The following is a 72,089-nucleotide window of genomic DNA, read 5'->3' as shown; positions in this document are numbered from 1 at the left end:
AATGGCCTATGTGTCTGAAAGAAAAAGTCATAAGCTGCTAGTAGAAAGGGATGCCATCTCCATAGGAAGGTTGACTAGGGCACACCAGCCTAACAAGACATCATCTTCTGGAAACACTGTCTTCTAGAAACTTCATCTTCTAGTCCAAACAACTAGGTAGGGTAGCACGGGGGACAAAGAGAAGGGTGAGTACATCGAAATATACTCCACAAGTGTAGGAAACTATGACATGTGGACCAACATAAGAAAAGGCTTATACAGGTTTGACACATCCTATTTTTCCTTAAATCCTTAGCACCTAATTACTAGGTGAATTATGCGTTCTCCTCAGAGGACCAAACCAACACTTGGATTCCATACAAGCTCTCAACTAAACCAACCATTCCATTACAAGGGAACCACCCAACTGAACAAGAGCCATCTAATCCCAAAGAAATCCAAACCGCTCTTGACCGTGAGCACGGCTAATATACCAGTTTTATAATCTACAGAGGTTGTACACTTTCACCATGAGTCATATTTTTTCCATCACTCCTTACACTACCAAGGTGCTTAGCGGGGTCACACTATAAGGCCTTTACAAAGCTATGGTTCCCACCCCTATGCATTCACTATGGATCCACCAATTTATGCTCCCTCTTGTGCCACTAAACTCCCCACAATGCACAGAAATGGTTGCGCTATTAAGCTAGGTTACAGGCTTCAAGAACCGGTCCTTAGAATCCAATAGAAACAAGCATAGGCCCGAACAACCAACCACCAGGATATACCACATCCATAACATATGCACCATACCATGGCACAAATCAACCTCAGCCAAACTTTCCATCCTGCCAAATTCCTACTCACCATGTTGCTAAAAAGGTTACCAACCCACATATTTCATAGATCATTAGTCAATATTAAGTTATAACCTTCCTAGCCTAAGAATGCAATCTAAGCATGACAACTACCCATCCAAAATGGGGTTTTCAAGGATGATGTAAACAAGTTCTAGTAAACCCTAACATGGGATTCTAATTTTGACTCTACATGTGTCGGGGTCATAACCCCAGGGTGTCTTAAGGCACCGATTAGTTAGTAGGCTACGCGGCCAGCAACACCACATTCAGGAAGGGCCCAAACGATCGAAGCCAAGCAAGAACCGAGCAAAGTAGGCTAGGCGCTAAAGATGGGGTCAGCCCCGACCCCTTCCACCCGCCTTAGTCACATGGCACTCACGAGATGCACGACCTCTCCCCGTCATGACCCCCAAAAGGGACGAGGGGAGGTCGAGCATAGCTGGGCGCGACCGCTCTGATGAGAGTAAGCATGCCACACTAACCTTGCAAGGACCAAGGGGACAATAGTCACCTCAGCCCGGTCAGATACCATCCCTATGCCATACCGCACCGACAAGACAACACTGCACCTTGGTGGCAACGGGTATGATACCCACCGTCTAAATATGGACCGACTAGACGCTTGTATGATCCCACCCACTATGTCATAGGATCCACGACAAGGGACTTAGCGAAAAGGCCATCTAGACTAGCAGAGTGCCCCGACCCTAACGATCAGGGTCATGGCCCTCGACCCCGCAAAGCGACCAAGTGAACGACGACCCAGGGTAGCTACCTACTTTGGGTACGATGCCCCTAGGAACAAGGAGATGATGGCAAAGGGCACAATGGATACCACATTGCATAGGATGGCGGAAGAACCACTATCGAAGCTACAGTGCCACCATGGCCGACATAGTAGCTCCACGTCACATCCTGCCACAATGTGGCTAGAAGACCATGACGATAGCCATGACTGGACATGCACCAGAAGAGGGCGTAGCTTGCAAGCCAAGTTAGCTAAGCCCTTCCTCAGGCTCTCGACCCATCAATCGGGAGAACCTCCTCTTTATACAAGCCCTAGCCCTAAACTCTATATAAGGGCAGCTAGGGCACCCATCTCAGGGGACAATTCACATCCTCTACCATTCCATTCATTCACCATTGTAGTAGGGCTCTTGGAGCTTCTCTTCGGGTGCCCTTCGCCTAGCATAGGACCTTCCTCCATTCTTGCACTCCCATTGTAAGAACTTCAGAGCATTCAAGGGAGGAACACGTACTTGATCATCTCTGAGACTGGACGTAGGGATCTAGCCTAAACCAGTATAAATTCTCATGTCCATTAGATGCTACAATCATCTTCCTAGAGCAGCGCGACAATCATATAAGTTTACTAGTCTTGTTTACAAAACACCAACAGTTGGCACGCTAGGTAGGGGATAGTCATGCACTCTCGATTGTTGAGAAGGAAGCGATGTCTCCTCACACTATCGGTGGACTCGCTGGTGGAATGGCCCTCAGTGGCCACATCTACCGCAAAAACTATGAGTTCACCGGCATCAAAGGGCCAGCACCCGCAGCTATGACCCAAACCTCTGCCATAGAGATCCGAGACATGTAGCCCATAGCAAGCACATTCTTGGAACTGCCTCCGATGGAAGCATCCTGGAGTTCATCTACCTAGAGGGACCAGTACCCTCACTCACCATCGGCCATGGCCAGGCCTCCTGTTCGGGAAACTAGAGGTCCACGGCTCACACCCGCGTGAGGGGCCTAGTGCCCTCTCTCATTACTAGCCATGGCCAAGACCTTCACCCAAGAAACTGAATGGCCATGGCTCTTGGAGATCTCACCCAAGGAATGGCCCACAATCACCATATCCTTCTCGGGAACTATGAGATCGCCCAAACCGATAAGGCAATGCCTGTCATTCGCTCATACCCTGTCTAGGCTCATCGCATGACAAAACTAGACCCTATGATAGAATCATTCCCTAGGTAGTGTCACCGCTAGCAAAACGCAATGAACTAGGGCACACACGAACGGCGTCATCACGAGTGATCTGGCAGGTAGCCGGCACCACGTCATGTAGGGTCAAGCCTAGAACTTGGGTTTGACCCTGTGTAATGGGCAAGCTACATGACACACCTTGGCAAACTATCAGCTATCACTTTGAGGCACGTGCATCTGTGGAAGCGGTCCAAACCACGTTGCACTCAAGACCAGCTACCACAATGATAGATCATGATAGTTCTTCATCAAAAGCAGCAGCTACACTTGGAGATGGAGATGTGGTGATAGCGGTGACATCAAGCTAGGAGGACCCAGGCACAAAAATGCATGAGCCCTCCTGGCCGAAAGCTACAATAAGCTAGACATGAAGAGGCCATCCTCGGGGGCTCGCGGGCCCCTTGAGGTTATTGAGCCAACAAGGAATGACCCAAGCATGCCTGAGGGGTCGATCCTCGCTAACTGCGACCGCTCAAAGTGGTGGAAAAGTGACCTCACGAGCTTGTGGCCTAGGGACCACGATAGCTCCAGCGCAAGCAAGCGCTCAGGGGCTCACAGCACCTCGAGCAGCAACTCCTCCATGAACAGATGCTTGGTTGCTCAGCGCACCCCAAGCTATGACAACTAGATCCACAACGGCTTCCAATACATCGGTCAGTAATGTTATCTTTGGCTCTAGCCACTCTACCCAAACATGTCCACATACACATGTAGGCTCACCCCTAGCTTTAGAAAACTATGACCAACTCACGGAGCAAATCATGGAACAGTGCGCTTGACCATCCCGTCCAGGATCCACTTAGATCCCTGAGTGACCCGATCTAGCTCCCTCCAGCAGTCGGACATGAGTCACTCACGGAGGACACACACAAGGGCACATATATATGTCCCACGATGTTGCACTACTTGTCACCGTCCCAGTGACCCCTTTCCTGAACCTCTTCTGATCGCTCCCAATGCCGCGATGAGCCAGTAACCCACATCCTGACCTCTCACTCGGGTCGCCCGGCCGACCCAACAGACTAGTTCTTAGGTGAGGCTAGGCACCCGCACATGAGCCTAGGAGGAAAAGGGAAACCCATTCGCTCAGGACCAGGGGAGCGAAAGGAAGGGGGGCTCATGTCATTTTCTCATTTTCTTTTCGAATCATGCCAGACCTGTGTTCATCCTCTGTCATCCTGTCACTCCAATAGACCACGCACATTTTAGCCCTCAGGTTAAGATACGCATTCATAGGCACAGACCTAGGGGGATGAAGCACATTCCAATTCGAATGGAAAGTAAGTAAAAGAACAGCATAATGACAAGTGAATACACCAATCACACTCTAGGTGTAGAGACCCCAAGCACCATTCGTCATCAAACAAGAGACCTACTTCGAGCTTCTCCACATCTACCCATGGCAGGATAGAATGACAAACTGTTTCCCAAACTTCTTACTGCAACGAGACGCCCCTCAGACCAAGCCTCCCGGACCAACTCCAAGGCAAAGTCAGGCACTCACACGAATGGGGAGCAAAAAGAAGTAAAGCGCCGCTCTGCCCGAGCGGGTAGAATGGGGAAAATCAAAGCCTACGCCCTCTGCTTGATTTTTCCCCTTGCATCAAATTGGATCCACAACCTAACCCCAGTGCCTAGACCACAATGTTAGGATGCATAACGTTTAGCAATGTGGGCTAGCCCCTAGGCTAGAATAGGCACTCACGCTCACAAGGCTAATATAGAAGGAGCACATTCGGACCTGAACAAGAGGAACACAGGCCGCAACACGACAAGGTGGGATCACACGCCAACAACATCACATACGAGAGCAGCAAGCACCACAACCCCCGAGCAGCCCTCAGTGCACGTGGTGTCAAGTAAGTGGGCCCACCCCAAGCCAGAAACACATAGTCGCTCGTGGCCGACCCCGCACGTTCAAGAAAAGAAGACCAAGAGAATGACCTGGGCAAGAACAAATCCCACACGACAAGCTCGATGAGGCCCAAGTCAGTAGACAAGACTCTCCTATGGAGCATCTACACTCGCCTGAACGACCATAGCGGGTGCACACCTAGTCAAACGAAACCATCAGGAACCACCTGAGGCTCCAAGAAGCAAAGCCTCCCATCTAGGCCCCGTAGTGGCTGCTCTTCTAGAAGGAAGCTCAGTAGATGCACCACCTCCCTTGATTGTGGCGGCATACGCCATGCACAAATGCGAATCACCATGGCCCAACAACAACTCGACGACGAGCCCAGCCAGCAGAGCGATCAATGGGAATTAACAACATAGAGACCAAATGGCTTGGGCAAAACCCTTCACGTTTAGAACCACTAAGACAAATCGTTCAAACAATTGGCACTAGCAATGCCAAAAGAGAAATGAGAAAAAGCAATGAGTGCATTAGAGCCTCAAGGAATCATGCATTTGCCAACTACAACACTATCCTGAACATTAGGATCACTGGCTTCTAAAGCCATGAATAAAAACATCTAGTCTAACATGTTACTAGACTATATGGACCCACGGTTACAATAATCGTCGGATCCCCTCCCTCTTGCGATGGACATCTCATGAAGCGAAGAGACCAGTACAAAGTGTCTCTAGCCTTCAAAGCTGCATCATGAGCAGGAGAGGGCTGTCGAAAGAAGCCTCGGGGACAACCACCTCACGGAGCTTCCTCTAACATCTGAGGAAGAAAAGCCCTACAGGAACCGCCCCAATGCCACTTCTGGTAGAGCAGGGGAGGAACGCCTAGCGACAAGCCAGCGAGTGAGCCGCTGAGTTGATGCTCGAGTGCTTTTGGACCTAGAGCTAGGAGCTACGTGCCCGCCAACCATGGGAGAGCCCAATGGCTGGAGCCTCCCATGGTACTGTTCCTCCCCATCTTCGTGGAACTCCCTCTAACACTGATGTAGGACAAATGCTGATAGGGTGCGATGGAGCCTGATCTCCATAGATCGCTCCCAATGATGGTGAAACCATCGGGAGGGACCACGAACCATGGTGCTCGAAGAAGACAGCCGTTCTCTCGCTCGGACTAGATAGCAGGGGAAAACTCAGAAGTTGGGGAAGAAGTGGGAATAAGACTCGCTACCCTCCTCTCCCTCGGCTTAAAAATATAGCGTGAAGATGAAGGCAGAGAAGACTATGGTTGGCGTTCAAGATGGGCGCAAACTTCAAGACGCGCTCAAAATCAAGAGGTAGAAAACATGGCGGTTCAATCTCCCAGGCGACACAAGACCCAGCAACGGTCATAGGAGGTACATCAAACACACATGTACACTCCGCCATTAACTAACTACCTTCTCATAGCGTAGGGGAGGCAGAGGCAACCAGGCAAAATATTGAGCAGTGGACGCTAGCATGGCAACATATCCCAAGTAAGCCTCGAACCTTTCGCCTTCATTATCTCGCAAAGTCGCGCACCTGCATTCTAGGGCGCACAACTGCACTAGAGAGGGCACCACCAGGACGCAACATGGCGAGGGGATGTTTACAACCCCCCAGGTTCACTCGCTGAGCGGCCCTCCACATCCATGACCCAGTGTCATACTTAGGAAACTCTCTATTAGGCCAGTCCTTAGAAGGGCTAGAGGCCACAAAAAGGATAGGGGCAGGGCGGAGACGGCCCCCATAGCTCTAATCAATGGTGCAAAGCCACATGACCATCTCTCCCTATGTCTGAGTCGTTTGCTTCAAAGTCTCCCTGGTTGACCCCCTCTAGGGGGAGGCAACTTGCCCTCTGGCCACTACTGAGGTAGTTGGGGACCTATGGGATTGATGGCCGACGATTTATGGGACATCTCACGCCAGGCACAGCCGAACTCATAGTCGATTGGGGAGGATATTAGGTCACGCTCAGATTACCCATAGACCCCGATGAGGCACACCGCTACAACCATGTGGTTATGGTGGACATACCTCTCCCCACGTGGGGCGAAACCAAACCTGCCTTCAACAAGGCAACACGACCTCTTGAGGTTGGCAAGGACGCCGGGGAAAAATCAAAGTTGGGTCCCCGTGACCCCGAAAGAAGTCAGTGCCAAGCTATGACCAACTCCTCCCTATGTCATGGGTCATAGGCCTAAGGCCCGCTCGAGAGACTCATAAACCATCAGTGGTCCACAACCTCTCTGGGTGAGATAAAAAAAGAAAGAGGCTAGGGCAACATGCAATGCGAAGCCCAAAGCGTGATCATGGCTCGGTCACACAACATAACAGAAGGTCCAAAACCTATGAGCCAAGGCACGATCGCAAAAAATACTCGTGATCGAGCTAAAGAGAGGTTAGGGAAATGACTCCTCAAAAAATTCTGAAAGGAACACCCTTCCTATTTGGTGACTTCACGCCAACAGCACAACCATGACCCACCAGCTCAGGGGCTTGCCGCGGTAATGATAACAACTGTGACAAAACCAAGGAGAAAGGATTTGACAGAATCTGAGTATCCTTAACACACCAGAAGCGAGCAAACCGCTCACAAGATAAGACATGAATGAAGAGGAATCTCCCTTCATTCACTGCCTGATAATTGTGGATGTGGCCATGCCGCACAAGGGGCACAAAGCATCGAACACCATCATGGGTGACGGCGAGCGCCTCTTGGGTGGCCGGCTGTAGGAGCGTGAAAGAGGCAGACAAAATGTCTTGCGGATCTCATCGTGCTACCATAGCTCATGGATCGAAGAAGACTGGGATGGCAAGAGGAGAAGATGTGAAGTTCCTAATGATTCCACGAGGAACTGACATCTTCACCTCCTCTCACCTCCATGCCCACAAAATCCCTTCTAGCACCTGCTATTGGGGGATGCCACTCCGGCTCCCGACCACCATGAGTGACTCCCAGCGAGGTGCGTGACTAGAACCGTGCAGTTCCCCCTAAATGTACAACCCTTGGTTCCTCATCATCTCCCCCAAATGCTCGGCCATTAGGGGAAATCTAAGATAACATGCGGCCACAGCCACGAATGGTCCGAATGAAAGAAAACACCTACTTATAGGCCCAAGGGCTGACCAGACAATCTAAAGCCTTCACGCCATGTGGCGCACCATGAGAGGTTAGAACCAATGACGGATGCCCATAAAAAGTCATGGAAAACATGACCTTTCTAAAGGCAGGACCATTACAACGTCAACAAGACCGCTCGGTCCTGCCTAGGTCATGAACCCCGATTCATGGCGCACTGACATGGCAAGGCTTGGTGGCCACGTACCGCATCATCAACGTGTCCTAATAAACCTCAACGACCACTTACCGCATTGAACACACTAGCCCATAGGGGGTCAAGCAATGAAGCTCGAGTAGGATATGACCATGAGCCTGTACTCTACCATAGATGTGTACCTATGCTTTAACAATCACTTCATGATCGCAAAAATGCTTAGGGGCTACTATCGGGGTCATAACCCTAGGGTGTCTCAAGGCACTGATTAGTTAGCAGGATGCACGCCCTGCAACACAACAGTCAGCAAGAGCCCAAATGGCCGAGGCCAAGCAAGAACCGAGCAGAGTAGGCCAGGTGCTAAAGATGGGGTCAGCCCCCGACCCTTCCACCTACCTTAGTCACACGACACTTGCGAGATGCATAAGCTCTCCCTGTCACGACCCCTAGAAGGGACGAGGAGAGGTCGAACGCAGCTAGGCACGCCTGCTCTGATGAGAGTAAGCATGCCGCACTGACCCTAGGACTGAGGCGACAGCAGTCACCTTGGTCCGGTCAGACACCATCCCTATGCCATACCGCACCAATAAGACAACACTGCACCGCGGTGGCAATGGGTACGATACATGTCGTCCAAATATGGACCATTTAGACGCTTGTATGATCCCACCCACTACGGGATGGGATCCACGACAAGGGACTCGGTGAAAAGGTCATCTAGATCGGTAGAGTGCCCCGACCCCAATGATCAGGGTCGAGGCCCTTGGCCTCGCGAAGCAACCAAGCAAACGATGACCCAGGGCAGCTACCTACTTCGGGTACAACGCCCCTAGGAACCAGGAGACGATGGCGAAGGCCACGACAGATACCGCGTTGCACAGGACGACTAATGAACCACCATCGAGGCTATAGTGCCACCACAGCTGGCATAGTAGCGCCATGTCACATCCTATCACAACATGGCTAGAAGACCATGATGATAGCCATGACTGGACATGCACCAGAAGACAGTGTAGCTTGCAAGCCAAGTTAGCTAGGCCCTCCCTTAGGCTCTCGACCCTTCGGTTGAGAGAACCTCCTCTTTGTACAAGGCCTGGCTGCAAACTCTATATAAGGGCAGCTAGGGCACCCATCTCGGAGATGATTTACATCCTCAACCATTCCATTCATTCACCATTGTAGTAGGGCTCCTGAATCTTATCTTCGGGCGGCCCTTCACCTAGCATAGCATCTTTCTCCATTCTTGCACCCCCATTGTAAGAACTTCAGAGCATTCAAGCGAGGAACACACACTTGATCATCTCTAAGACTGAACGTAGGGCTCTAGCCTGGACTAGTATAAATCCTCGTGTCCATTGGATGCTACCATCGTCTTTCTAGAGCAGCGCGACAATCGTATAAGTTTACTAGTTCAATTTACAAAACACCAACAACATGCAAACTAATAGTCTAACTATTCTAACTCAGTAAAATAAGAAAGGTGCAAGTATGGTCAAAGACACTTGCCTTCAAACTGGGTTTGTACTGGAATATCAAACTCTTGGTCCTGAAGGTTCTCGTACTCCTCACTATGTTAACATACAACAAACATTGCCCATAAAACAAAATAAGAATAGTACATTAAATAGTATAAAAACATGATATAACTAACATGTAGTACTCGTAGTTATGAACTCGTGAGCGAAAGAATCACCTAAAATGTAAGAGGGCTTCGATGCAAAAGAGACGGGCCGGTTGGGTTGACCATGTCGTCGACGATGTGTTCACCACGTGGCATGATCCGATTTGCTCCATGCACTCACTGTGCGGTGGCCGCAAGGAGGTGGCTGCGGTGGACTGAGTCCACGGTACTATGGAGCCGGTCTATACCGGTTCAGATGGGGTTTTTAATCTGAGCCATGGATTTGGTATCCGATGGCCTAGGGAGCTTCTCTGCTTTATGGTTTTGCTGGAACAGAGCAGAGCGGTGGTGCCAATGCCATGCCCGATTGCAGTTCACCAGCATGAGCTCGTCTCTGAGCTAGAGGGCATGGCGGACGACGAGAAATGGAGAGAACGAGGAAGGAGCTCACTGTGGAGTTGATGGTGGGGTTCTCATCGACGGGGATGACACGGAGAGGCAGGGAGCCAGGGAATGGTGATTGGTCACTCCGGTGAGGTCGGGGAGAAGGTGTTGTGGGCGAGGATTGGTCCCAAGGAGCGATTCTGAAGGAGGAAGCTGGGTAACTTTTGGGGCTATGTGTGTGGAGATCGAAAGCTTGAGCAGGACTCGGCCATGGCGACGGCGGTGGCTCTTGGAGGCGCTGAGGCGAGAGAGGGAGCATGGGGAGAGGTGAGGCAGCTGCGGCCTGTTCCTACGGAGCTTGGGGTTGCTTTTAAAGTGGAGGAGGCGAAGGGAGGAGCCAGATCGCGGAGCTCGGCATGCCATCGATGGCGGCCGTGACTCGATGTGGCGGGGAGAATGGGTCGTGGTGGACCACCTCAGCGAGCGAGGGTGGAGCGATGGAAGGGGTGGGGCGTGGTCCTCGCGGTAGGCTTCATCCGCGTGAGGGAGCTTGGTCGTGCGACGGTTTGGTCCATGGAGATCCGGCCATGGCGGAGACAGGACGTGACTAAGAGGTGAGGGATGGGTCCGACACGCCGGCCCTACCTGTCGGTGAATGCAGAGAGGGGAGGGCGCTAGCACGCGGGCCTGCTTGGCAATGGGAGAGGGAAGTAGAGGAGTGCGTCCTGCGCTACTTTTTTGCTGTGCGGAGCGGGCCGAGGCCTAGGTGCGGCGGGCGGCTTGTAGTTTGGGGAAAGGGGTGCCGAACTGGGCCAATCCCACGTCGGGAAGGAGGGGAGAGATAGCAGGGCAGTTTAGGCTTGGGCATGAAAAAGTAGAGGGGATGGATCTTATTTTTTTAAAAGTTCATTTTGAAACTAGAGTTTAAACCTTTTTGAATCAAATCAAAATTGAAACTGCTTTGACCTACTCCCACCATTCCAAATTATAAGTCACTTTAACTTTTTTGGTATATCCATTTTTCTATGCATCTAGATGAATAATATGTCTAGATACATTGTAAAATGAATGAACTAAAAAAGTCAAAGTAACTTACAATTTTGAACGAAGAGAGTACTTTTGGAACCAAATCAAACTTGTTTTTTGAAAAAGAATTGAAATTGAAATTTAAAGTAAATTGAAATAGATTTTTGACAACATTATTTGAAGCTTTGCTATATAATTTTTAAATAGAACAAAAACCAATTCGAACATAAACAAATTTTCAATTCATTTTTCACATAATAAAATTAAATGCAAAGGCATGAATGCAACACCCATTAAATTAATTATAAAAGTTTTTTTAGCAAATCACATTTTTGCACTGTTCAAATTGCTAAACCCTTAATTAAATCTTAGAATTTTAAAAAAAATATAAAATCATTTATTTATTTAGTGTTTCTATGCACAACCCAATATAGAAATTTGGGGGTGTGATAAGACGACGCTTTCCACGTTGGGGCGTGGAACGGCCGCGGCAGACGCTGTGGCCACCAAGGCCGAGGTGCGGCTCGCTAGTAAGGCATCTGACACGATCTTGCTCTTTCACTTTTCGTGCGATGTCATGTCTTTAGTTGTAGGGTATTCTTGTCACTTTTTTAGCTTTCCAAATGCACCTGAATGCCTCACAGGCCGAGGTGGCGGAGTTGCGTCGGGCCAATGATGGCTTGTCCTGGCAGACGGCGGAGCAGGCCCTCCTTCACCAGGATGCCAAGGACAACGCCCGTGTTGCTACCTGGATGTCAGAAAAACACAATCGCCTTCGACACCCTCAATGGGGCTATACTCACCGCGGTCCACACGGTTACGCTTGCGGGGGCATCCCTGGAGCAGCGTCTCCGCGCCTTGTCGGCGGGGTCATGAAGGTGCCCAACCATGGCATTCGCTAAAGAGCCAGTTGAGGCCTCGGCAACCGCCTAGCTTCGGCTAGGTGAGGACTTGGGCAGGTTGGAGCTAGGGTTCCTGCTAGATTTGTCCTTTGACCAGCGTGAGGAGCTAGCCGGTGACTTTTCCACCATGGCTGATGGCGTCTTGGCCGTGCTGGATGTAGAAGACATCATTCACAATGCTTCCCACAAGTACACTACTACACAAACTTTACTGGAGGCGGACGATTTGGGTTTCCCGCGGTGGACAAAGCTGTCCGCCGCGGCCTAGAGGCCACGGTAAATCGTGGCTTAACCGCGACGAGCGGCTTTGCCCGCCGTGGTAAACCGATTTACCGCGGCGGGCGGTGTAACGTGCCCGCTGCGGTAAATATACTTTTACCACGGCGGGCATGTTACACCGCCCGCCGCGGTAAATTATTTTACCGCGGCGGACACCTTTTGTGGCCCGCCACGGTTATGTGTATTAGCCGTGGCAGGCTTTATTATTTGCCCACATCGGTAAATTATTTCCTGAATTAAAAAAATACAACAGGCATATAAATTCAAATAAAATACAGCATGCATATAAATTCAAATCCAAATCCAAATCACATCCAGATTTTACAGATTAAACTTAAAAAGTATGCAGGCATTACACATGAGATAATATACATATATATACATTCATTTCGTCGTTCTTGTCATCGTTAATTCATTACATTTACATATTAAAGTCGTTATACATGCGCTAAGGTGTAATCCTGTGGACGCATCATCGTGGGCCATTTCCTTAGCCTCTCGTACTCCGGTAAAATCGCTAGCGGGCTGTTCTCATGGAAGAACGTGCCCCCTTCAAGCATGCATTTGTCTAAGACAAACTTACATATGTCCGTCTTTGTCTACTTGAAGCTGTGTTGGATGCTCTGCATGTCTCTCGACCAGTTCAATCCATTCTTGAGCACCCTCCAACTGCTGTTGTACTGCTTGCACACCTCTTCTTGAAAGGAACAGCGGCGGGGACTTCTTCTATCTGGTCCCGCTTTCGCTTCCTTATCTGCTTGGGCCCCTCTTCAGGCGGCTTCTTCTTCTTTCCAAACTCCACCTGATCCATGTCCTTGACCATCTCATACACCTTTGTCCCCCAACTAGTCTGCGTCGTTTGATCACGCTGCGGCTCGTCCTGATTGTCAAAGTATTTATTCATAATACTTCTTCTATACCTATGATTTTTGGCGAGGAACCGTCTGTGCCTCGTGTACACCATCTTATTGGATCCCTTAAGGTAAGTGTAGCAGGTCTCATCGATGCAAATTACGTAGCCGGTCTTCCCTTTGATCTGCCCCGACAGTGAGAAGAGACTAGGGTAATCGGTGATGGTGACAAAGATGATTGTTTTTAGTGTGAACTTCTCCTTACGGGATGCATCCACCATCTGGACCCCAACATCAAATAGTATCTTCATTTCCTCCATGAATGGCTCCAGGAACACATCTATATCGTTGTCGGGCTGCTTCGGTCCAGAGATAAGCATGGTCAGCATAAGGTACCTACGCTTCTGACATAGATGGGGAGGTAGGTTGTACATGGTGAGCACGACGGGCCAAGTGATGTGCGAGCTGCTAAGCTCACCGAACAGGTTCATCCCGTCGGTACTCAGCGCGAACCTAACATGCCTGGGCTCCTTGCCAAACTTCGGGTAGGCCTCATCGAAATCCTTCCACTGCTTGCCATCGGATGGGTGCCGTAGCTTGCCATCATCTTTCAGGCGGTCAGCTGATGCATGCTAGGACATGAGCTTGGCATCGTTCGGGTTCCCGAATATTGCACGCAGGCGATCAGTCACGGGCAGGTACCACACCGACAGTGCTGGACTTTTTCTGTGCATGTAACCCTCTTCTTCATCGTCCTGCTGAGCTGAGATCTGTTTGGCCACACTGCTCTTCTTTGCCCCCTTCTTGTTCTTCTTCCGACCACCCCGCAAGCCTCCCTCGTCATCTGCATCCATGCGATAACCAGCATTTTTCTTGTACCGACTAAAGCCGCAGTGCGGACAACTCATCAAATTCTCATACTCATTGCCCCGATACAGGATGCAGTGGTTAGGGCATGCATCAAACTTTCTAAGCTTCATCGCCACTAGTCGGATCAGCTTCTTGGCCCGATAAGTATTGGCGGGCACCTTGTTAGCCGTTGGGTACGTGGTGGCAAGGTAGCTTAACAACTCATTGAAGCTAGTGTCAGACCAACCATGATGAGCCTTCAACATCAACATATGGAGGTTAAAACGAAGCACCGTGCACTCCTTTGGACAATCACTGCCGTCCTTATAGAGAGGATCAACTGCCGCCTGCTTCAACTCTCTGAAATTCTCCAACCACTTTGGGCAACCCAACACAACGTCGTCTTCATCGAAGTGTTTGACTAGATCTTCAACAAGCTACACATCCTCGGGTTGGCTCACAGTATCCTGACCATCACCACCGTCGTCGGCTTCGTCGGCCATGTCTTGCATTAGATCATCCACCGTGATGTAATCACAACAACTGTTATCACTGTTGGCTGACGCAGCTACTGCTGAAGGATCTTTATTCACTGGTGGTGCTGTCGTCGTCGGCGTCGAAGAGCTCACTCCAAATGCACCGCCACTCGCACCAACTCTTTTGCCGTGAAATGTCTAGACTGTGTAGCCCTCGACGAAACCATACATGATCAAATGAGTTTGCACCTCGCTGTCTCGGTGGGCTTTCAGGTTCTTGCAACGAGAACATGGACATATGGTTGTCATCCGCTTCAGTCTCTCACGGTGAGCTTTACCAGCCGCAATAAACTTCCTTAATTCAAAGAGGTACCACGGATCATTCACTCTATCAATCCGGTACATCCATTCCGATCTATCCATCATACCTGCGAACATTATCCATCACAATCAACATTAAATAAAGAAGAATTAGGAGAAATTGATGATTTTTACGTCCAAAATCATGAAAAAAGAGAGGAAATGACAATGTGAAAGATGAAGCATGCATCTATGATGAATCTAAAATTAAAGAAATACATGACATCATTTTTTCCATTAAAATTGATCTAGATCTAGAGAGAACTCTAGGTGATGGAAATAGAGAGAGAGGATGGAAGGAGAGAGGGAGAGCCTTTATGAACCTCTTATGATGTCCTCCTCCATCAAATCCAAGCCCTTCAACTCAAATCAAAAGTTTCCTCAAATTTTAGGGCAAAGCCTCCCCCCATGAGTTTTGAGAGAGGAAGACCCATGGAGAAGATGAAGGGGTTGTGCTGTGTATTTGTACAGGCTTTACCGCGGCAGGCAAGATAAAACGCCTGCCTCGGTAAATCAACTCTTTACCGCGGCGGGCAGTTTAAAGAGCCCGCCATGGTAAATCGTATTAACCGCGGCGGGCGATTCATACCGCCCGCCGCGGTAAATAACAATTTCCTGCGGTGGGCAAGTAAGGTGGCCCGCCGCGGTAAACCAATTTCCCGCAGCGGGTGCCTCGGTGGCCTGCCTCGCTGGCCGGCCACCGGTTAACCGTGGCGAGCAAAAGAGGTGCCCGCCACGGAGCGCATTTTGGCCACGCTACGCAAATTGATTCCTGTAGTAGTGGTAGTTTGATTGAACATGCCTCTACATTCTGTAAAAATAATATTCATAATATTTTGTTACTTTGCATTTGAACATCTCTATTTTGTGTTGCCTGAAACGTTCAATTTGTGTGTCTTAGAGTTAGGGACCATATGACACGTATGATATCTTTTTAGTGTAGCAGAACCGACCAATTTATAAGAGAACAAGTACAGTATCACTCAAATAAATGGGATCCATACAATAGCACGCCATATGGACGACGAAATAGAAAACCCCCAAGTTAGTACTTAATTATCCACCTGAAGTCCTTAACTGGGCATAAATGAAGTGTCACTGGCACACTTTATATTCAAATTTTTGGTTTAAACACCTATATATATATCAGTTGCCAAAACTGGTTTTGGAAAAACAAAAACTTTTATTTTAAATACACATGTGGTAATTAATGTTGAATCTTACTCTGATATCAGCTATAGCATAGCCGACCAATTTATAAGAGTACAAGTACAATGGCAGCCTGCAAGCGGTCGTACTGTCATACTTGAGCCCATATAAATCCGATAGTTCGTCGAGTACCAGGAAGGGTCTCGATTAACCATCAATATACAACCAATATCGTACATAATTTAACATTGATGTCACACGTTACATAAAGTTCACACATACAATTCATCCATCAGAGTACGAATTTAGGTTATTACAAACAAAGTTTAGTAAAATAGTAGCAGGAGCAAATTAAAAGTTTGAAACCAACATCTACAACATTGTTTAAATATAGTGTCAGCTCACAATCACACTCCCACAAAAGCATAAGAGAGGGATTCATAAGAGATGGCTACCCAGGGCTTACTCTTCGTCCACGGTGGGACAGAAGTAGTTCTTGCAATAGCCATGATAAACTATAACATCTGCAACAATGGGAATAAAACTCTGAGTACGAGAATGTACTCAGCTAGACTTACCTGTCATAACCCAAAAATAAAGTGACTCCAAGGATTATGTAAGGCTTTATAAGTGGAGCTAGCATGACAACATTTGACATAAAAAGCGACTAATTCAGTTGTATACTTATAATTTGGTCATCAAGTTAATTATAGCTATTCATCTCTAGATTAGCAACTAACACGTGCCAAACATGTGGTATATCATTTAGTAGCATACAATAGTAACCATAGACAGTGTAGTAATTCCATGTTCATCCAGACCATTATATTCCATAACACAGTTACTACGATGTTGATACTAGCCAAGTTTCTCACTGTCTAGGAGAGATGATGATTCGAATCGATTTAACCAGCTGGGAATTTATTCCTAACATAAACCCAAGCAGACCAGATCAACTATCACCTTAGGTCACCTATGGTACAACTCAGGTTCATATTTCGCGGGTTCACCCAGCGCCACACAATCAGGGACAACCAGCTCTAAGACGATCAGGACTACCCTACCCTTGGGCTCACGTCTAGCTCCTCACACATCCTTACTACCATCTAGAGTGCGCACTTTTATAGAACGAGGCCTGGCATGAGTTGAGCTACTCGGCTTTGTGGTCGAAATAAGTTATCCGGCCATCTAAGTGAGGCATGCGTTCAATCTTGTCAAAAGCACCCAACAACGGTACAGTCCTTTATCTACATAGATGGATTCAGATGAGTCAACCTACACATAGACTCCACCCGACCTCCATTTACATTACCCCATGGTTCTTTTCCATGATAGCAAATATAGCTAACCGTGCTTTGGTATCCACCTATAACTCGTAGGTGACAGGAAATCACTCGACTTCTACCGGTCTAAGCATGGCTAAGTAGGTATTCGATCTTGGACCTACACAGGGTTAAAGGTGTATATATTTGGACAAGGTAGTTCTATGCATCAAGTGTTTCTGATTCAACTCTTATAACCTAATGCATTAAGCATAAAAGGACTCAAGTGAAGTTTTGTAAAACATAGGAGACTTAGAATGCTTCGGGGCTTGCCTTTGAGGAAGGAGGTTGGCCTATGATCCAGGCACTCAGGGAGGTCCTCAAGAGTTTGCTCCTCTCCTTCTAGAGCTATGGCCTAAGGTGTCTCTAGCTGATCCTCCTCTTCTTCGTTGAACTCCAAAAGAGTTATCCCTTCGGATGATCCTATATGCATGAGCATGAAATACGATATCATGGATGCATATATAATGACATGTATGATATGATATGGTGTGATAAAATGCATCTTCATGTGTTTTCAACAACATTGCATTAAGGTGATAACAAGTTGCATCTTATTTTACTGAGTAGGTGGATATCTCTTCTAGTAACTAAACAAATTCTCATCTAAGCAATTTTCTGGACTGCAAGACAGCAGCCACTTGTTTTGACCATAACTAGAGTTATACACATAAAAATAATATGGTTGAGGACATTATGGAAACCTTATGAAATTTCCTACAACTTTATTTGAATCATCTTAATGTGATTCAGCAGTTAGCTAGATCAAACAATTCAATCATTTATATCTGTCTAGAGAGCAAGTATTTCTGATAGCAAAATTCTAACATCTATAATTCTTAAACCATAAGGCCTATGATTATGAAAATTTAACACAAGTTAGATAAGTAAGTTATCTACAACTTTGTTATTAACAAGTTTCATAGAAAAGGTCATTATCATTATGAAATTATTGACACAATAGAAACTATACATGGAGCCATCTAGATGAATTATAAGGCAATAATTAACTAGCTGTCTATAAACAAATACTTCAAAGCCTCACTAACCATATCAACAGATTATATACATCACACAGACCACAGAAAACATCATGGTTAAGCCTAACTAATTTATTTATATTCATTTATTAATTTCCTTTGATAATAACGTGATTTAAAGGATAAATATTTCCAGTGCTTAATAAATTCTTAGAAAATTACAGCACCTACAAATGCCCCTAATAGTCTACTGTACAAATTTCATGCCATTCGGATAAGTATAGCTACCTCTACAAAAATGACAAGTTACATATGCTTATTATAGCAAAAATAGTTTAGCATAGTGAAAAGTGTCAAGTAATAGATTTAATATTTTTCTTACTTTCCTACTAGCATGAGAATACTGTGTAAAAATTTATATGCTCATATGTTCTTTATTTTTCCCCAATTAATTTCACTAGAAACTAGTAATTAATTAGTATTAAATATGAAGATCATATTACAAGTATGCTTACTGTAGGTTTAATATTTTTCCAAGCTAGAGCACGTCAACACAAGACCAACAAAATTGGAATCACAATTTTATCACCTTCCTAGCTCAAGTTAAGCAATTTACAATATAGAAGCTATTTTAAAAGCACTTATCTTGCTCAATTTAATTATTCCACAAAAATACACTAAACAGTAGATTTCATATTTTTATCAAATTGTACACTTCAAGATGAATCCAACAAAATTTAGTTCACCCCATTTGGATACTCCTAGCTCTAGATATGAATTTTTAAAGTTTACATTCAAATCTATGAAAATAAATCAAGAAAAACATTTTAAAAACCGATTGACAACTAGGGCCCATGAGTCAACGGGACCCACATGTCAGCGACACACAGAGAAGGGCGTGTGGCTTGACCGGCAGCAAACTCGTTGACGGCAAGGTCACCGGTGGTGAGGTCACCGGCGTCGTGTTCCTCACTCTCTTGCGCACCTACTGGTACCCTAGGTTTGCTCGGAGGATCACCGGAGCTAGCTCGCCGGCGAGCATGGTGGCTTGGCGGTGGCACGCGGTGGTGCTCTAGTCATCCCCATTAACAGCATGGCCAGACGATCGTGGCTATGGCATCTACGAACCCTAGCGGAGCTCTACAGTGCGGATCGAGCGGAGCTCTACAGTGCGGATCGAGCCATGGTGAAGCGATGGTGAGCTCTAGCCACGTGCATGGCGGCACGGCGGCGCACAGAGCACGACAGTGGTGTCACCTTTCCGACGAGACTAAAGGTAATGCAACACCTCTAGGCAACACAGTAATGGGTATTAGAGCGGGCTAAGGGTGACATGGTAATGGGTACTAGAGCGGGCTAAGGGCGGCCAGTGAAGTTGGCGGCAGTGAGCGCGTGCTTGCATCCATGGTGGATGCACACGACAGCGATGGTAGCGGTTAATTAAACGATGACATGAGCATCTATGACCTAAGGTGATGACAGAACTAGAGAGAAGGAGGTAGGAGGAGCGGTGAATAAGGCTAGCCACAGTGAGCTCAGAGCTCGGTGGCGCTCCGTGACCATGGTGGCGACGACAATGTGAAATTTTGCATTACCTGAGCTCTAACTAAGGCAATGGTGTGTTGGCGAGGTGGAGGAGGTGATGGCCGAGTGGTGTGTGCGAGCAATCAAACAATGGTGTGGTGGCAGTGGCATGCGAGCGTGGTGGAGCTCAGCAATGGCGACGACAGCGCTCGGCTTGCTACTACGGATGATGGAGAGGCAGAGAGAGGGTGAGAGAGCGAGAGTGAGTGAGCATGGCGGCTTCACCTCCTTTATCTCCCCCTGCTGGCCCGACCAGCCAGGCCGACATTGGCGTGCTACCACCATGCGGCGCGCATGGCCTAGCGCGGTTGGCCACAATGGCCAACCGGTTCAAATCGGCTAAGTGCCTATTCAACGACTGACAACGCTACTTCGTTCCTCTATATCTCCTAATCCAGTTCGAGTTAGCAAAATTGGTATTAGTGAAAGTTGTAGATCTATGTGAGATCTCTAACTTTGCTTTAGGAACCATCATCTAATTCTCAATTGTTTTCAAACTACAAATCTCCAAAGTGGACTACGTTGAAACTGAAACTCAATTAAAGAGCGAAATTTCAAGTTTTAAAAACAGCATTTTGTTGATACTTGTGAGCTCTATTTGACCATGTTAGACACTTAATTAGCTCATGACCCTTAAATAAAGTTTGTTACCCATGACAAGAACTACAACTTTTATTTAGGTCACACAGCCATGCAAACACTCTAAGCTACTTTTAAAATTTGTTCAAACTAGTATCATGAAAATGGCATTTCAAATGAAACCAACAGTTAGAAGCAAATTTGGTCTATGTCATGAATATAAACATTGTTCCATTTGTCATTCTAGATGTGCCTAAGGTGTTTTCGTGACCTCACAACCATCTCATACATTGGTCATATAAGATTGCAAGCATAAGCATATATATAAAATCAACATTTCATGTGATAAGGTATAAGAATGAGATGAAATTTCATATGCTCATGTTCATGAATGCTTGGATGATGCTTGTGCTCATGAAATGTAAGTGCCAAATGTAAAGCTTAACACTAGGGTGTTACAGCCTCTCCCCCTTATAGAAATCTCATCCCGAGATTTGAAAGACCTACCGTTCCTCATAAAAGGCGGGAAAAACCTCATGTAAATAATCCGCCCATTCCCACATGCATCTTATTCACTGTGGTTATTCCACACCACCTTGTAGAACCTAATGACCTTGCTCTGTGTTACTCTTTCCATTTCTTCTATCACTCAGATTGGTTTCTCTTCATATGTCAAATCTGATTGGATCTTAATGTTGGTGGGTGCAATGGCTTCCTCAGGTATGCGAAGGCATCTTTTCAACTGAGAAACATGGAAGACATCAAATATCACACTCATCTCTGGGGGAAGTTGTAACTTGTAGATGGCATTTCCTTTTTGTTCAATAATCTAGTACGGGCCTACATACCTAGGCACAAGCTTTCTTTTTACTCCAAATCTCTGCACTCCTTTCATGGGTGACACTTTTAAATACACATAGTCTCCCACTTCAAAAGTTAGTGGTCTTCTTTTATCAGCATAACTCTTGTCTTGACTGAGCTGCTTTCATGTGCTGTTGGATAATGCGTACTTGCTCCTTAGCTTTGGCGACAAAGTCAATGTCATAATATCTCCTTTCTCCGGGCTTAATGCAATTCATGGGAGTTCTACATCTCTAAACATATAAGGCTTCAAAAAGAGCCATCTTGATGCTTGCTTGATAACTGTTGTTGTAGGAGAACTCGGCTAAAGGTAGCCATTTCTACCATGAACCCTTGGAAGATATAACACAAGCTCTCAACATGTATTCTAGGATCTAGTTCACTTGCTCGGTCTGTCCAGATGTTTGTGGGTGATATGTTGAACTTCTAATTAGTTTAGTTCCCAAGGCTCGGTGCAAGTGTTCCAAAAAACAAGCTATAAACTGTGGTCCCTGATATGAGATTATGGTCCTTGGTACTCCATGTAGCCTCATGATCTAGGAAACATACAGTTCAACGTACTTCCCAGCTAGATATGTTGTGTTAACTGGTACAAAATGTGCTGCCTTGGTAAGGTGATCTACAATGACCCATATGGAATCGTGACCTTGTTGTTTTAGCGGGAGGCCTATAATAAAGTCCATACTTATTTCCTTCCATTTCCAGCCTAGAATAGGCAATGGCTAAAGTAATCCAGCAGATTTCAAATGAATGGCCTTGACTCTACTACAATTATCACACCTAGTGACATAGGCGGTGATCTCTTTCTTCATCTTGGTTCACCAAAAATGGGTTTTCAAATCTTGATACATTTTGCTACTACCCGAATGGATGGACAACTTGGATGAATGAGCTTCATCTAAAATTTGATTTTTAAGCTCACGGTCCTTCGGTACCACAAGTCGGTCCTCAAACCATGGCACACCTCTTTCATCTAACCTAAAATGATTGGTTTCCTGTTCTTTCATCTTTCGCTTGATGTGGAACACACCTACATTTGTCTTTTGTAGTTCTATGATTTTGCTCTCAAGTGAACAAATGACGGTGATATTGTGCAGCACAACTGGATGTAACAAATTAAATCCATCTTCCAACAAGGCTTCCAAAGTGTTGCAATGAGATTTTTGACTAAGTGCATCTGCTACAACATTATCTTTTCCTAGATGGTAGTGCACTTTCAAATTATAGTCCTTGATTAGCTCTAACCATCTTCGCTGCCTAATGTTTAGCTCAGGTTGAGTGAAGATATATTTAAGACTTTTGTGGTCAGTATATATGTGACATATGTTTCCCAACAAGTAATGTCTCTATATCTTTAAGGCATGAACAACTGCTGCGAGCTCTAAATTATGTGCAGGATAATTGACTTCATGCTTTCTTAATTGCCGAGAAGCATAGGCCATAAGTCGGCCTTCTTGCATGAGCACACACCCCAAACCTATACCCGATGCATCACATAATACATTAAAAGGCTTTTCAATGTCCGATTGGGCTAGAACAGGAGCTATAGTAAAGGGAACGGGATCCCGATCTTCCGTCAGGTAGTGGTAACTATCGTTGTGGCGAAGAATGACACACCGATCCAGCTTTAGATCGAAACATCAAACCCTGCAATCTTAGCACCACAACTCCTCTGGTTATTAATCGAGACACGAATCTGGATGACCTCGCCAAGAAGGCTAATCCCTACCTGCGTAACGAAGAACACAAGAAAGAACAAGAAAGAAAGCAACCAAATTACAGATGAATGATTAATCTCACGAAGTTGGGGTCTTACAAACCGATGAACGGCAAAATTGTTCTTGACAGATTAATCTAAGCAAAACCCAAACCCTAATAGAGGGGTGGCGGCTGTTTATGAATACTGTAGGGTCATGCAAGACCCCTGGACACGCCCCCTAATGGGCCCAAACATGATACACGGTCCATCGGACCAAAACACGGTGTCGCAGCACCCTGGCAGATTCTGGATGCTGACTTGTTTTGAGGATTTCTATTGATTCTGAAGGACTTTTGATGTGAGGCCACTTGCATTAGCTTCCTTATCAAATTAGCTTTCCAACAATATGTGGATCGTCAAAAACGAAGTCCGGATGTGTCCTGGGTGACCAGTTTAAGGCAGACTAGTCCTGGAGGCCGAGGCAGACTCGAAATCATGTTGGACTGAGCCTCCGGTTTCTGTTGAATGTCCTTGCTGGTCATCAACGCCTCCACCTCTTCCTCTAAGTCCCTCATGGCCCTCTCCAATGTTCCTAAGCAAGATAACATCCTTAGGTAATAGTCTATTCTCAAAAGTATGAAAAGGATCGCTTAAGAACAAGCTCACCTCTAAATTGAGTTGACGCATTCGAGCCCGGGTCATTGGACCTTGCATGACGGTTGGAGGATTAGCGGATACATCCGAAGGAGTAATGTCCTCATCATCCTCCCCCTCTTGAAACTGAGTCGTCCTCGACTCAAGCTCATCTTCTTCTCCCAAATAAGGCTTCAAATCTGCAATGTTAAAGATGGGACTAACCCCGAACTCAGGTGGCAACTCAAGTTTGTAGGCATTATCATTTATTTTCTTAATTATCTTATAAGGACCAGATGCTCTTGGCATTAATTTAGACTTACGCAGCTCAGGAAATCTATCTTTTCTCAAATGTAACAAAACCAATTCACCCGGTTCAAGTGTAATTTCTTTTCTACCTTTACTACTAGCAATTCTATACTTTTCATTCATTCTTTCAATATTTGCTTTAGTTGTTTCATGCAACTTACGAATGAAATCAACATGCTCTCTAGAATCACTATTTGTTCTTTCAGTGGTAGGTAAAGGCAAAAGATCAATAGGAGCATGAGGGCTAAAACCATACACTACCTGAAAAGGACTTACCTTGGTGGTGGAATGTTCCGCCCTGTTATATGCAAACTCCACATGCAGCAAACATTTTTCCCACATCTTCAAATTGCGCTTCAAAATTGCTCTCAACATGGTGGACAATGTTTGATTCACTACCTCAGTTTGGCCATCAGTTTGGGGATGACATGTTGTAGAAAATAGCAGCTTGGTCCCCAATTTATTTCACAAAGTGCGCCAAAAATGACTCAAGAATTTTACATCGCGATCTGAAACAATAGTAGAAGGCATACCATGCAAGCGAACGATTTCTTGAAAGAAAAGGTCAGCAATATGAACAACATCATCGCTCTTATGACAAGGAATAAAATGTGCCATCTTAGAGAAATGATCAACCACCACAAAAATACTATCCCTCCCTCTCTTAGTCCTTAGCAAACCCAACACAAAATCTGTAGATATATCAGCCCAAGGAGTAGAAGGAACAGGAAGAGGCATATAAAAACTATGTGGGTTCAATAGCGACTTAGCTTTTTGACATGTGGTGCACCGAGCCACATACCGTTCTACATCTCACCTCATCCTAGGCCAAAAGAAATATGTGGATAGCACCTCCTTTGTCTTCTTGGCTCCAAAATGTCACATCAATCTGCCTCCATGTGCCTCCTGCAAGAACAAAAGACGAACGGAGCCAACTGGAATGCATAGGCGGTTAGCTCTAAACAAAAACCCATCATTGATCATAAACTTATTCCATGTACATCCCTCTCTACAATTTAGCAACACGTCCTTAAAATCAGGAAGCGCATATTGTTCTTTTACTGATTCAAGCCCAAAAATCCGACAATCAAGTTGGGATAGCAATGTATATCGTCTAGACAAAGCATCAGCAATCACATTATCCTTCCATTTCTTGTGTTTGATAATATAAGGAAAAGATTCAATAAATTCAACCCATTTAGCATGCCTATGATTCAGATTATGTTGAGAGCAAAGATACTTAAGTGATTCATGATCAGAATGAATAACAAATTCTTTAGGCCACAAATAATGATGCCATGTCTCTAAAGAATGGACAAGTGCATACAATTCCTTATCATACGTTGAATAATTTAGAACAGGACCATGCAATTTTTCACTAAAGTAAGCAATGGGTTTACCATCTTGCATCAAAACACCCCCAATACCAACTCCACTAGCATCACATTCTAGCTCAAAAGTCTTACCAAAGTTTGGAAGTTGTAGCAATGGTGCGTGTGTGAGCCTGTCCTTCAAAGTGTCAAAGGACTCCTCATGTGCCTTTCCCCAATGGAACACCACACCTTTCTTCGTCAACTCATGCAACAGGGAAGCAATGGTGCTGAAATCTTTGACAAAGCGGCGGTAGAATCCTGCAAGACCAAGAAAACTCCTCACTTGTGTGACGGTTTGGGGAACCGGCCAGCTCTTTATGGCTTCAATTTTCATCTCGTCCACCTTAATTCCTTGTGGAGTTACAATATAGCTAAGAAAAGAAACTTGATCCATGCAAAAGATGCACTTCTCAAGGTTACCAAATAAACGTGCATCACGTAAAGCATTAAAAACAACACGTAAGTGATCTATATGTTCAACAAAAGACTTGCTATAAATCAATATATCATCAAAGTAAACTACCACAAAACGACCAATGAAAGCTCTTAAAACTTCATTCATTAAATGCATGAAAGTGCTAGGTGCATTTCTCAAACCAAAAGGCATTACTAACCACTTATACAACCCGAATTTGGTTTTAAACATAGTTTTCCATTTATCTCCAAGTTTCATTCTAATTTGATGGTAGCCACTTCGCAAGTCAATCTTGGTGAAAATTATTGAACCACACAACTCATCAAGCTTGTCGTCTAGCCTAAGAATAGGATGACGATACCGAATAGTAATATTATTGATGGCTCTATAATCAACACACATACGCTAAGTTCCATCTTTCTTAGGAACCAAAAGTACATGAACAACACAAGGACTAAGGCTTTCACGTACATACTCACGATCAAAAATGTCTTGGACTTGCTACTGAATTTCCTTAGTCTCCTCGGGATTGGCTCGGTAGGCACCACGGTTGGGCAAGGTTGCTCCCGGAATCAAATCGATTTGATGCTCTATCCTTCTCATAGGTGGTAGCCCCGGGGATATCTCAGCTGGAAAAATGTCCTTATACTCTTGCAAAAGTTTAGTGACAGCAGGAGGCACCGAGATAACAATATCATCATGCGAAAACATAGCTCTTTTGCATACCAAAGCATAGCAAATATCATCATCAGAAATTTCAGCAAAGACACATTTTGTTGCAAGCATAACACCACCCTTCAATTTAATCCCCTCAGCCTTAGAAATAGATGAAGACTTATCCTTTTTAGGTGGGAGAATAGAATTAGCAACTTGCTGATTTTCAGATTGAACATCATTCAAACTAGTAGCGCATTCTTTATTAGCTTGTACAATTTGAGCAGGGGTCAAAGGTACCAAAGTAATTTTCTTTCCTTTATGCACAAAGGTGTATTTATTACTTCACCATGGTGTGTAGCATCATTATCATGTTCCCAAGGATGACCCAATAAGAGTAAACAGGCTTGCATAGGTACCACATCACAATCAACAAAATCAGCATAAGAACCAATGGAAAATGAAACTCTACAAGTTTGTATTACCTTTGCTTTTCTAGAATCATTTAGCCATTGAATATGGTATGGACGTAGGTGTAGGCATGTTGTCAAGCCAAGCTTCTTGACCAAATTAGAACTCGTCAAATTATTGCAGCTACCTCCATCAATAATGACATGTGCTCGACGGTTGACCTCGCCAAGAATGCTAATCCCTGCCTGCGTAACGAAGAACACAAGAAAGAACAAGAAAGAAAGCAACCAAATTACAGATGAATGATTAATCTCATGAAGTTGGGGTCTCACAAACCGATGAACGGCAAAACTATTCTTGACAGATTAATCTAAGCAAAATCCAAACCCTAATAGAGGGGTAGCGGCTGTTTATGAAGACTATAGGGTCGTGCAAGACCCCTGGACACACCCCCTAATGGGCCCAAACACGATACATGGTCCATTGGACCAAAAGATGGTGTCACAGCACCCTGGCAGATTCTTGAAGCTGACTTGTTTTGACGATTCCTATTGATTCTAAAGGGATTTTGATGTGACACCACTTGTATTTGCTTACTTATCAAATTAGCTTTCCAACCATATATGGATCGTCGAAAACAGAGTCCAGATGCATCCTAGGTGACCAGTTCAAGGCAGACTGGTCCTAGAGGCTGAGGCAGACTCGAAATCATGTTGGACTGGGCCTCCGGTTTCTGTTGAATGTCCTTGCTGGTCATCAGTGCCTCCACCTCTTCCTCTATGTCCCTCATGACCCTCTCCAATGTTCCTAAGCAAGATAACATCATTAGGTAGTAGTCTATTCTCAAAAGTATGAAAAGGATCGCTTAAGAACGAGCTCACCTCTAAATTGAGTTGACACATTCGAGCCCGGATCATTGGACCTTGCATGATGGTTGGAGGATCAGCAGATACATCCAAAGGAGTGATGTCCTCATCATGTAGTTAGCAATGTCCGTAGGGTGTGAAAAGCGTCTTCACATTTTGGCGTCCCATTGAACTTTTTGTCCTTCTAAAGTAGTCTGGTCATGGGCTTAGCTATCTTGGAGAAATCAAGAATGAAACGATGATAGTAGCCTGCTAGCCCTAGAAAACTCCAAACTTCATGAACCAAAGTCGGGGCTTTCCAATCCATGACTTCCTATACTTTAGATGGGTCTATAGATATTCCATCTTCAGATAAGATGTGACCCAAGAAAGGTAATTTGCTTAACAAAAATTCACACTTGCTGAATTTGGCATATAACTTATGTTCCCTCAATCTAGATAAAATAACTCTTAGATGCTCTGAATGGTCTGCCTCATTCTCCAAATAAATCAAGATATCATCGATAAACACAACCATGATTTTGTCGAGCTCAGGCATGAATACCAAATTCATCAAGTACATGAAGTAGGCAGGAGCATTTGTTAGTCCAAAAGACATGACCAAATACTCATACGAGCCGTACCTAGTGGAAAAAGCTATTTTAGGTACATCTTCTGGTCTGATCTTAATCTGATGATAGTCTGACCTCAAATCAATCTTAGAGAATACCTTTGCTTTTGCCAATTGATCGAACAAGATATCGATACGGGGCAAAGGATACATGTTCTTAATGGTCACAACATTAAGCGGCCTATAATCCACACACATTCTCAAGGACTTGTCCTTCTTCTTTATAAATAAAGCTGGACATCCTCATGGAGATGAACTAGGTTAAATGAGACATTTTTCCAATAGTTCTTGTAACTGAATTTTAAGTTCAACTAACTCATTTGGTGGCATCCTATAGGGTCTTGTCGAGATAGGTGTTGTACCTGGCATGAACTCAATCTTAAATTCTACATCCCTATCCAGTGGTAAACCCGACAATTCATCTGGAAATACAACAGGAAATTCACAAACCACTAGAATATCATAGAGGGTAGTGGCTTAGATAGCACAAGACAAGTTTTAGAGATCAAAACTTTGGGGAAGTGGTACTAGAAAAGCATTACCTCCCTTTAGTTCTCTTAACATAATTGTTCTAGTGCTAGTGTCGATGAGAACCCCATGATCGCTCAACCATTTCATGCCTAAGATCACATCTATGGCTAATCCAGGCAATACTATTAGATCCACTGTGTACTCCCACTCTTGTATCGAGATGAGCACATTTCTAACTATCTAATTTGTAGAGATAGTAGCCCTAGCCGAACTTATACTATAACCACCCTTGTTTATCTCAATTATTTTCTGATCATACTTAGATGCAAATGCTTGGCTCATAAATGAATGAGAAGCTCTAGAATCAAATAAAACAATGGTGGGATGTTTGTTAACAAGAAACATACCAGCGGTGTCGGGTGTATGACCCCGGATACCCACGACAGGCCACATGGGCTACGCCCCTAGGGGTGGCCCAGCCCACAAGATGAAGCCTTGTGGGGCACGACTTTGCTCGGCGCCTTCTATAAGACACTAAGAAGATATCCAGAAGATACTACAAGATCTGTTAGGATATGTATGATCCTAAGATTCCTGTAATCAGTTATTACTTTCCGGTTATCTCTCAGATCTAACCGACTTGTAACCCTGCCTCCCAAACTATATAAGGTGGGCAGGGACCCCCTCCAAAATCATAGCATATCATACGATAGCTAATACAAACCAACAGACAACAGGAGTAGGGTATTACATCATACTGATGGCCTAAACCTATCTAACTCATGTGTGTCTGTTGCCTTCTTGTTCTTGATCTCACACTCCTCTGCCGATCAATCTACCTTCGTGGGATACCCCTTGGAGGACTGCCAACGATATTCTATCGACAGGCGGTGACAACTTCTCCCATAGGAACTTCTTCAACAGTTGTGTAATGCACGTATCCAGGACGTGCTTTAGGATTTGCCTATTTCTAATTACCCTAGTTTTGATTGCTATTCTTCTTGGGATGGGGACACTCCTTAGACCAATGGCCTAACTGATTGCAGTTGAAGCATGGCTAGTTGTTCCTTGGTCCTACTGAGCTTCCTTGCCCTCCGTTTCCCTTGGGTAATGGTGAACGCCTTGTGGAATGTCTTCTGGGGGCGATTGGCTTGAACTTTTGGTGGAGGAGGCCTAAACTTAGGCACTGGTGGACGAAACTGTGGCCTAGCCACCACTAGAGCTCTGGACTAGGAAGATCCTAAGGCGCCTGCCTCAGCTGCTCTTTTGCGGCCCTTCACTACTACGTGCAAATTGTTCTGGTTCCCTAGGTCAAGGCATCGCTGATAAACTCATTTTATGTGGTACACCTCGAGTTGGCCATGGTCTTCATCAGTTTGGTGCCAAGGCCTCTCTTGAAGCTTTCCATCTTCTTTTCCTCCGTATCGATGAACCCTGGGGCATATCACGACAAATTGTTAAAGGCATGCATGTACTCAGTAAGGGTCTTGGCTACGAGCTGGTATGGTTAGCTGTACTTCATACTATGGTTGTCCCTCCAGGTATACTTCATTCCAGTAATAGAGGGGTGGTTCATAATACCCCGCATAATGCAAGACTCTCCAAACTAGGGCAGGGGTATCAAACATCAACCGAAAATTCTCACTTCCAGCTGGTGCTGCCATCTGTACAAACAACATGGTGCAACTCTCGTGAAACACTGTCATAATGGATAAGAGTTACATAACTGAGTAAGAGACTTATAAGGGGAGGAACAATGCAAGTGTAATAATAATGATTTATCATGATGCATGTATGTTCCGTACGTCCTCACAAACTTAGGAAATTAAACTTCTAACGACATACACGGTGACATACATGCGTTCTCTCATATATAACGTGGCTAGTCGGGCTACATGTTTCACTATTAGTGTACTTGCACAAGAATTTCATTTCAGCCCAACCCCATAATTTTATATGTAGAATGTAAATCTGGGCTCTAGGTTGCAAGCTAAATACTTCTATATATATACCCATAAATAAATACTTCCGTATCAAAGCTACCTAAGAGTAAATACATCCTATATATACATATAAATATGTATATATAACCGTATCAAAGCTAACCCACAATTAAATACTTTCGTATATATATGAGGCATATATACACTTTAGTACCAAAGTTAACTCTCCCCATAGACCACACGCTCACATCTTACGGTCATGCCACTGTGATGATGAGTGGCATCTCACCTTGGCGTAGAGGTATTTGATCCATACATTACAACTCAAATGAATGGCATCCATACAATAGCACGCCGTATGGACGACGAAATGGAAAACCCCCAAGTTAGTACTTAATTAGCCACCTGAAGTCCTTAACTGGCAATAAAGGAAGTGATCACTGGCACGCTTTAGATTCAAACTTTAGGTTTAAACACCTATATATATATATCAGTTGCCAAAACTAGTTTTGGAAAAACAAAAACTTTTGTTTTAAATACATATGTGGTAATTAATGTTGAATCTTACTCTAATACCAGCTGTAACAGAACTAACCAATTTATAAGAGCACAAGTACAATGGTAGCCCGCAAGCGGTTGCACTATCATACTTGAGCCCATATAAACCTGGTAGTCCATCGAGTACCATGAAGGGTCTTGATTAACCATCAACATACAACCAAGATCGTACATGATTTAACATACATGTCACATGTTACATAAAGTTTACACATATAGTTCATCCATCAGAGTATGAATTTAGGTTATTACAAACCAAGTTTAGTAAAATAGTAGTGGAAGCAAATTAAAAGTATGAAACCAACATCTACAATATTGTTTAAATATAGTGCCAGCTCATGATCACACTCCCACAAAAGCATAAGAGAGGGATTCATAAGGGATGCCTGCCTAGGGCTTACTCCTCATCCATGGTGGGATAGAAGTAGTTCTTGAAATAGCCATGATAAACTGTACCATCTGCAACAATGGGAATAAAACCGTGAGTATGAGAAGGTACTCAGCTAGACTTACCCGTCATAACCCAAAAATAAAAATGACTCCAAGGATTATGCAAGGCTTTATAAGTGGAGCTAGCATGACAACATTTGGCATAAAAAGTGACTAATTTAGTTGTATAATTATAATTCGATCATCAAGTTAATTATAGCTATTCATCTCTAGATTAGCAACTAACCTATGCCAAACATGTGGTACATCATTTTAGATGTGTCTAAGGTGTTTTCATGACCTCACAACCATCTCATACATTGGTCATATAAGATTGCAAGCATAAGCATATATAAAATCAACATTTTGTGTGATAAGGTATAAGAATGAGATGAAATTTCATATGCTCATGTTCATGAATGCTTGGATGATGCTTGTGCTCATGAAATGCAAGTGCCAAATGTAAAGCTTAACACTGGGGTGTTACACATAGCACTCAATGACCACCACCGGTGGGCTTCACCGCCGCTTGCAGATAGTCAGGATGGTACCCCTGTCGTCAATTTCCAAGCCCGCATGAGACTCCCACACATAATTACAAAGTTTTGTGAAAATTTTCATTTCCACGATTGCTACTTTAGCTTATAAAGACCGCTATGCACCATGTATGTCTCCTCAATGCTACTATTTGTTGGCGGTGCTTAACTCACATAATTAACCGCCAACACTTGCATAAAAGCCTAGCATACAGACACCAAACTTAGAATTAGGGCTTATAACTAATGAATTCCACAAGTTTTGGTGGCTGTTCATTTATAGGAGGACATGTCAGAATAACAAGAAAAACACACCCAAATACGCAATATGACAAGGCATAACAACACCCGACATGAGCCCAAGGGGAGAAGGCCCACTTACCAAGCAAATTAGGGCACAGTCAGGTGGAGAAAAAGCCCAAAACCCAAAGCAAACCTCCTCCAAATGGCTTCAAACTTTGTAGGACCCATCCAGAGGCCCAAAGAAGACAACACGCCAAAGCTAGGCACATTTAGGCCTAGTTTGTGGCTACACCACCACTGAGGCCTCTTGGGCCCATCTTTCGCGTGTTGTCAGATACCACGTTTGCAATGACGGTTCTGCAGGGTTGGGCCAGGTTCAACGTATCTAGGATGTCAGTTTGAGGTCGGTTTGGTGCTTTAATGAGGGGATCAAGCATATTCCAAGGAATCAAACCCTCCTCTCCACCTATAAATTAAAAGGAGGCCACCCCTCCTCATTCCAAGAACACACCAAGGATCAAGAGCACCACACTTGAGCTTCACTCCAAGGGCTTAGGCCCTAGATAGCTAGTAGATCGAGTTAGTAGGGAGAGATATGAGGGAGAGTACAGGGAAGCACTAGACATGTCAGTTGTCTCCCCGAGCTTGTACCTTGAGAACACCTGTACCTCAACGAAGCTTTCCGCTAAGTAAGTGTCCGTGGTTCTTATGGTTATAAATCATTAGTTGAGCTTCACTTTACTTGGTTGCGGGTTCATTATCCATTCTTGTAGCGGATATTCTAGTAGAGGGCACTGATAAAGATAGATAACCCTACACAATGGTAGAGTAGTAGTCGATAGTGTATATGTAGTGTCTAGGATAGAGGCTACCTTCATTTGCCTTGTGCCCCAAAGTTGACTGGTAGATGGCAGGTGGTGATAGCTCTATATGTCCCTTATAATCCCCCACATTCGGGTATGGCGTAGAGCTATAGGCCGGCAACGCTTGACAGACCAGGTGTTCACCGGTGCCTGAAGTAAGTAAGTAGAAGTAGATTTTATCTATCCTTAGACCCTAACACCATAGGAATCCTTCTCTACCCTTTCCAACTCTAACCTTGTGTTGTCCTTGGATGAACTAGCTAGAAGAAATACCTCCGTTCCCTGTGGAAAATATGATACCCTGAATACTTCTGGGAAAGTGCTACAATAATAATTCCGTGTGCATTTGGATTATTTCTGTTTGCATTAAGAAATACCAACACTATTTCTGGTCACCGCTCTTGCTCCCTAGTGCTAAACGGCGTGACTGCCCCTACTCAGTAGCGTGCAAGCTGCCACTCACCGCCGACAAGCTAGCGTTCCACGCTGGTACACCTACACAGATGCACCGATGGCCAAGCTAGTACTCATCACCACCATGGCCGCTCGAGCTCACTACCACAAGATCGAAAGGCAAGGGTAATACTTTCATACTTCCCTTATCCATGTTTCTTGGTTTTTTATTCCCCTCATCACTCATCTGAGTACGAATCAAGCTTTCATCAGATTTTTATTCCACGCTCCACCAAATCCTTGTCAAGATGGAGGAGTGTTGATGGTAGTTAACATCCATCATAAACCATTAATATAACTTGAATAAATGCATGGATATGATCACCAACATAGGTTTAGGGGTTTAAACTAACAAATTCCACTAGTTTGGTTGAATCTGTGTTTTCAGCAGGGTTTATCTAGAAAACCATCAAGGAGGACCCAAATGTTAGAATTAATCACACTTATCCATGATGAAACCAACTCCAGAAGACTCTAGAAGACATTAGAAGGCAAACCACGGAAGCAGAGCATGAGATACTGCTAGTAGGCCAGCTAGCCCCCTAGGTCCATGTGTCAGCCCCCCTTTGCTATGTTAGTTCTCCACTGCCTTATAGATCAGATCTACGCTGTTGCTTTAAGTCGGTTTGATTCGAGGGCTCAGGATTGATAGTTCCCCCTATATATATCAGCCACTACGCCCCTGAGGCAATCAATCATTATCTCCTCCTAAAACCCTAATCAAGAAGAGAAGAACCTCAGAGTTCCATAAATATTTAGGGCATAACTAGTTAAGTTAGATCTAGAGGGAGGCAAGCTTCGCTTGGATTCCTGATCTTATCAAGAGCGTGGCTTGGTATAGCCTTTTGTATCCTCTCATATATCTTTCATATTTCATATGTTTTGCTACATTTGTTATGACATTGTTCTTAGTATTATTCATGTTCCTAGTTATCATGTTCATCATTTACTTTGATTATATGCTTAGTATAGCTAGATTATCTTTATGTTCAAGCATAAGTTCATATAGTGCTCGCTCTAATGTACATGGGGTGAGTGGTCAACATTGTGTAAGCATGGTGCTTATACGTTGTTTACCTATGGATGCATCTTATATTCCGGGCCATGTGGTAGATCACGAGTGTGATACTCTCGTTGAGTCCTTTGTAGTCCACTCCCTGAATATAGGTCAAGTAGGATCTTGTTGCGAATGAAGTCAAGCTCTGGTCTTGATCTTCTTTAGTAATATCCCTTATGTGTAGATATGAAGTTAACCTTAGCCATGATTATTAAGTGTAATTGCACTAATCATAGTATGCTTTGACTTATAATTAAGAATGACTTAGGAATTATTTCTCTATTGTATCTACTTAACCATGCTAGTGCAATCTAAAGGAGTACTCTAAGTGCTCATTTATCATTTATCATTCATATTACATTTATCTCTTGATTTACCCCTGTCATGAGTAGAAAATTGGTTATGGTTTATCTCTCCATCTCATACGTATAAGTTATCAATATATTCCCTTTTGCCCGTCCTTCCCTAAGGTAAAAATATAAATAACGATACCTGGAATACTCCTGGGTAAAATGCTACAATGGTATATTATCTGTGCACTTGGAGATCCCTTCATTTATATTCTTCTAAGTAAGAAATGTCAATGAGCATTTCTAGCAATGTTAAGAAGTGGCATATTAATAAATACCAACAACGAGGCCCCCAACAAGAGGAACAAAGTGTCCATTCTCATAGACCATGTCTTTGTCCTCATCCTCCGCTACCTCACCACCTATTTCTTGTGCAACTGCAAGTGTGTCTGTCACTCCTAGAACTGCCTCATCTCAGAATCTGAGTACTATAAGGAGTTGCCCCAAATTCTCACAGGATTCTTCTATCGCAGCTGGAAAGGCAAACGCCAATTCACTAGCATCACCCTCCTTGTCCTTCTTGCCCATCCACATTAAGGATGTTGTTGTCTTAGATTGTTGCAATGGCCTCATCCTCTGCTGGTGCGTTGGGTTTCGCTATGTTGTCTCCAACCCGATGACTAAGAAGCGGCCTCATCCTCTGTTGGTGTGTTGTGGTCAGGATCGCTTGGGGTTTGATCCGATAGTCTCCTTGCACTTCCATGTGTTTGAATATGGGGTGAGGGAGGGTGAGTCCATAGGTGTGCACATCTACTCATCTAACACTGCAGTATGGATCTTTAAAGAATCTAAATGGGGTAGTATCATACTATGCACATATGTGAGAAGTGTGTTTCTTAATGGTTTTATGCACTTTTCTGGAGGTACCACACAGAAAAGTTCATGTCATCCCTGTCCGGGTCATCCTTATGTTCCCTTGTTCATGGAGTCATTAGCAGAGCAGTAAAGGTGCATTTGCTATATTTTCTTGTTATGACATGTCTTTGTTTAGGTAAGGAGTTGTTTTGATTATATAAATAGTCCAACTTTGGCTCAGTAGCTAAAACAATGATATGTTGAATATTATTAATTCTACTGCTTTGTGTAGGTTATGGAGTCTGAGTGCTTTTGAACAAGTTTCCTACAATGCCTAAGGGAGGAAGAAGAGGGGGTTCCATGGTGCATTGGCTACCAACCTAAATGAAGCTTTGCCTTGGAAGCAAGAGGGGCAATTTGAGCGGAGCACATCTACCTTGTTTTTGTTATGTAAGTCTGTAGGGAGCAGTACCTCTATTCTATAATCTATGTACCGCTTGTGTTAGTACATCAGTTGACACAATTATTATGTTAGTATTGATTGTTATTATAACATGTACTCTTGTTTGTGGGCATGATGTATGGACGTAATGATCATATCTGTATGGTGTGTGTTCAATAAGATATTAAGGCCTAGCTGAATTAGTAAATACGTTTGCAATTCTATCACTATCGGATGTAAGCGCCATTGGTTATTTTGTCATCACCACTGCCGCATACCCATTGGTGAAAAGTGAATCACCACCAAATTGTTTAGTAACCCAACACGGATTAAAGGATCATCCTAGGTGGATCATACTGCAAGGCGACGGTGACCATGACCATGGAACAGACGATTCATTCGCCCAAGCGACGGTGATGTTCACCTCAACACAGATGTGTTGGATCCAAAGCGACCATGAACCAGCACTTCACATAGTCGAGTCATTGTGCAATGCTAAGGTGACCATGAGTAGTACACAGGTGGTTCAGACACCTAAATAATGATGCTGTTCACATCAACATAGATGTATCAGACGTAAAAGCGATGGTGAACTAGCACTACACACAGTCGGGTCATTGTGCAAGGTGATGTTGATTACTACGATTATAGTCGAATCATTGACCAATGTGGCGGTGTTGAGGGTCCATCACAGTCAGTTGTGAACTGATGGTGTCGACCGGTTACTACCGAGGTCGAGATCTGGCTATGATGGGGGGTTACGAACTAACTATGATAGGTTTGCTGTAGTAGTGCTTCTCTCCCTCTTTCCCATGGTTCAATTTGCGTGCTCATAGGGCTACAAAACTCACCACATGCACACAAAGTTGTTTCATCGCTTTTTCATGTGAGTCGCTAACCCCATGAGCCACATATATAAATGGGACCAAAGAAAATATTTCTAGTTTTACTACACCAAGTGAGGAAGTGCACTTTCATCTTGTAATGGGTGGTACATCACGTGAAAGGCAAGAGCCTAAAGAAAAGCAGAGCCAAGAGAACATCTCACCTCCTAGGCACTACCTACTCTACTCCCACAGCTCTGCCTCCCGTGCTCCTAGCGCCACCACTGATCCTAGAACCGTGTCCAGTGTCACTCATATCTCATGATCTTGGTGGCTTCTTGAGCCCTACTACTAACCCTCAAGGTCCTTGTAAGCTCAGTCGCTCACCATGGGAGCTCTTGGATTATCTCTCCCTCTCTGATCCTTAGGTCAACATTTCCCTATCCTACCATATCTTCCTACTCTATCTCTATCTATCTCTAATCAGTACTCCACTCTTGGTGGCTCTGTGTGTGAAGTTCATGTTTTCCCAAGCACACTGCTTTTGAGAGGTCTTGATGGTTCTAGCAGCTTTTGGGAGTTTGGTTTATTTTTGTCTCTAGGGTTGGTCGACATGTTCAATTCGAAGGATAGCATACTATACTGATAGGAGGGGTCCTCTGCTTAGCTTGGATCTATTCTACTTTAGCTACTCTTTCAGTTTTGTGGTAATTTAGCAGGCTATATAGGAAAACAATGAAATCACTAGAGTGGTGGCATTGTCAAACTCTAGATCTATGTCCCCTATGTTGGCAAAGTAGCAAGCTGAACATTATTGTTATGCATGATGATGACTTGCTACTATTTTGTTTATTTACCTTCTTTTTCCATTTAGGAGGTGGATGACCTCCTTGACAGCTACTGTGTCAATATGGACTCCTGTGCATGCCACCTCTCCTTAGCCAGCATGTCAATCACATCCGTGAAGAATAAGGAGACAATGGCCATGGCCATAGCTAGTAGTGACAAAACACAACTATAGATACTGAAGAAGACAACATTGAAGAAGGCTACAATGAAGGAGAATAAAGAGAGATAGACCCAAAAGAATGCAAATGTGAAGAAAGAGGAGGGTGAGGAAGGGGTAGCATAGAGTGGAAGTACAAGAAGAATGATGGCAAGGGTTGAAAGTGCTCTAACAACGCGAGCCGCCCCAACTCCCTCTGTGAGTACCACTTGATGAAGAAGCATTCCTATTTGAACCTAGAGTTTGCTTCTCCAATGGATAAAGATAAGGTGATGGTGGTAGCACCAACAATAGCCTCCAAGTCCTCTAGCAGCTCCAATGCACAAAAGAAGAAGCCTGCTAATAATTACGATGCATCCGAGGGCTTCTACTACTACAACGGGTTTGGTCGTTGAAAGCCCTAGTTTGGTTTTGGCTAATTGAAGAAACCTAGTGTACTAACCCTTGTAATTAATTATTGTGATTGAGCTAGGGTAGTACACACCAAGTGGTGGAGCTAGATGATGGTCATGGTGATGAAGGTGACCAAAAGAGATGATCAAGTGCTCCAACTTGGTAAAAAAGAAAAAGAAAAACAAAAAAATCCTATGGAGATCAAGGCAAAGGTATAAATAGGTTTTTGTTTTGACACTCAAGACACCATAGAGGGTGTCAGTATATTTAGGATCGATAGCCATATTATTAAGAGGGGAAAATCTTGGTTAAAATGGTTGTCGAGTGCCACTAGGTGAAGTAATTCATGCATATGCATTAGAACCAAGTGTGCTAACAATTAACCCTTGAAAAATGCTTGGAAAAATGCTAACACACATGTACATGGATTATACACATTGTGGTTAGCAACTTGGAAGCAAGGGTGAAGAGGTTGAAGTGTTAGAAAAATAGAAGGAGGAGTCTCAGAGTGACTAGACTCTAGGGTCGACGTGACTAGACCCAGAGGTCACGAGTTTAGTCATCAACCCTAGGTCTCATCCAGCCTTGGTGGCATGATCAGACCCTAGCGTATGCGTGACCAAACCCTCTACACCGAGTCAGGTCAGAGGGAACAGAGTGGCGCAGCAGCGTGGCCGCGACCGAACGCTAGCTTGGCAAGGCGACTGGCCACGCCGCTGCCACTGTTCCTCAGCTGGCAATGCATAGGTGGCATGACCAGATGCTGGCCATGTCCGATCACCTCTAATCAGACACGTCTGGTCAAGTTTTTGTACTACAAGGCGACCGGACACGCTGCTACCACTATTCCTTGGCTGGCAACGCGTAGGTGGCATGATCGGACGTTGGCCATGTCCGATCACCTCTAACCGGACATGTTCGGTCAAGTTTTTATGCATCTGGACCTCTCTAGATCTAGACCAAACCCTATGGGGACCGAGTCCGGCCGTTATACAGTCAAGTCCGATAACAACTTAACTTAGCGCGCATGAGCTAAGTGACCATTGGAATCTGATGAATGTTGTTGAACACGAGTGCCACATGGTAGTGATCCAGCAACCGGACTCTATCCCTCTGTGTCCGGTCGATTATTGCACAAGTGGGTCCAGTCAGTGCATAGTGAGCCTAGTCAAGGGGTATAACTGCTCTTTGAGCCAAGGGGCTTAAAAGGTCCTAATATGGCTAGAGGGGGGTGAATAGCCTATTTAAAATCTACAAACCAACTAGAGCAATTTGATTAGTATGACAAATAGCGAAATGCAAACTTGCTCTAGCTCTACAAGGGTTGCAAGCCACCTATCCAACAATTCTAGTTACTATGATCACTAGACACACAATTTGCTAAGTCACTACTCACTAAGAGCTCTCACACTTGCTACACTAAAGAGCTCCACTAGATGAACTTAAGCTACAAAGCAAGCTCTCAATTCTAGCTACACTAAAGAGCTTGCTACAACTAGTTTGCGGGAATATAAATGAGTAAGTAAGGTGATTATACCGCCGCGTAGAGGAGTGAACCAATCACAAGATGAATACTAATTCAATCACCGGGAGAATACCAAAGGGCAAGAGACAACCAATGTTTTTCTCCTAAGGTTCACGTGCTTGCCGGCACGCTAGTCCCCGTTGTGTCGACCAACACTTGGTGGTTCGGCGGCTAAGAGGTATTGCACGAACCTCATCCACACAATTGGACACCACAAGAACCTACCCACAAGTGAGGTAACTCAATGACACGAGCAATCTACTAGAGTTACCTTTTGGCGCTTCGTCGGGGAAGGCACAAGACCCCTCACAATCACCGGGAGATGGCCACGAACAATCACCAACTCGTGCCACTCCTCCTCCGCTGCTCCAAGCTGTCTAGGTGGTGGCAACCACCAAGAGTAACAAGCGAATCCAGCAGCGAAACACGAACACCAAGTGCCTCTAGATGTAATCACTCAAGCAATGCACTTGTATTCTCTCCCAATCTCACAAAGATGTTGAATCAATGATGGGGATAAGTGGGAGAGCTTTGGCTAAGCTCACAAGGTTGCTATGTCAATGCAAATTGCTAAGAGAGTGAGCTTGAGCTGGCCATGGGGCTTAAATAGAGAGCCCCCACGAATAGAGCCGTTGGCTCTCTGTTCCCTAAAAAATCGGGGCAATCGGACGCATCGATCGGTTTGACCTAATGCAGGACCCCAGTGTCTGGTCCTCAGATATTCTCCATGTATCCCCGACTTCAAATGCTGATCGCCCGATCTCAACGGTCATCAGTGCATAAGTTGTGACCGAACGCGCTACTGGAAGTGACTAGACGCTCCAACACTGGAGTCTGGTCGATTCTAGTAAGGTTTCATTCATGACCGGACGCGCTGTTCAAAGTGACCGGATGCACCATCACTGGCATCTAGTCGTTTCTAGTAAGGTTCCAGAGATGGTTTTTCATGACCGGACACGTCTGGTGGCACATGACCGGACACAGGCCAGCGTTCGATCAACATAGTCTCTCTCTATTGCTTGTGTCAGTGTACGTCACTAGGTGACTGGACGCACCCCCTGCGTGCCCGGTCCCTTTTTCACTTCAGCGTCCGGTCAAGGGACTGAGGGTGGCCTTCACTGCGCGCCACTGACCGAACGCATGGTCAGAGTCCAGTCACTGCCCAAGGCAGAGTCTGGTCAATACGAAACTTCTCCTTTTGACCCCAAACTTCACCACCCTTGATCAAATGTGCCAACCACCAAGTGTATCACCTTGTGCAATGTGTTAGCATATTTTCACAAATATTTTCAAGGGTGTTAGCAGTCCACTAGATCCTAAATGCATATGCAATGAGTCAGAGCATCTAGTGGCACTTTGATAACCGCATTTTGATACGAGTTTCACCCCTCTTAATAGTACGGCTATCGATCCTAAATGTGATCACACTCTCTAAGTGTCTCGACCACTAAACCAAAAAGCTCCTATTAATTTCACTTGCCTTGAGCTTTTTGTTTTTCTTTCATCTTTTCAAGTCCAAGCATTTGATCATCACAATGCCATCACCATCATCATGTCATGATCTTTATTTGCTTCATCACTTGGAGTAGTGCTACCTATCTCATAATCACTTTGATAAACTAGGTTAGCACTTAGGGTTTCATCAATTCACTAAAACCAAACTAGAGCTTTCAGGGCTCTATAAATTGAAGAGGGACAACTCTAGCTCACTCTCTTGCATATTTTCATCAGTGATACATCCTTGTGAGCTAAGGCAAACATCTTCGACTCATCTCCTCTCATTGATTCATCATCATAGTGGGATTTTGGGAGTGATCCAAAGTGCAATTGCTTGAGTGATTGCATCTAGTGGCACTTGGGGATCGTTTGAGCTGTGGTTTTCTTGTTACTCTTGTTGGTTGCCGCCACCTAGATGGCTTGGAGCAGCGGAGGAGCATTGACATGAGTTGGTGATTGTTCATGGCCATCTCCTGGTGATTTGTGCGGGTTCTTGACCTTCTCCCGGCGAATAGCCAAAATGTACTCTAGCAAATTGCTCGTGTCATTGTGTTACCCTCACTTGTGGGTATGTTCTTTGTGGCGCTGTAGTGTAGGGCTTGGCTTGTGGACGCCTATTAGCCACTGAACAACCAAGTGTGTGGTCGACACAACAGGTACTAGTGTGCCGGCAAGCACGTGAACCTCGGGAGAAAAATCTTGTGTCAATTGTGTATTGGAATTCTCCCGGTATTCATTGGTATTATTGATTGATCATCACTTGTCACGTGCGGTATAATCTCTCTACACTCTAGCTTTACATTTCTATCTCTTGTGTAGAGTAGCTCTCTAGTGTAGAAGTAGTTAGTTGTTCTTGTAGCTAGCTTAACTAGTTTAAGTTAGTGACTTAGCCTCTCTTGTGTGCCTAGAGATTGTAATCAACTAGCATTGTTAGTATAGGTGGCTTGCAACCTTGATTAGAAAAGCTTCGCTTATTATTTAACTAATATCTTGCTCTAGTAATTTATAGAGATTTTATTAGGCTATGCATCCCACCTCTAGCCATTTAGGACCTTTCACCCATCTTGTGGGAAGAGGCATTGTAGGAACCATCCAAAGAAAGAAGAAGAGGTGGAAGTGGAACCATCCAAATATGCTTCTCCTCCGAGTCATGCCAAAGTTGAGATTGAAGATGGTACCAATAACAGGGCTACAACTTGCGGTGATGATGCATGCAACAACAATAACTCTAGATGCAGCAACGTCAACATGGAGAGGAACAAAATTCCATGGAAGCTCCCGAAGAAGCCAGTGAAGGTGCGGGCACTCATGTCACTGTGAGCAAAACCAGCTAGGTGCTTACACATGGGTGGCAGAAGATAAAGTTTGCTTTGTCTATTTTAATTTGAGACTCTCATAGCTCATCCCCTACCGTTATTGGTTTGGATTTCCTTATAAGCTGTTTGAATTTTGCATTTTGATTTGTCATTCGGTAAAATAAGGCTACTGTGTTGATGTGTTCAACATATTCAACAGACAACAGTTTAATTAAGGAGAAAAATATGGTTGTTACTGTTTTCTTGCGTTTATAAACAAATGTGGTTATTGATCGAGCTTGTTTATGTTCTAATCTTCTCATGAGCTAGCTACAAAATGTCCTTTTTTGGTGGTGAACATCATTTGGGTTATTATAACGACTCAATCTAATTAGGTGGGTCCTTAGATATTGCTCACACCAGCATTGCAAGGAAATTGATTGTTCAAATAAAGTACTTTTGGTGCCATGAGTTATATGCAAGATTAATGTGCTGTTTGGTTCCTTGAGGAACCACCACATGATGAGATGGTGTATAATTTGGTTCATTCCTCAAATTTAGTAGAATGATATTATCACTTATATTTATACTAGTCATCTATAAGCTTTCAGAAAAATAAGGTGGCAAGAGATCAACTCATCCAATTATACAAGTCAAATAAAAAGAGTGAAGAGCGAGAAGGTAATAATGTACTACAACATTCCTAAGGTTTTGATTATCCTGAATGTTTACCAAATTGAGCTCATTTCTCTTCAATCATCAAGCAATAAACCCACAGAAAACTCACGCCGGCCCTCGCTATGTCCGCTCATCGCAATCCTTGCCAATAAAAAAATTTAGGTAGTCGATGCCGCTACCTAGTCCACGATCTGTTCGAGAGCAGCTCTGGGCCTATTCCTATTTGCATTGTTGATAAGTCTCTTTCACATTGTGTGGGCCATAGGTTTCTTCCACGGCTAAATATTGGTACATATACTTGGATAATTGATCGACCTCATAGGTGTACCAATGTTGTGGAAAAATAAATGGACAAGGCAGATGGTCACTCAAACGTTAGCCGATGGTGCATGGTAAGCGTAAGCCATTAGGAACAATGCAGTTGGAAAGCCTTTTTATTCCTTTCTATATATAGATTTTTTAGATAGTGGAAAATTATGTCTTCACCTCTTCAAAGAAGCAGCATCAGTCCATGCTTATTAGAAACACACCAAGAATTTAAACTTGTTACCGGTTTGAAACTAGAATCAAGATGGTATTGAAAGATCATCCATTAGATCTAATAGCCTATGGGCCTAGTGATTTGTTTTTGTCTTCCTCCGAGCATTGTATAGAGTCCAAAATCGAAATCAGTGTGGCTCCCTGAAAAGAAAAGAACCTATAAAAAAAGTTTTTGGCTTGCCTTTTATCAAACACCATGCCATTGTGTTCTAAATTGCCTAGCAAAAAGCTGCTACATAAGAACAATAATAAGTGATTGTGACGGTGGCCACCCAATTTCAACCAACTAATATAAAGATTATTGATATTTTGTGGTGGTTTAATTCTAAACAAAATAAACACAGCACACCATATATAGGAACCCAACATAATAGCAATTAAAAAATATTAGATAGTTAGACTTACTACATATATAGCAAGTCTTACTACCATTCCAATTTCTCTTAGTTGAACAATAAGTATTGACTATATCTGAAACAAGTGTATCGGACAAGTTTTTTACCCACCAAGGCTAGGGTATGAATTAGCCCATATAAGCCCATCCCATCGTTCCAAAAATGCCCAAGCCCATAGCTTACTAACTAGGAAACAAGTGTTGTCATATACTTACTTCCTCCATCTCAAACAGAGTGTCATTTAGATCCATAGTTAAAATAATACTTTTTTGGGACGAAGAGAGTATTATTTTTGTGTCGACGGTTAGCTGATAGCTAAATATTTTTACCAAAAAGGCATAATTTACATACGGCATGTGGAACTTTACATAAAAGACAAGCTGTGTGTCTTGTACTGGCATTATCTTTTCCATTTTTATGTAAACAAAATACTTCCTCCATTTCGAATTATAAATCGCTTTGACTTTTTTTTACATTCATTTTGCTATGCATATAGATATAATAATATATGTAGATACATAGCAAAATAGATGAATACAAAAAATCAAAGCGACTTATAATTTGGAACGAAGGGAGTAGCATTCATAATCATTAGAAATCCATATAAATCCGTATGTAATTAGTTGTCTAAGGGTCTGTTTGGATGTTAATTAGAAAAAAGAACGTGAACTAATTTCAAACTAATTGTATAAGCGGTGACCAATTTGTGAGACTAATCTATTAATCCTAATTAGTTTACAATTGCATATGTTTACTGTAGCACCATATGCGCTAATTAGAATTAATAGATTCGTCTCACCGATTAGTCACCGTTTATGCAATTAGTTTTGAAATTAGTTCATGTGTGGTTCTTCAAATTAGTATCTAACATAATGCTATTTTTTAGCAGTCTGGATCTAAACAGGCCCGACAGCGTGCAATTGCTGGGTATGTTACGACTAATAGAAAGATTGTATGCCCTGATAACGGGCAATTGCTGGGTATGTTATGATTTAACAGAAAGATTGTATGGGACGCGTTATCCGCCACCCAAATATTTCTCCACCATCTGTTATATATATAAAGTAAAGTAAAGAAAAACATTTATCCACCATCGTTCCTGGACGCCACTATATACGGAGTAAATAATACTAATAAATCAATCAATCAACATCAATTCTCTGATCACATCAGGAGCAGGTCGTAATACTCCCTGTTAGAAAAAGGAGGCAGCGTTGAAGAACATCCTTGTTTTTTTTAATGAATCTGTAATCTAGTACAGTACCTGCATATCCAATTCCAATGCACGCCAGAACCCCTACCGGTCTACTCCGTACGAGACCAGCAGTGTACGCTCAACCTGTCGCTTTTCGTCTTTTCCAGTCTTTTTCCCGGCAATTAATAAAGCGGAAAAAGATGGGCAAAGGAAAAAGCAGCCAAGATTAGATTAGCGCCGTGCCGGAAAAGCCCCTCGCCACTCTCTCCCCATTCCGTGCAGTGCGCGTGGGTTTAGTCAGAGCTTCGCGGATTTCGCGGGTGCGTCGTCGTTGGACTCTGATGGCCGCGGCGCGGCGGCAGGCGGCGGTGCTGTTGCTGTTGCTGGCGTTGGCGATGGGCGCGGGGTGGGCGCCGGGCGCGGGACCCCGGGGATGCGCCGCGCAGGGGGAGGCGGTGGTGGTGGCCAGCTACGGGGAGGGCCGCCTCTCGCTCAAGCCTTACGACTGGACCTACCTGCGCGGTGAGATAGTTTCAGTGCTCTGTGTGTGATCTGGGTTTCGGCTCTTTCTTACGTTCTCCTGCTGCGGCAAAATTTCGTCTCTTTTCTACCTTTTGTTGGGTGTAGGTGGATGTTAGTTTTTCCGGGGGGTTTTGCGCGATTTTTATTTCATTTTTTTATATAGGAATCGAGGTGATGAAACTAGCAGTTCCGGAATTTCACGGAAAACGCGACGCACGTGTCGCGGAATTCTGTTTGCTTATTAGCAGTTTGGTATAGGTTCTGCTTAGTTTTGGCCTCTCAGATGCTACTTTCCCGCAGCTGTAGGAGTTTGGTTTAGTTGGTGTTCCGTTCTGACACGTCTTTGCTACAACTGAATACTGACTTGTCTCATCCGTGGAAATTCTATTTTTTGTTCATTCCTTTTTCTGGATCGACCTTAATTTAATACTCTACTTCCTGTACCGGCAGTTGAGTTCCCGCCGTCGTTCTCTTCTGTCACCATGGATTTCGCTGCTGACATAGACCTTGTAAGTGAAAGATTCTGTCATCCTGGCCGAACATTATCGAATTATCAAGTAAGAGTTATTTTTGCTGCTATCAGGTTTGTTATGTGGGTATGTTGGTACTTACTACTCTTTGTGGTAGTACCTGGGTCATGCTTGGTATCAAGCTCTGATTAGTGGCTAAACTGCTCTTAGATCATGCGAGACTGCTTATCAGTTCACATGCCAGTGTCTAAATTGGAGGGGACGAATTGTGGTGTCCCAAATCAATGATGGGTAAACAGCTTGTATGTTGGCATTTTCCCTTTCACATTTTATGGACAGTTATGAGCTCAGTGCCTTGTATATATAATGGGGGTCGGAGGGATATGAAACACTGGCGTAACTTGTGCTGTGATGCATAACAGTGAGCGGAAGTTTTCTTTCCTTTGAAATTTCTTGCTTTTTTTTTGGTGTGGCAACCCCCATTTGACTTAAATCTTACTACATTGTATCATATACCTCACAATTTTCTTATGTATAGTTTGTGGAATATTTCTTTGAATAATGCAGCACAGGGAGCACCTGAAAGGCATTCCAAGAAGCGAGCTTGCTATTATCTGTTTGATGAATTCCAACCCTCCTATTCCTGATATATCTGATTCTTATCTGGACAATTTATGTGAGTGCCACATTCCTAGTGTGATGGTTGTTTCCATTTCCTATTTAAACTGTTTCTTGCACCTGCTTAATTGTACGGCAAATTTGTTTAGGTTGCTATATGTAGTTTGCAACTGTTCTCTTCTAAATGGAATGAATGATTTATACCCTATTAACGTTATTCTTAATCCTATCATGATTGGTGTTGTAATATATTTTCATGGTTCTAGTAAAACTTTCTTGCAAACAATGAGTGATAAAATAAGAAAGATCATCACTGCACATGTTTGCTAATCCAAAACTATGGGATCTTTAAGCTTGTTCATCCTGAAAGCCAATTACTTCAGATTTTAATGTAATATTGTGGAGTAATTTTGATGATCAGCACTCTGTGCTATTTCACATCCAACCTGAGGGCTTCGAACTGTATAGCCATCTAGCATCTGTGTTATTTCCTGCTGGCGTTGAGCAAGATATTTATTTCTGTGAGCTAGAAACTTCCCATCAAGTGACAGTGCTTTACCTTTCCAGTTGTTTGGTTCCAATGAATAGTATATTTCGTGCAGAAAGAAGATGTTGATTTAGGGGCATCCTTCTGTTAGCTTTTTTGTTGATCTTTTTCTTGAAATCTATTCTTAATGCATAAATAGCTTTCTGAATCATTCAACTAATTTTGACAGGAAGGTTCTTTATTGCAGTATCAAACTCTCTCCCAGCTGGACCTTTTGGAATCAGCAATATAATTAATCAGCCAAATCTGGTGCAATGCTTACCATTTCAGAAAAACACAATGGTAGTGCTAACAAATGACCAGGTAAACTATCCTTATACTGTAATTTTCTAAAAAAAAATTCTACCATATGAGATCTGTTGAGTAATACTCCCACGTTTAAATTATATAGTTCACTTTGCCTTTGTCATAAGTTAAACTTCTCTAACTTTGACCAAGTTTCAGAAAAATATATTAACGCCAATAAGGTCAAACAAATGTCCAATCAAAAGATATTTGATGGACACTTAATGAAACTAATTTGATGTTCTAGATGTTGGTGCATTTTTCTACAAACTTGGTCAAAGCTAAAGAAGTTTGACTTAGGGCAAAACCAAAGTGAACTATAATTTGGTACAGAGGGAGTATGTGGTAATGTAATCCTTATTTGTAACAGTACATCTTTATGTTGAGTTATAATAGCTACGCTAACATTTGGATGATCATATTTTCAGTAATTTGATTACATTTTAGTATTATATTATGAATATTAATACTGCTTCTGTAATTGTGTTGCTTTGCTTTTCTCAAGTCAAATAATTTGGGATTAGTATTGACATTGCCCAGAGTAGTCACCTCCTAGATACAGTAGTAATCAATTAGATAACTGAAACTGACTCTTCGTTGATTACTTAACTGGACCTAGTTATACATATAATACTGCTAATTCCTGTAATCAATCATTTTTTATCCTCTGTTTTGTGGCAAGAAATTATGATCCTGTTTTACACCAAGTAGCTGAAAAAACAATATCTTTGGGCTTTTGCCCTCACTTCACTGGCAATGGTTTTCATGCAGGTTACTATGGATGCTCTGTAATCACTGTATCAATGCAATTTTTTTCTATTTTAAACATGTACCATATTTTATTTCAAGAATTGAATTATGAATTGGATTTGTTTATAAACTTGGTTTGGTCGTTGTAGTGGTTAACTTGTAATAATTTGGTTTGATTTCTCTCTTTAGAAAATGAAGCTGGATACTTTTTCCATTATCTCAAAAAACCTTAGTAATACCAGATTGAAGAAATTTATTACCTTCTCGCTCATTAAGTGTGGAAGAAATTTACGATCCTAATCTGTTCATTAAGTGGAAGAAATTTGTTATCTTCTGATACACTGAAAGCCCCTTAAGAAATTCTATAAACTTCTGAGATGCCGACCTTTGATTGTTTTCTGTAGATATCTCCCGGGGTATGGTACATTGGGTACTTTCATGGCCTTGGTCCTGCTCGCACGCAATCAAAGATGGTATGTTTTGATCAGGACAAGGCTATAGAAATCTTGGTCTCTACTGCATGTTTATCTTTTCTGGCCTTTTGGCACAAATATGCATTGATCAATATATGAATTTGTGGTGGTTATACTTTTGCAGATTAGCCGGGGAAAAGCACGCGTGGTGAGCACTCGCATTACTGTAAGAGGATGCCCCACTTCAGCATTTTGGGGACCATACTGCAACCAGACAGTTGACATGATTGGTTGTTCTCAACCTTCAATAGATAATAACTCAAGAAATCTTCTAGATATGAATGTTGAGAGGAGGAACAGTTTGTATACTAGAGAGCACAATAGGCGTATTAATATCTTATCACAGCCGAACCATTTAATAGAACAAGAAGTTGCATCTAACGTCACGGCCTTGGTGAGAATGGAAAACTCAATCAGTTGTTCCATTTCTAATGACTCATTATGCATCAGACAAGGCGACATGAAGTTCTACTTCTTGGATGTAGTCAACCTAGCATTGCAGTTTGAAATTACAGCTACAAATTTTGGAGCTCTAGGGCCATCCTTGATTTGCTACCTGCGGTATAATGCCTTTCCTCAAAGAGATCTGCATGACTATTCAGGTGATATCAGCCATGATCCCTTGGTTGTGAAGTCACCAAATATTGGGCGTTGGTATATTGCAATTGAGTCTGTCAACAAAACACAGATGAATGTTACAGCATCACCACCTGTTGTAGACACAACATGTTTCTCATTGAAGTGGCAATTAACTGGATGCTTGAATGGAAAAACTGGAACCAATTGCTCTTGGGAGGCATATGGGCTCCAGGTAAGTCTATTATACTGCTATATTGTGCTAACTGATAGGAATGTATTGTATAGCTGACTAGTAGTTTGATCCATCCAACTTAAGTACTCCATTAAAGATACAATGAACTGCCAGTTAACTATGTTTCTGCTGAGTTTCATGCACTAATTAGTTCACTCAAATGCTTAACTTTTTTGGAAGTTGGGGCAAAACCACCACTCACGTCTAGGCTTCCTCGAGTGAGTCTATCATGTGGACTGAAAGTGCAGTTCTAGTTTCTTAAAATTTTGCTCAAGTTTTGATCTTAGGACCTTTGGCTCTGTATTGTATCAAGTTTTATGCTCTGAACAGTTTGTACAAATTAGTAAGTTGTTTAGGAAAAGTAGAGAATGCACCCAGTCTCTTAACTGTTGTGTGCAAAACACCTGAACTTGAGTCATGCGGTGTTTTCCCTTTAGTGGATGAAACGAGTTTCCCCTCAGAAACAAGACTTTTCAATGTGCCAAAAATATGAATAAATCATCCAGCTATAACTATAGCGAAAAATGCGGTTTTCAATTTCCCTTTTCTTTGTTGAAACATACACAACAGCTACTAATGTTAGACGAATGTTCATTTAAGACTGATGTTGTGAATGCTTTGTGACTATATGTTTTCTTTCCCTGTCAATACATCTCTGCTAATCAAATATTTCTTCCTACACGCAGAGGGTTCCTAAGGGAAGTCCTTCTGTCCCTTTTGAGTCATATTATGTTCCTACTGATGAAAGAGCATCACTGGAAGATAGCCACTTCTACTTGGAACAATTTTTAAGCAACTCGTCCCATGAGCAGTTTGCATGGACATATTTCTTTTTGGATATTCCTCAAGGTTCAGCAGGTGCACTTATCCATGTCCAGCTGAAGTCAGATAAAGAATTGAACTACGAGTTGTACTTGAAATATGGTGGCTTACCATCTAATGATACTTGGGATTATTATGCCAGTAGGACAAGCAGCAGTAATGGTTCAGTATTTTTTTCATTACAGAATTCCACGAATTCAGACATGGATCTATCAATTTTTTATGCTAAAGAGGGAACTTGGTGCTTTGGGGTGAAGCATCCAAGTGATACAGCAAATTCTCAGACATACATGTCTGTATCTCTTCAGGGATGCCATAGAAACTGCAATCAGAAAGGTGTATGCCATTCCTCAGTTGATGAAAGTGGGCTGACTTTCTACAGGTGGTTTCTAAAGATGTTTCGTTGTGAAAATTTTCCTATTTTTTAGCACTTTTACTCTTTAATACTTGATTTTCAAAGGCTAGACAAAAGGTATATCTTGTAGCTCGTGTGATAACCTTTTCATTCCTTTCAGCTTCTGCACATGTGATCGTGATCATGGTGGGTTTGATTGCAGCGATGAGCTAGTTTCCCCTAATGGTAATTACTTTCATGTCTCGTTTTAAAAATCTTACTATAGGACAATGTGTATTAATGTCTTCCCCAATGAAATAGTTTTTGGACGTTACAAATGTTAAAACTTTTAATATATACTCCATCTGTTTCAAATTATAAGTCGTTTTGGCTTTTTTGTGTACATATTTTTTTCTATGTACCTAGATACTCCTATATGCTATGCCAATATCTATGTACCTAGGAAAGCCAAAACAACTTAATTTGGAATGGTGGGGATACTTTCTAATATGGAAAATATTAAGATTTTCTACTTTAAGACATTTTAAGGTAACGGTTTCTTGGGAAGTTTTCTTTAGTTAGATTGGCATGCAGAAGAAGCATGTAGCTTTCACAAATTGCGACTACCAGCAAACTAGGGGCTGAAGACATAGCACACAACACAGAAAAGCAGCTTCACCGCTTGGGCTGGCTGACTAGGGATAAATTAAAAAAAAAATTCCATACCCCTGAGGTCATGTTGTGTCTCAACCATTGGCTAGCTTATTGAGATTCATTACTCACTCTCAGTGTCCTCCAGCTACTGTCACTCTACTTGAAAGCTCGGCCTCCCTTCAGCTGCTTAACCTTGTTGTTTACTTAAGCAAAGAATCGCAGTGTAACGCTACTGAAATGCCTTTCTGTAAGGTATGAATCTAAGTTTGTGCCTGACTTGGGACTTTTATAGTTCCAAGGTCCACCAAATTTTCACAGTTGATGAACTATTGAGAACTAAAAAACTGTTTTTTCAGACTGCATTGTTATTTGTTGGCAAGTAATTTTTCAATTATTAAAGTGATTCAACAATGCAGCTAAAAAGAAAACCTTATCTGCGGGAGAAAGACTGTCCCCACGGCATTGCACTAAGAAGAAGGGGTGTTAACCTAGGCCTGTTTAAATTCTCTCCCACGAGGACTTGAACCCAGGACCTGAGGTGCTGCGCCCACTAGGTTACGTACCCTTTCGCAGCAGTGCAAACCAAGACAAGTCAAACTGTGCCACATACATGTACTTAAAGGATGTTAAATGAAAGAAATAAACCAGGGCACACCAAAGTTTTGTCAAATGTAGTTGGAATCTCATGTCCAAATTCTGTGTTTTTAGGTTGCAGATATTTTCAATGAGAATGTAGTTCCTTCTTTGTGCAATAACAGTTCTGAGCCAGTATCTTTCAAAAAAACAGTTCTGAACCAGTTGCTAGTTGTGATGCATGCTTTTGCAACCATGTAGTAAAATTATAGTCTAAAATGGTCACATCTATATGTAGGGCACATTTGGCAGTCTGTTTTTCTAATCGCATCAAATGCTGCAGCTATTTTACCTGCCTTCTGGGCCCTCCGACAAAAGGTATGTTTTTCATCTACTGTCATTGTGGCCTGACATGACCTGTTTGACTTTCAGTTACCACCAGTATTTTTTCTTGAGTCTGCATCATAAGTGGCTACTATCTACAATGCATGGTGGTTTGTGTATCTCCATAAACTTTTAAACTAGATATTCAGGTCCCCAAGTTTGTAGAAGTGGGTCAACTGTAGCCCAAAAACATTTTTGTGTCTCCTGTCATTGTTTTCATCTGGGCACAGGGTGTTGAGTGGATGTGGTCCCTCTCCATATTGTTATGTGGAAGGCATGCCAGCGAGGCAAAACTACTTTTATAATTCATTCACGTATACATGTTTAAACATGCTTAGTTTCAAACCATTGTGCCTATTGGAATCATCAGTGTATATTGCAAATACATGGGCCTTGTGGTCTTAAATTGATTACACAAAATTAAGTAGTGTTTCTAGTTGGTAGTGAAATTCTTAGGAACTGTCAGTGTCAGATGAAAGAAGGCTGTCTTGTACCCATCAGTTGGCTTTCATCTCATCTTCAAACTTCTGTTATGGACAGATGAAAGAAAATGTACTCCATAAGGAAGCTAAACATTTTAATTTGATTTATTATAGAATGCATGAGCTTTGTTTGACCAGATGCTAACTATTTTTGCCCTTGCCACCAAGGCATTTGCAGAATGGATTCTTTACACATCTAGTGGAATTTCCAGTGCATTATACCATTCATGTGATGTTGGCACCTGGTGCATTCTATCTTTTCGTGTATTGCAGGTAAGCTACTTAGCACCCACTTGTTGAATGCTAGTGTAAAAATTGTTGGGCATGGTACTGGTATTCATCACTACTGGTCATGTCTATCCAAATTAAGGTTGACCAAATACATTTGTTTTACCAGTTCTGTTGATTGTGTCAAAATCCCATTTGCTTGACTTTCTAATTATTCACATTTCTTCTATTCCATTATATTGTATCTGAGTCCAGTTTTTGGACTTCTGGCTTTCCTTCATGGCTGTCGTGGGTACGTTCATATATATGGCTACAATTGATGAAGCTTCAAAGAGAGCAATGCATACTGCTGTGTTTATCCTCACGGCTCTTTTAGCTGCAACTGGTGCGACAAGGTACACAGATCGCAGGTTATATTTTTTTTTTCAAAATACTAAGGCCTTGTTTGGATATAGTCGGATTCGCATCAATCCACATGTGTTGGGATGGATTGTAGTGGAACTTGAACTGAATTCCACCCCAATCCACTCCAACACGTGTGGATTGAGGTGAATTCGACAACATCCAAACAAGGCCTATCTGAACTTAAGGTGGTCTGATTGAGTTATCGTCTCAGATCTGCAAATATTGGAATCATTATTGCCATTGGTTCTCTTGGCCTGCTTATGGGGTGGCTATTGGAGTTCTCTACAGCACGAAGGTTTATATGCTGGTCCCCACGAATTAACCTTAATATGCCTCAAAGGTAATTTGCTTGTATTGGACACATGGTGTTATGAAATAGCACCTACTCTGTGTATCGTGTTTTAGTTTAGTCTTTAAATGGAAATTCCTCACATGCGTATATTTTTGTTTTTGGAGCATATTCTATCGCCTTTTGTGCTTAGGCTTATGGTGAACCAACCCATAATGCCAAGCATTTCCTTGAGTGGGATGACTCAGTTGTCATCTTGTTATTCTTTTGTGTAGTTGGCCAAACTTCAGAACTTTGTTCCAGAATATTCTGGAGATGTTGAACAAACGCTTCCGTTGGATATTTTTACTTTTGGGTTTCATGACATTGTCTTTTGCGGCTATCAGCTGGAAGCTGGAATCGAATAGCAACTATTGGATTTGGCACAGGTGTGGAATCATCACTTTCCCTCATTACACATAACATCAAGTTGGAAAGCTTGCGGAGGCTCTGACTTTATCACTATATTTGTTTATAGCTGTCTGTTTCACTGCTATATTTTCTAGCTTATTGTTATTTATATCACTACTAATTGACAGAATTACCCCCTCTTGCAGCATATGGCACATAACCATTTATACTTCTTCGTTTTTCTTCCTGTGCTCAATGCGTGTCAGCACAAGGAACCTCAGTCCAGAGTCAAACTATGAGTTAACGAGGCAAGACTCTTTGCCAAGATCAGAGCCAAGGGAAACCTAGGTAAGGAACTGGGGTGATCAGAATGCAGTATTGTCTCCACTACCTGCTCACGGTAGCTAGTTGGATGTTTATGTTTGATGGTTCCATGCAAGAACTGGCTGAGTTGGGCTATGGCTTTGACTCATTTTGGCAGAGAGGGGATGTGGTGGATTCATTTAAATAGTATGGATGTGCAGGTCTGTTTGTGTAGGTACATGGTTATCTGTTGCAGTCCGGAGCGTAATAACATATGAACAATCATAGAAGAGGGATTTGGGAACCACGTGTGGTCAGTCTCTGCAGCTGCATCACATGAGAACTGTAAATAGCACGGTGCAGGTAAAACATCTATTTGTGGGATGTTGATCCAGAACATTGGTAAACATGTAAATGTGTTGTAAAAGTTATTCGTACGTATCTTCTTGGAATTAGTTCATTGCATCATGAGTTTGGCACTTGTCGAAGTACAAGTCTCATACAGGCTTTGATGTACCTTGCGGATATGAGGGATGGCTAGTGATAAGCCAAACCTTAGCCCTAGGCTCATTTGCATCTGGTCTAGCAAAGCAAAGGCTACATCAAGGATTAGAGGGCGGGAGTAGAGAGACTGAGTGTCTCCTAGTTCTTCACTACAGTTGGAGGATAGAGGATGGTATCAATGACCCTTTAGGTGAATTCAAGACATAATCCAAGCCCCCGTTGATTTGATTTTTGTGCTCCAATCTTCCTCTCCTGGTCGCATGCTTTTGTGCTATTTTGATTTTCAGACCAATTTCTATGGGATTTCCGTTACTCCCTTTTGCCTCAGGGTTGTGGTGAAGTTCCTCGGCTTCCTTCCTGCTAGGACATGTGAGAGATCAAGATCATCGATCGAATCATTTCTCTCACGAGCACCCTACCTTTCCTTCATATTCTTGGGCTCTTTTTCTGAGCTTTTTCTTGGCTCTTGATTGAGCACGAGTTATCTATGTTCTTTGTGTGTTTTGGGCTTGTCCTGGAATTCAACATGTTGCATTTCATGTATTCAGAATCAAATGTCCTGTTGACATGTCATTTGAATTGAATTAAGTTAAAATATAAACGTCATTGTCGTGTGGAGCTGTCAGCTTCCACGCAGGAAAGCATGCATGAGGTTAAGATAAATGGGGATCCATGAGGCATTGAGGTGATGAGGAGTACACCTAGCTGAAGAAGAAAGCTCACTGCAAGGTCACGTGGGAGTACCAATAGATCCATCTAGGAATTGCAAATGTTCATCAAGTTCCTTGAGGAACTTGTCTCCTTTTGGGGACTTCGATTTGCTTGCGAAATTCTTGGTAAACTCTTGATCTTTTTGTCAAGATTCATGTGGGAATACACTCACCACGGGTTGGAGATGGCTTGGGAAAGTAATATTTTGATGAGCACTAGGTTGAGGGTGTCCCAGTGAAGAGAAGGCTTCAGTATTGCTTCCACTATGTTATGCTAGTTGTTGAAAAAATAAGCCAAAAAAGACGGATTATAAGATAAGCGAACAGGGTATATTGTAATCTCCATCCGGCAACCAAATAGAGCCTAACATATTAGTTAACAAGGCATCCTGGTACCGGTGACGTGTAGGGGGAGTGGAGGTGCCGTGTGGGAGAGACAGGGGAGTGGGTGTGTGGGCTGAACATCGACGGATCAAGTGGGTGGGTTGTGGGGTTGGGCTGTTGTGCTGAAAGAATGGACCGGGCGAAAAATTAGGTGAAGAGAAATTTTGTCTCTTCAATATTAAGTACAGATATACAACACACACATGTATGCGACCCTTTTTTGTGTAGTATGGGTAAAGCATTGTATCTTTCCCATTCTTCTATCAAAACTATAATATTGCTGTGAGAAGGTCAGGAGTTCGACTGTATGCCTAGCATGCTGCTTTCTATCTTAAGCAGAATGCTAGGGAGCTATTATACCCATGCGGGTCGAGTTTTTTTACACCTAGCTCCATCACTTATTGTGTAATATTCATTTTACTACTATGTGGCATGTAGTATAAGATAACATATGATGACACCTACTATATCAATATTTTAGGTAGTTAATTAATATATATCTATATTTATAGTAATGGTTATAAATTTATATATCTGTCTTTTATCAGTTTCTATAAAAGATGTAATATTTTTTTATTCTAACTAATAAAAATTAAATATGACAGTTCATCATGTGTTGATGCTTGATGTTATACAGCTCATGTAACCAACATCATATCTATTATGTGATATACATGACTCACGTAAGACGACATATCGATCCACATAATCCTCTACCCACCAATCTTTTTTTTCTTCCTCCCCCTTCCCCCTTCCTCTCTTTTTAAAACAAATCTAGGGTTTGTGAATATAGATGAAAATATCTCCCACCATTAAAAGGTCAAGGCCAAAAGTTTAAGGATCCACGCACCATACAAAAATGGCCGGAAGTTGTGCCCTACCACCTCCATTGAAGTCATATTCCTCGACGCCCACATTCAAATCAAACTCCTCGGGTAACTTGAGCTTTGGCATGCATTTGTCTTCCGCAGGGGAGGTGGGGGCGACACTGAGTGCGAAGCAGCATAAAAGTTTTTAGAAACGTAGGCACTTCCCCAAAAATAACTCCACGAATCAGAGTGGGAGTTACCAACAATATGCTCGTACAACTTGAGTACATCTAGTGGAGTTAATAAACGTTACAAGATCAATTGAATGGAAGTCGTAAATATATCTGGTGGTTTACTATTATATATAGATGTAGTATTGTTGTATTCATGTGGTAATACTTCAAGCATTTCCCTTATTTCTCAACACAAGATGTCATTGATCTCTAAACCTGACAATGCAAGTCAAGTTGGGCACGCGGTATATTGGCGGCGCAGTAGATAGATGGCGTGGTTTCAAATATAGTACCTAGTTAAGGTTAACAATCGACATTACGAAGGCGTAGACCATCTATTAGCGATAATGATAATAATAGACGTCCAGACGGACGGATGTCGTCCTCCGCTCATTTACTGCATCCGCTCATTCCTCCCGCCCCCTTTCCCCACCGCGGCATCTCCGCACCACGCAGTTGCGCCCCAGCGCCCCGCCCCCATGCGCGTCGCACTAGCCATGCGCCCCGCTGCCTCCCTCTCCCTCCTGCTCCGGCGCGGTGGTATCCCAGCGTGAGCACGAGCTCTGATCCACGCAGCCACCCCCCATGACCCCCTTTCTCTTCTCCGGCCAGCCACCCCCAGTGTAACAACCTAGGTTTTTCCAATAACCAAAAAATCTAAACCTAAAATTTTTCTAACAAAACTAATGCATGGTGAGTGTGTATACTAGGAAACCACCCATGTAGTTGCACAAGTATATCCCAAGCTAGCTTGTTTGAGCATTTTGCATTGTAAATTCAACTTGTGAGTTGCTTCTTCATGATTTTATGTGATGTAATAAAATCAACTAAACCTTTTAATAAAATTGTTGTTGTTGTGTGTGTTGCCAACCCTTGGCATTGACCCTAATACCCTAGTTGGCCCCTAGTGGACCCCATAAGGGTGTGTACATGCTTGGCAACACATGTACACACTCATAGGAGCCCAAGGTATAGCATAGAAGGGGTATAGGAAATAGAAAAGGAATTGGACAAGGGGAATAAATAGAAAAGGGAAAGCAGCCCCGCAGCAGCAGCCGGCCCAGCTCGCGCCAGCACTGACCGCCAGCCTGCTTCACCCGCGTAGCCCAGCCAGCCGCCATGGCCCAGCACCGCGTCCGCGCTCACGTGGCCCAGCAACATGGCCCACATCATGCCCGCCTACGTCGCGACGAGCTGCTGCCGTCGCCTTCCCCGCAGCCGCTGACGCGTGGACCTCGCCTGTCATCCCCTCTGTTTTCCCTCCTCTCCTCTACTTTTCCCGCCGAGGTAGAGCACCCCGTCGCCCGTTCCCAAGCCATTGGGCGATGGACGCCACGTCCATGATCCATGGCAACCCCCACGCCTCCCCTAGCCACGTCGCGCCGTGCTGATGTCGCCGCCGTGGCCCCATCGCCATGACGCCACCCCATCCGCCTTTTTGACTGGACGTCACTTGAATTGGGAGCACCAGCGCCCGCGTGATCACCCCGCGCTCCCAAAACCCTAGCCTAGAGGCCGTATCCGCCCTACACGTACCCCCTCTGCCCTTTCCCGTTGTCCGCCTCTCACCATGGTCGTAGCCTCCGTATAAGAGGGCACCCCCGGTGAAAGTGCAATCAAGCCCTAATTATGGGTTTTAGTGATAATGACCACGTAATTAGAGAACTAATGAGATTTATCGAGATGACAAGTAGGGAATTTATATTCGAGGATGCTACACGAAACAGAGGAGCCCCGAATTATAAATGTTGATGGCTTCAAACTCAAAGGAGGTTTAAATTCTTTTATATATTGAATTTGAGTATAGGAAAGTCATACTATAAAGGGGGACACAATGCTTAAGCTAACATGTGCTACCAAGTGCTCAAACATACACATGCATCCTCAGATTCACAGCCAAGACAACCTAAACTTTACTCTTACTCTTGCTGTCTTGACTGGTGCGACACTACCACAATTGAAGAGAGACACTGTTGCAGTGCGGTACTGCCACGACTTAAGTGACCGTTGGGGCTGAGGGGGTATTTATACCCATCCTCTTCCTCCCCAATGGCTATCTTCTTCCTTCTGCTCATTCCAGCTCATCTAAAACAGAAAAGGAGCTCTCTCTCTCCCTACATTAGTGACCTTGAGCCCTCAAGCAAATCCATTGATTTTCCCATCAATCCTTGAGAGAAAAGGGTCCAAAACTCAAATAGAGAGCAGCTCCATTGATTCCTCAACTCAAAAGAGCACTTGGTTCATGTTTTGGTCAGCGGTTGTGTTTGTTACTCTTGGAGTTTGACTCCTAGCCGGCTAGAGCGTCGCCCGTGGAGCTTGACAACTTGTGTGGCAGTCTCAGAAGGTTTGTAACCATCTCTTGAAGCTAGTATACTCACCCCTCATCTCAAGAGTTAAGTCTCTTGACTTGAGAATGAGGAAGGGTTGGAAAGCTCTAAGCCTTAGTGGCTAACCTCAACAACGTGGAGGTAGGCAAGCCTTGGTGGCGAGCCGAACCACGGGATAAATCATTGTGTCACTTGTGCTTAATTTACATTACTTGCATTTCATATTATTGGTTGATGTGATTTCTAGGGTTTCTGGTCGATCTATTTGTGTGTGGTGTTCCTATAACTTCTAACTCTTGATCTGTGACTATCATACCTGTATTAGGCTAAGAAATTTATCCGATCTAAGTTTTCGTTGACTGATTTTGAACTATGACTCAAAGTTGTCTACAGGTGCGGCAGTGCCGCTGTTCTAGTCCAGCAGTGCCACAATCCAGCAGTGCCGCCCTCCAGAGCAGCTGTGTCGCAGGGTGAATTTGATAAAAGTTTGAGTGTTTGTTTTAACAGGCCTATTCACCCCCCTCTAGGCCAACCAGAGATCCTACAAGTGGTATTAGAGCAGGTTACCTTATATACGCTTCACCGTGTGGGGTTTGGATCCTAAAGGAGGAACTAGTGGCGTGAAGTGGGTGGATGTCGACACGGGCAGCAGCGAGCTGAGCGCGTCGACAGCAAGCAACACCATGCTACCACATCTTGAGGCTACCATTGCCGAAAGAGCTCTCAATGAGAATGAGAGAAGAAGAAGGAAGGAGTTAAAAAAGCTAAAAAGAGAAGCAAGAGAGAAGAAGAAGGAGGAACAACGGTTAGAGGACAATAAGCAAAGAAAAGAAGAAAAAAGGCTCAAGTGAGAAGCAAGAAGAAAAAGAAGAGAAGCTAGGAAGAAGGAAGAAGAAGAGAAGGCAGCAAGTACATCATCAAGCATATCAAGTAGTTCCAAAGATGGAGATGATGATGAGTCATACCAAGTGTCGATGGGGAACAAGAAGGAGAAGAAAGAAAAGGGCAAGGCCGACAACAACAAATATGTCGCCATATCCTTTAACTATTCTTCTATTCCTATGACTAACCATAATCGAAGGTCTTTCATTAATGTGCCCGAGGGCAAGTTACCTCATTTCAATGGGACTAACTTTGCCAAGTGGAAGCACTTGATGAGAGCATATCTTATAGGTCTTCACCCCAACATTTGGGAGATTGTTTACAATGGATTTGAGCCATCGGTTGATCCCAAGAACCCAACACTAGAAGAGATGAGAATCATTCACCTGAATGATCAAGCCACAAGTGTGTTGCTTAGTGCCTTGGATGGTGATGAGTACAATAGAGTGATTGGAGTTGATGTTGCTAAGCAAATATGGGACACTTTGCACCTAGCACATGAAGGGGTTGACAAAGTGAGAAAGGCAAGAATTGACTTGTTGATGTCAAAGCTCAATCGGTTTGTAATCTTGGATAGAGAGGAGCCACAAGAGATGTTTGATAGGTTGATGACAATGGTGGGCAAGATTAAAGGCTATGGTTGTGATGAGCTAGATAATCACAAAGTTGTCAAGATTATATTAGAAGCTTATTCACCTAGAAATGAGACCGTAGTCACTCTAATTAGAAGAAGTTTGAGTACTTCACACCAAATGATGTACTTGGGAGGATCTTAACCTTTGACATGCAAAGAGAAGAAGCAAATGAGAGGAAGAAACTTGGAGAATTGCAAGCAAAGCTAGATGGCATCAAGATCAAAGATGTAGCTCTCAATGCCAACAAATCAAGAAAGCAAGGCTCTACAAGCAAGTCCAAGATCAACCAACAAGCTTCAACTAGCAAACCCAAAGCAAGCAAGCAAGTTCAAGAAAGAGTAGAGACTACATCATCTTCAAGTGAAAGTGAAAATGATGATGATTAATATAAGAAGATTGATGATGTTGCTCTCTTTATGAAGAGGTTTCATAAGGGGCTAAAGAAGCAAGGCTACAAGGTAGTGAAGAGAAGCTTTCCAAACAAGAAAAAAAGGACATGCTACAATTGTGGAAGCACCGATCACTTCATTGCCAAGTGTCCATATGAGATCATGGACAATAAATACAAGAAAGAGGACAAGGCTGACCGGAGGAAGAGCAAGAAGAACATGGGAGAGGCTCACATTGGGCATGAATGGGACTCAACTAAAGAGAGCACAAGTGAAGAGGATGAGAAGATTGCCATTCACAAGTCATCCCCTACACCAAGGCTCTTCAACAACATGTCCGATGATGACTACTACTCCCCTCACATTTGTCTCATGGCAAAGCGTGAGAAGGTAAAATCCAAATCAAAGGCCAAATCTCCTCCACCTCCTAGTGATATCTCTAGTAGTGATATTAGTGATAGCTCTAGTGATGATGAATCTAATGATGAAGAAATAAATATGATAACTAAAAATTTGGATGGAAAGACCAAATTATTCATCACTAAGCTAATGGAGGATCTAGAGAGTGTCCAAGCCAAGCTAGAATCTAGAGAAGAGACTCTTATCCAACAAGAGGATCTCTACATTGCTAGTAAAGAAGCTCTTGCATTAGAGAAAAGTGAGGTGGAATCCTTGCGCAAGGCATTGACCAAAGAGTAAGAGGACCATGCTATCACAAAGAAAGCAAATAAAGCTCTCAAGAAAAGTATTGTGACTTGGATGAAAAGCACAAAGAACTTGAGATGCAATATGGCATTCTTTGGGATAGCAACTCACATCTCTCTAAGGCAAAGGAAACCTCTACTTCCTCCACTAGTCAAGGTTGTGGAAAATGTTTTAATCTTGATTTGAATGCCTATTCCACTAACCTTGCAAACATGGAGGCTATGAGAAAGGAGATTGCTAGGCTCAATGAAATCATTGAAAACGGGTGGATGAGTGTGACCCAATTCAATGAAAAGAAGAATGATGAATCAAAAGGGCCACAATTTAAGCAAGGAAGACATCTCTCAATCAAGCATGGGCTCAGCCATACAAAAGGAGCCAAGACAAATGGAACAAGGATAGTGAATGACTATGAGTGTGTGCAGTTTGAGAGGAAGGGGAAAATTGGTACAGATCAGCCTGTGTAGACCACGGCAGTGCAACATCCCAAAGCGGCAGTGCCACGCCCCGCAAAAATGGGAAGGCTACCAATTTTGCTACTGATCAAACTAAGCCCAAGAAGAAGGTGTTCTAGCACAAATAGGTTTTCCCGTTTCACTTGGTCTTGTTATTGTTGATGACTATTCCCATTTCACTTTGGTATTTTTCTTGCATGACAAATGCCAAGTTCAAGAGAAGGTAAAGATATTTGTTAGAAGAGCTCAAAAGGAGCTCGGTCTTCCCATCAAGAAAGTGAGAAGTGACAATGGGACCAAATTCGAGAATACTCTAGTTGAGGAGTTTCTTGATGAAGAGGGCATCAAGTATGAGTTTTCAACTCCATACACCCCTCAATAAAATGGTGTAGTAGAGAGAAAGAACCGTACACTCATTGACATGGCAAGGACAATGCTAGATGAGTACAAGACGTCGGACATCTTTTGGTGTGATGCCGTCAACACCACTTGCCATGCCATCAACTGCCTCTATCTACACAAGAAGTTGAAGAAAACCTCATATGAGCTTCTAACCAGTAACAAGCCTAAGGTGTCTTACTTTAGAGTGTTTGGGTGCAAGTGTTTCATACATAACAAGAAACCCAAAACCTTTAAGTTTGTACCTAAAGTTGATGAAGGTGTTCTTCTTGGTTATGGATCAAATGAGCATGCCTACCGTGTCTTCAACAAAACCTCTAGGAGAGTTGAGATTACGGTAGATGTGACATTTGATGAATCTAATAGCTCTCAAGTGGAGCAAGTTGATTCAAGTGTTGTAGGAAAGGAGGATCCACCATGTGAAGCAATCACGCAATTGGCTATTGGTGATATTAGACCACAAGAAGATGAAGTTACTGAAGTGATGGTTCCTCAAGTTGCTGTTGCACTTTATTTCTGCTGAAAGTACCTGATGCTACACTATAGCAAACACCTGCTGCAACTCCTGCACGTGGTAGTGCCACACTTGAGGGCGGTAGTGCCACACCTACACAGTCAGCAGCAGCTGATTTGACTCTAGATCATGGACAAAACCAACAACCCATATTTGAGCAAGATGATGATGAAGATCCAGAAGATGAACAAGAGGCCATTGAGCATCCAAGGCTAAGGCAAACAATACAACAGGATCATCCCGTTGATAACGTCCTTAGGAGTCTTCAAAAGAGGGTAACAACTCGTTCAAATTTAGTAGACTGTTGTCAATATTACTCGTTTGTTTCCTCTTTGGAGCCTCTTAAGGTAGAACAAGCACTTAGAGACCCGAATTGGGTGATGGTCATGCAAGAAGAGTTTAATTACTTTGAAAGAAACCAAGTGTCGACTTTGATGGAATGACCCAATACCAATGTCATTGGCACCAAGTGGGTCTTCCAGAACAAGCAAGATGAGAATGGAGTGGTGACAAGGAACAAGGCAAGGTTGGTTGCTCAAGGTTTCACTCAAGTAGAGGGTTTGGACTTTGAAGAAACATATGCACCGGTGGCAAGACTTGAAGCAATTCGAATGCTTCTAGCCAATGCTGCTCATCACGACTTCAAGCTATATCAAATGGATGTGAAGAGTGCATTTCTCAATGGCCCTATTCAAGAACTTGTCTATGTTGAGCAACCATCGGGCTTTGAAGATCACAAGTTTCCCAACCATGTCTACAAACTCCAAAAGGCGCTCTATGGGCTTAAGCAAGCACCAAAAGCATGGTATGAATGCCTTAAGGAATTCTTGCTTAAACAAGGCTTTGAAATAGGCAAAGCCGATCCTACCCTTTTCACTCACAAAGTTGGCAAAGATATATTTGTGAGCCAAATATATGTCGATGACATAATATTTGGTAGTACTAATCATTCTTTTTGTGAGTAATTTAGTAGGATCATGACCAAGAGATTTGAGATGTCCATGATGGGTGAATTGAAGTTCTTCCTTGGATTTCAAATCAAGCAAGTGAAGGATGGAACTTTTATTAGCCAAACAAAGTACACCCATGATATGCTCAAGAAGTTTGACATGGTGAATACCAAGCCTATCAAGACTCCCATACCAACCAATGGACATCTAGATCTCAATGATGAAGGGAAAGCCATGGATACTAAGGTATATCTCTCTATGATCGGCTCTCTACTTTATTTATGCGCATCTAGGCCCAATATTATGCTTAGTGTGTGCATGTGTGCTAGATTTCAAGCTAACCCAAAAGAGTGTCACTTAGTGGCCGTTAAGAGAATCTTGAGATATTTAGTACACACTCCTAACCTTGGCTTATGGTATCCCAAGGGCTCTAGGTTTGATCTACTTGGGTATTCAGATTCCGATTACGCTGGTTGCAAAGTAGATCTAAAAAGCACTTCGGGGACATGTCAATTCCTCGGACGGTCCCTAGTGTCTTGGAGTTCTAAAAAGCAAAATTATGTAGCCCTTTCCACCGCTGAGGCCAAGTATGTTGCAGCCAGTACATGTTATGCTCAACTACTTTGGATGAGGCAAACCCTTCAAGATTTCGGATATCACTTCACTAAAATCCCACTCTTGTGTGACAACGAAAGTGCCATAAAGTTAGCCAACAATCCCGTAAGTCACTCAAGAACTAAGCACATAGACATCCGACATTATTTCTTGAGAGACCACAAAGTCAAAGGAGATATCAAAATTTGCCATGTGAGCACCGAAAAGCAACTAGCCGATATCTTCACTAAGCCTCTTGATGAGTCAAGGTTTTGTGCTTTGCGTAGTGAGCTAAATATACTTGATTCTCGTAATGTGGTTTGAACTATAGCACACCTTGATTGATGAACTAGCATGGATAGGAGAAATGAATTGCAAAAGTTTAAATATTGTGCTTAAAAATGTTTATCATAAGAAACAAGTGAATTATGATCATGGTTTGTATTGATTATTTGTTGCTAATCATAGTGTCCTTGAGATATGTGTCCATATCCTATATATAGAGAGGTATTTAGTTAGTAGCTAAATTTGTTGTATTGGGGAGTGGGGCCGTGCTGCTCCTGCCCTGCAGCACTACCACGTGTGGCGAGCGGCAGTGCCGCACTTTGAATTCCAACTGGAATTCGGCCAAAAAACAACAGTTACTATGGGGGCCCATCTTACCTCTCTACTTCACCTAGACCCTAGGGTAACTTCCCCTCTCCCTTATTCACCGTAGCCACCGCCTCTTCCTTCCCGCACGCAGCTGCCGCCGCCGCTGCTCTGTTCAGCGCTGCGCCGCCACCTCTAGCACTATCGCGGCCTGCTAGTGCTCTTCCTCATCGTCACCAGCAGCAGCTGAAGTTCATGGATGGAGCCATTCTCTTCCTTTCCTCCTCAATCCACGTAAATCAAGGTGATACCCTAACCTAGTCTCGATCTATGCCATGGAGCTCTATCTTTGTTGAATGATGGTTTCTAGTGACTGCACGATTAGGGTAGAAACTAGTTTGATGAATGAATTGAATCAAAATAAAGATTCATTGGTTGAGCCTCATCTTTACCCACGACAGTGCCGCATGTTGGGTGCGGCAGTGCCGCACTCAACAGAATGAATATGTAAATACATATGTTGTTCCATCAATGACCCTCTATTTTGGTTGGATTTGTGCACCAGATGTATTTCTATCTTAAACATGTAGCTACTTTACCTACATTGTAGGCAACTCCATGTATTTGTTTAGGTCTACTCATTCTGAGATTGTCTAGTGGTTTAGGAGAATGGTTGAGACATAGTCTAAATAGTTGAGAAGAAATGAATCATGGGAGAGGTGAAGCACTAGGTGCGGCAATGCCATACCCTTTGACTAGATTGGTTCTGGGTGCTTTCCTAACTCGAGATTTTAATCATCTCATCTATCCAGAGTGTTTTATAAGTGTTCTTCTATACCCCTTATGTACAGTTTCTCATTTGGACCTATATTTGTTTGCATAGATGGCCTCTGGAGGTGATGATGTCTGGAGGGGGAAGAGGAAGATGACCGAGCCTCGGGATAAGTGGATGCCTCATCATGGTCGTGGCAAGACCATAGGGGGCAGCAGCAGTGCAACAGGTAGAGGTGTTGCTAGAGATAGGGGGAGGAGAGATCAGATGATCCAGGATGAGGAGAACCTGGAGAGGACTGGCCGCACCATTCCTCTAGGTGCTTGCCCAGATACTCCACCTCATCTTGAGGAGTTTGATAGGAACTACATCAGAGAGTATTCTGAGGATGTAGTTATGAGGCGTCCTATTGACACACGTCCTCATCCCATGCTCAATTATGCGGGAAAGCTAAAGATGGTGGAAGAAGCATAGGAAAACAATCCCTATGAGTAGCCAAAGGATTTGGGGATTGACTATAGGTTTATGAATGAGTTTCATTCCAACTTCTATGCATCTGTAACTTCAACTTCAAGAAATCCAAGGTTGGCAAGATGCAGTATGTTGATTGGGAGGAGATGAAGGGAAAGAATAAGCCTTAGTTCAATAAGGTGATCAAGGCTTGTGAGTTGTTTGGCCTCACTAATATTATGAGCTTCAGATATAATTGGAATGAAGAAGTGCTAGCCCAGTTCCATGCTACTTTCTTCTATAGCATCTACACTGATGAGATTCACTAGATGACTGAGGGACGGCATTATAGAGTTGATTTTGTGACTTTCAGCTGGATCCTTGGTTTTGGAGAGGAGGAGCGGGCTTTCACTTACTTTCATGATGAGGCTAGAGCTGAGATCTATGATATTGCCTATATATGGATTGATAGGAGAAGTATAGATGGGAAGGTTAGTGGCCTGAAGAGCTATTATTACATTCTGAATAATTTGATCAGGCACACTATCAATCCCAAGGATGGAGCAACTTCTGATCTTAATGGATATGTGAGGAATGTGCTTGCTTGATTTGCTCCTGGAGGTGACATGTTTAATGTCTCTCGCTTCATGTGGCATGAGCTGAGGAACACCATGGAGGATGGAAGAAAGGGGATACCCTATGTCCCCTATCTCATGTTTATGATTGAGAGGGTCAATGGCTACATATTTGAGAAAGATGGTCTTCACACCGTCTACAAGATTGAGAAGACCCAAGGAGCAGGTGCTAGCAGGGCAGTGAGATGCTCTCCATTAGTTGTGGATGTGTCTGAGTCATCCTGCTCTAGGCCTCGCAAGGAAAAGAAGATGGAGAAGTTTGGGAAGTGGATCAAGGCTATTTTCACCACATGCACCTATGTAGTGAGGACCACATATCAAGACTGGTTGGAGAACCGTGAAGCCAACTAGGAGGCTAGAGAGCATGCAGGGATGCCACCTCTTTCTCCAGTTCAGTCACCGTCGAGGTTTGATGACCTCCCTAGCATTTCTGAGACAGATTCAGAGGATGAGGAGGAGCAGGAGGAGCAGGAGTAGTCAGAGCTTGATCCTCACATGAGTTTGAGGTCCACCTTGTAGTCCATGAGGAGGAGCACCAGGCGTCAGCACCACACTTTGACCACTCATCACCAAGGGAGGACGGTGGTGTCGTCTTCTTCCTCCTCCTCCGACGATGATGATGATGGTGGAGAGGAGGACGTTGCAAGTGCTAGTGGAGCTGCTGGTGGGGATGATGTCGTTGGGACACCATCCAAGAGGATGAGGAGTGAGTGTTGGTCTTTCTTCTTTTCTTATCTTTTTGGTGCTTTATGCCAAAGGGGGAGAAAATTAGAGGGGTCAACAACTTTTTCGATGCCATGGAGAGGAGGTTGCTGCAGCAAGAGTCATGTTCGTATCCGTTTAGAGTAGTCTTCGTTAGGTAAGAGTTTGAGAGTCCATTAGAAACTCTATTTATATAATAATGCTACTTAAGTACTTTATATATGTGTAGGATATGGACATATATTAATCTATGCTGTCGCTTGTGATACAATTGTACTAGAATGTATATCTTTATATGTATCACATGCTGTGTGGTGTCTATTCTGATCTGTGCTATTACAGCAAGTGCGGTAGTGCCAGACCCAGTTGTAATAGCAAAACATGTTGTGCATAAATTATCATTTGCATCATGTTTTACATAACTAACACAGTATGCAGCATCCCACTGGAGCATGGATGTAGGGGGAGCCCCATCACTTTCACTAAAATGTGAATCTTGGCTTCTTATGCCAATTTGAGAATTCAATTCTCTATTCACACATTTAGGGGGAGGCTCTACACCCACGGCTCAAAAAATCTCAGTATTTATTTCATATCTTTTGCAAGATCTAATTGGGTTGTCATCAATCATCAAAAAGGGAGAGATTGAAAGTGCAATCAAGCCCTAATTATGGGTTTTGGTGATAATGACCATGCAATTAGAGAACTAATGAGATTTATTAAGATGACATGCAAGGAATTTATATTCGAGGATGCTACATGAAACAAAGGAGCCCTGAATTACAAATGTTGATGGCTTCAAACTCAAAGGAGGTTTAAATTCTTTTATATATTGAATTTGAGTATAGGAAAAGTCATACTATAAAGGGGGACACAATGCTTAAGCTAACATGTGCTACCAAGTGCTCACACATACACATGCATCCTCAGTTTCACAGCCAAGACAAACTAAACTTCACTCTTACCCTTGCTATCTTGACTGGTGTGGCACTACCGCACTTGAAGAGAGGCACCGCTATAGTGCGCACTGCCGCACTTAAGCCATGTCACTACCGTGACTTAAGTGACCGTTGGGGCTGAGGGGGTATTTATACCCATCCTCTTCCTCACCAATGGCTATCTTCTTCCTTTTGCTCATTCTAGCTCATCCAAAACAGAAAAGGAGCTCTCTTCCAATCCCTCCATTAGTGACCTTGAGCCCTCAAGCAAATCCATTAATTTTCCATCAATCCTTGAGAGAAAAGGGTCCAAAACTCGAATATAGAGCAACTCCATTGATTCCTCAACTCAAAAGAGCACTTGGTTCATGTTTTGGCCAGCGGTTGTGTTTGTTATTCTTGGAGCTTGGCTCCTAGCCGGCTAGAGCATCGCTTGTGGAGCTTGCCAACTTGTGTAGCAGCCCTAGGAGGTTTGTAACCATCTCTTGAAGCTAGTATACTCACCCCTCATCTCAAGAGTTAAGTCTCTTGATTTGAGAATGAGGAAGGGTTGGAAAGCCCTAAGCCTTAGTGGCTAACCTCAACAATGTGGAGGTAGGTAAGCCTTGGTGGCGAGCTAAACCACAGGATAAATCATTGTATCACTTGTGCTTGATTTACATTACTTGGATTTCATATTGTTGGTTGAGGTGATTTCTAGGGTTTCTAGTTGATCTACTTATGTGTGGTGTTCCTACAACTTCTAGCTCTTCATCTATGACTATCATACCTACAGTAGGCTGAGAAATTTCTCCAATCTAAGTTTCCGTTCACTGATTTTGAACTATGACTCAAAGTTGTCTGCAGGTGCGGCAGTGCCGCTATTCTGGTCTAATAGTGTCGCAGTCCGGTAGTGCCGCCCTACCGAGCATCTGTGTTGTAGGGTGAATTTGATAACAGTTTGAGTGTTTGTTTTAACAGGCCTATTCACCCCCCTCTAGGCCAATCAAAGATCCTACAGCCAGTGCCCTAGCGCCCTTCCTACACCCCGCCACCACTCTGTGGCAACCCACATACCACCACAATGCTCTAGAGGAGGAGAAGGAGGAAGGAGGAGGGAGGGAAGGAGCCAAGCCTGCCGGAATCGCCCGAGCTCACCGAAGAAGATGGCGCCCCGATCGTCTTCCTTGCCATAGCGGTTTGGCACTGCACTGCTGCCTCTAGCCATGGCCTCGACTCACCACCGCAGCACCATCCTACCTACCCCGCCACCACGGTGAGCCCCGACGCCGCTCTCCCATGCTCACCACCGTGGACATGTCGTGGCCGTGCCACCGAGTTCTCCCCCTTGGGAGGGCCAAGGGCCAGCCTTTTTGCCATTGTGGTGCACCCCACACGCGCACACATGCACACGAGCCAAGGCTCAACCTTACCAAGCCACAGGGGCTTAGTAACGCTGCTGCCACCATGTCACGCCCGCCGTGCACACCATGGCTAGACCTTGTCATGGCGTAGCTGTGTTTTGGCCACCTCGGGCCGTTAGAGGTAGAACAAGCACCTCGGCATGTTTCACCTCGCTGAGGGATGTGTCCTATGCTAGATGGAAGAAGAAGAAGAGAAGCCTCAGGGCTACTGGTCCCATCCGCCTTGCTGGACCATCATGTGCCCATGTCATCGCCGTGTTGGGGACGATCCGTCCAACTCTGGCCGCCTCCTATGACGAGATCTAGCCGTCGAGCTTCACCGTGACCCCGCACACCCCGCCATGTAGCTGGCTAGATAGAAAGCCCATGCCTTGCCTTGTTTTGCCATAGCCACAAGCTCATCGGAGCTCCGCCGCACACCTTGCTATGGTGCGGACTTCACCGTGCCCTTTGGTCACCACCGGTAGGCCAATTAGCCTCCCTATGACCCCAATTGAATCAAAGGAGCCACCTTTTGCTCTAATCATGGTCGTAGCCACCTCGCCGCAGCCCGTCGCCGCCGCTGAGCCACTGCCGCCGTGGCCAACCTCACCGAAGCCCTTAGAGCTTCTCCTAGCCCCTTTGTCATGACCGACGAAGAACCTGAAAGCTGTAGGAGCCCCGTTTGGGCTTTGACGATGTCCCTGGCGCCCTTCCATTGATTCGCACTGCCACCATCTGCCATGACGCCTACGTCAGGCACCAGAGCCACCAAGGCACCACCTTTGGCCTACTGGTGAACTCGTCGTGAGCATGCGAAGCCGTAGAGCCACCTAGCAGCCCTACTGAGCCACCCTAGCATGAGAACACATGAGCTCACCACTGACTAGGAGTGCCGCCGTGAGACAGAGAGAAGAGGGAGCTGTTGTGCCGCTGCCGCCCCATGCACCCAGTGCACCGTGAGCCAGAGAGAGGAGAGGGAGAAGTGGACGTGGTCCACCATGGACCCTCTCTGTGGTCCATAGACCCACGCCGCCTGGACCACCGTGAGCCGCACGTGTAGACCAAGCCTAGTAGGAGCCTAGCTACGCCACTTGGCCACCTGCCTGGGTGACACATGTCCAGGCCCA

At 43.7% G+C, this 72,089-nt stretch overlaps 1 protein-coding gene, 1 long non-coding RNA gene and 1 pseudogene across 6 annotated transcripts in view; 2 read left to right on the top strand and 1 right to left on the bottom strand.

The window, feature by feature from the left end:
• The window catches only part of LOC136525591 (uncharacterized), a 12,556-nt gene extending 2,249 nt beyond the window's left edge, over positions 1 to 10,307 (bottom strand). The window contains exons 1-3 of the long non-coding RNA XR_010776519.1: positions 9,672 to 10,307; positions 9,485 to 9,546; positions 1 to 152 (exon numbers count right to left, since the gene is read on the bottom strand). The exon at positions 1 to 152 is cut by the window's left edge and continues 1,402 nt beyond it. This is a non-coding gene — a long non-coding RNA (uncharacterized lncRNA). The remainder of the gene's footprint in view (positions 153 to 9,484; positions 9,547 to 9,671) is intronic.
• Positions 10,308 to 15,278: 4,971 nt separating this feature from the next.
• Positions 15,279 to 42,876, top strand: LOC136536655 (uncharacterized; annotated as a pseudogene).
• A 3,019-nt stretch (positions 42,877 to 45,895) lies between these two features.
• LOC136525558 (uncharacterized) lies at positions 45,896 to 55,464 on the top strand. Of its 5 annotated transcripts, XM_066518510.1 has the most exons (15): positions 45,896 to 46,181; positions 46,632 to 46,690; positions 47,219 to 47,327; positions 48,004 to 48,119; positions 49,256 to 49,324; positions 49,449 to 50,135; positions 50,822 to 51,339; positions 51,473 to 51,537; positions 52,817 to 52,896; positions 53,553 to 53,657; positions 53,868 to 54,007; positions 54,229 to 54,357; positions 54,582 to 54,734; positions 54,903 to 55,044; positions 55,221 to 55,464. In XM_066518510.1, exons 1-14 carry the CDS (start codon positions 46,001 to 46,003, stop codon positions 55,042 to 55,044), a joined length of 2,553 nt encoding a protein of 850 aa, XP_066374607.1. In that variant the 5' UTR covers positions 45,896 to 46,000; the 3' UTR covers positions 55,221 to 55,464. The 5 variants fall into 5 exon arrangements, with proteins under 5 accessions (XP_066374607.1, XP_066374601.1, XP_066374612.1 ...); XM_066518504.1 differs by having other exon boundaries at positions 54,903 to 55,464; XM_066518515.1 differs by lacking the exons at positions 54,903 to 55,044; positions 55,221 to 55,464 and having other exon boundaries at positions 53,563 to 53,657; positions 53,938 to 54,007; positions 54,582 to 54,719.
• Positions 55,465 to 72,089: the final 16,625 nt, after the last annotated feature.

The sequence above is a fragment of the Miscanthus floridulus genome, chromosome 2 (genome assembly GCF_019320115.1).
Source record: "Miscanthus floridulus cultivar M001 chromosome 2, ASM1932011v1, whole genome shotgun sequence".
Taxonomy (NCBI): domain Eukaryota; kingdom Viridiplantae; phylum Streptophyta; class Magnoliopsida; order Poales; family Poaceae; genus Miscanthus; species Miscanthus floridulus.
Note: the sequence above shows the minus strand (reverse complement) of the source record. Positions and strands in the feature narration are given on the sequence as shown.

What these genes read in the sequence shown, in the direction of transcription:
- LOC136525558 (XM_066518510.1), top strand. Translation starts at nt 46,001, where the DNA reads ATGGCCGCGGCGCGGCGGCAGGCGGCGGTGCTGTTGCTGTTGCTGGCG. An exon ending in TTCTTATCTGGACAATTTAT is followed by an intron (nt 47,328 to 48,003) that starts GTGAGTGCCACA and finishes TCTTTATTGCAG; the next exon opens with TATCAAACTCTCTCCCAGCT. An exon ending in TCTGGGCCCTCCGACAAAAG is followed by an intron (nt 52,897 to 53,552) that starts GTATGTTTTTCA and finishes CTTGCCACCAAG; the next exon opens with GCATTTGCAGAATGGATTCT.